Here is a 55,641-nt window from a genome sequence, read left to right on the forward strand (position 1 = left end):
GCCACTCGAAAAGAAGAGTTAAGCAAAGATTTTAAATCTCTGTTCTCTCGCTTTACTGCTTCTATCTTCATGTTGGATTCCATAAGAAGTCTCTGAAGAATAGAAATACTCTCGTGGAGTTTGTCAACCCCACCAGTCCTGGATTGCAGTCGCTGAGAATATGCGACAATGGCTGATGAGTATCGAGTACCGAGACTCACAAGCTCGTAGATAAGTTCATTTTCTGACTTATTAGTCAGATCATTATTAGATTGCATAATAGCACCTACGGAAGAAGCAGAAATAACTGGTGAACGAGGTGCAGAATACCTCATGTTTTGGTAATAAGAAGATTGCTGAGCCATTGCAGAGTGAGTAAGTAGAAAGAGATTGCAGAGTAAGAATGCAGACTAATTTCAGAAAAGTGAAGAAGATGAGATGCGAAAGAAGATGAACTGAATAATTCTTTTATAGAGAAAATTATGACGAATCATCTCTCGTGAAGCATTTCTCTACAAGAGACAATAGCAAAGTAGTATCATAGTTGCGGTGCCTGACAACTACAGAAGAAAAAAGTAGTGTCATAGCTATGCGGCGCCTGACAAATTACAGATGAGCAATGTAGGATCATAGCTGCAGTGCCTGACAACTACAGAAGAGCAAAGTAGTGTCATAGCTATGCGGCGCCTAACAGATACAGAAAACCTATAAAAATCATACGGATCAGAGTTGTCTGGTCTAAAACAGAGGCCACCGATTTTGTTTAAAAAAGAGAGAGAGAGAGAGAGAGAGGTTAACGGTTTAATTTTGATGAATTCTCTACTAACTTTGGTATTTTGCAAGAACACTTAAAGTATATCACCTATATTTTTTTAAGGAAGAGTTTCAGAAGATTTTTTTTTTTTACTTGAAGTTATAGGTTTGGAGAGTATGTCGTTACAACTTAGCCAACCTTGTGCAAAGAAGTATAATCTAATTGTTGATTAAAGTAAGAGAGTTAAAAAATGACATAATCTCAAAGGCAAATATATACGGGATAGACAGTAGGTTGGTAAGCAACACCTCCTCATTAAATTGCTATTTCTTATTTAATTCGATTTCGAGGACGAAATCTTTTTTTTAGGAGGGGAGATTGTAACAGCCCGCTAGAAATTCAATTAAGGAATTTCTATTGACTTTAGGAACCTCGTGAAAACTCTGTAAGTTTACACGAATCAACTAATCACATAAATTTTAGCCTGTCAACATAGTTAGTGTTATCACTCACTATAGTGCCAGAAATGTGATTTTAATTATTTGAGATAGTTAAAAGTGTCAGAATACATTATAGTCTACACCACTAGGCTTAATTGAATATTTAGAATTTTTCAGTACTAAGTTTATTACGTTTATTTTTGGAATGAATAGTAACCTTGGTAAATGTACTAAGCGCAGTGTTTTCAAAATCACAATGTGAAATATCTAAATTAGGTTAGCGATATTTTATTTGAACACTTGGCAAGATCTTAACCACACATAATGAATAGTATTAGATACTTGGCACAAAGAGAAACCATTAGATGGAATTGTGAAGGAAATCAAGGTGTGAGATCATAACACCTAAACAAAATACATATTTGGAAAATATCTTAAGAATAGAGATTTAAAATACACATGGAAAGATTTTAGCCACCTTACTATTCCAAGTCTACTCCACATTTGGAAAATATATTAAGCTGATTTTTATAGATATTATTGGATAGAATATTTTGAGATAATCTTTTATAGATATTTTGGGTAGGAGAAAACCACACTCAACACTCAACTCCAGCCTTATCATCTCCTTTATCTCGTCCATAAGCATCTCCAGCCATCACCCACGAACTTATCTTCATTTACACGTTCCTTTAAAAGAATATCAAACACTTTCTCTCGGACAGCTTTTAGGAGTTCTTTTGCACACCCATTTTGAAGCTTTTGTAAGTGTTTTATCATAAAGTCTCCTTCATATAAGTTGTTCCTCTTTGAGTTTAGTTTCCGTAGATATATTGTTCATATCATTCCATGGTCATTTGGTCAGTCAAAAGTATTTTTAACCATGGAAAGGTCATTTTGGGCGTGAATCTGGAGAGTATGTTATAGTTTGGAGTTTTTGACCAAGCTAATGGATAGATATTGGTCCGAAATTTTTATGGAGTATTGTTAACATGTATATATGACTATTGGTTGAGGATTTTTGCATGATTAAAGGTTTTGATGAAAGATTTTCTTAGATTTAGAAACTTAGAAACTGGAAGAAGAAAAACAGTTTCTGTTTTGAGAAAGTTTAACTCTTTGGTGGTCTAAACCTATTCCAATGACTTTGATAATTTTATTGGAGGATCCTAAGCATCTTATATACATGTTATATTATTATTTTGAATATATTTGATGTTAGTTTCAAAGATATGAAATTTTATGTAAAGAGATATTCAAATAAGCCAAAGTGTGGATGTTCTTGGCTAAATTTATGTTTTGGTTAATTTTTAACCATGTGATCTTGAATTAGAAGCTTATATATGTTTTAGGACATCTTTTTAAACCATGTGATGGTTTAGTTTGAAGATCACATCTTTATAAGTCATAGATCAAAAGGTTGATCAAAACAAGTTGGAAACAAAAATCAATGGAAATAGCATATGGGAATTTCGGCCCTATGGAGTTTTTAATAGTTGTGATTAGTTTTAAATTTTTCTAAATTGATATTTGAATTGAGGATAAAATTTATATGAGGCATGTAAAGTTTGGTGACTTTTGGAGTTAGTATGCAAAATCCTTAAGTTATGGGTAAAACGATCATTTTCCTACATGCAGAGAGTAAAATAGAAATTTTACTCTTTAAGTTAGTATTTTTCCATATTTCAAATTATTAGTGATTTAGTGCTAACTTTTAGAATCACTAATTACAGTTCCTCGTGATCGCGCTTAAGGTTTTAATAAGAAACGCGGAGATCGAGATAAGTTAGCTTTTAACTTACTAGCAGTCTACTGTGTATGTGTGCTAAGAAAAAGAACTACAGTGTATGTATGTATGTTATCATATATGTCATGCCATGCCAAGTTATCATGTAATTATCTATTATACAGAATTTATTATGTCATCAATTTTTATCTGTTACATAATATATTCTGTCATGTATTACTGTACATTACAAATATGTCATGTTAAATATGTTGTCTGTTATATGTTATGCCATGTTACGAAATGTTACTATCTCAAGTTGGTCATGTATTTCAAGTTATGTTCAAATAACGTTATGTTACGTTAGGGCTTCAATCCTTTCGTATTCCAGTCACGTTTCATATTAAGTTTGTGTAGAATACATGGGGCCACAACAACTGTGGAGTATGTATTTACACATAGAATACATGGGGCCACAACAACTGTGGAGTATGTATTTACACATAGAATACATGGGCCACAACAACTGTGGAGTATGTATTTTTCATGTTAAGTCAAGTTTATGTAGGATACATGGGGCCACAACAACTGTGGAGTATGTATTTAACTACATTGTGATGCGTCGAATACATGTGGCCACAACAACTGTGGAGTATGTATTTACACATAGAATACATGGGGCCACAACAACTGTGGAGTATGTATTTAACTGCATAGTGATGTGTGGAATACATGGGGCCACAACAACTGTGGAGTATGTATTTACACATAGAATACATGGGGCCACAACAACTGTGGAGTATGTATTTTTAATGTTAAGTCAAGTTTGTGTAGAATACATGGGGCCACAACAACTGTGGAGTATGTATTTACACGTAGAATACATGGGGCCACAACAACTGTGGAGTATGTATTCTTCATGCTAAGTCAAGTTTCAGATCAAGTTCATGTCAAGTCAAGTTCAGTTTATAATTCAATTTAAGTCATGTCAATTATGTTATGTTGTACGCTAAGTTATGCTTTAATTATTTATGAATTTGATTATGCATTTATACTTTTACTGTCATCCATGCATCATTAGTCTGTGTGGAAGTTTTTTGTTAACTTGCTGAGATTTGTAATCAAATCTCACTGTGGTAGTCCCAACTACCATTCCCCCCGAATGGTAGATCTTGTTACAGGACCTGAAGGAGGATCAGGAGCTGACCAACTAGACACAGTCGACTGAAAGACGGTGCGTCGTTAATGTTAATATAGTAGTTAAATTACTACTTGTACGATGGAGTTGCATCTCCAGTACTTTTTGGATCATAAGCATTTTGGACTAGTGTTGTGATCTTAGTTGTTCAATGGGTCTTTATGTATGAAGTATGTTTTAAGCAATTGAGATATTTTCAATTTGGTGCATAGTATTGCTAAAGAAAAAAAATTATCCGCTGCGAATATTGCATAATGTTAGATGCATGTTAGGAATATTGCATCTTATATGTCATGAACGGGGGCAGGTAACCTTGTGTTGCATGTTTCGACGCTTCAAATGTCCGTCCAATCCCAAACGGAATTTGGGGGCGTCACAGTATTATATATTAGATTATATATATTATATCAACTATAATATAATACATTAAAACCGAAAAATCGGTAAAATTAGACGAAAAAACCGATAAAATTATAGTACATGTTTAGAATAGTGACCGGTGCGTAATCGGTTTTGAAAAATACAAAACCAGTACATACCTATTTGGTCCTAAATTTTGTCCAAAACTAGACCAGACATGACCGGTTACATCCATATAATTAGGCACTATGGTATGATAAAAACTAACAATTATCGTATAATTAGACACTATGATATTTACTCATAATCAATACTAACAATTATAAAAACTATAAGTAAAAAAACATAGGGCTAAAATAAAGATTAAAATTAAAACTAAATTTAGGGTTTTAAAAAATAGAGTTTAGTTTAGTATTTAGTGGGAAAAAAAAAAACTCCAAAATAGGATTTAAGGGGAAAAAAAAAAAAAAAAAATTGAGTTGAGAAGCCCAAAACGAAGCAACCCAACGATCCCAGCCCACGTTCAAGCAAAACCTTTGGTGCAAGTCTCTACCCAGTCCGGCTCCGCCGCTCGACCTTCAGTTTCTCCCTCTCATATACTTTTAGAAAAACCCAAAACCCTTCTGAGCCGATCGAGAAGGCCTTCTCCCACCTGCCCACCCACCCTCCCAGACCGTCGCCTCTCTCTCTCTATCTCTTCTCCCGCCGTGCGGCCGTCCATCGACTCCCCCTCGCCGTCCGAACTCACTGAGTCCTTAACTCTCATCGAGTCATCGCCGTGCCTCTGCCCATCGAGTCATCGACGTCAGTCCCATCACCGTGGTCCGTAAGTGCCTCTTCCGTTCACTCACCATCTTCCGTTCACCGTTGATTTTAATTTGTTGGTTGATTTTCTTGTATGCTGATTTCCAGACTTTTTTGGTTGATTTTTGGTATGCTTATTTCCAGATTTTTTGGTTGATTTTGTAATTTTGTGGGTTGATTTTTTGGCGTCTGCTAGGGTTTCTAACTTTAGTGAAAAAAATGAACTGGGATCCGACTATGCTGTAACTGTAAGGGTTTCTAACTTCTGTGAAGCGCATGCGGATTATGGTACACAAAACTAGGAATGTGTTCTAGTTCTTAACTTCTTGCATTTATCAAACAATGAGGCAGTGTTGTCATTTAAAAAAAAAAATTTATTAAAATCTGATTTGGTTAAGGTTGTCGCAATTTCATTAACCCCATCAACCACTATTTTGTTTGAGAGCCATTTATAATGAGGTTAATGTGATTCACCAAATATGCAGAAGAACGGAAAAGAAATAAAAGGGAGAAATGTTAATGTGATTCATATATATAAAGCTGTGCCATAATCCCTTGCTTGTTGCTTTACTAATATGCAAGGCTGGGTACTCGGCCGATTGCTTCTCTGCAATAGAGACTGATCACACGAGCCCAATTACAACTTAAAATTTTAAAACCAATTAATAAAATCTTAAATCCGAGGTATCGAAACTAAAAATTTTCAATATGTAGTCAGTTCTGTCAAATTTGAAGAACACTTCTGCCTTTTTATCCAATAATCGCTGGTTACTGTATGGATGTCATATCCTCTTGGGCTGTTATGGTTATCAGCTATTAATCTGTTTGGCTGCCTAGAAGATTTCACACGTCAACAGAGAAAGGTTGGGACTGCTGTGTTTAGGCTCTTTTTTATTTTGAAAAAAAATAATTGGAACTATTGGTTTTAGATTTTAAAGATGCATATTTGAAATTAGACTTCTCGTTTTCCTATAACTTTCCTGTATTTTCTGAGAAGCCAAACTGAGGAACTTATTCGTCGGCCTTTTTTTTCACGGTTTTTTCTCTTCATACCTGATCATGAAGTTGGTGATTTGGGTTACACATGAAGTGATTTTTTCGTGAGCTGCTTTCCAAACCGCTTCTCTTAACCGGATCTCATTCTCCGGTTATTAGGGTTGTGCTCCAGCATCGCTTTTATTTATTTATTTGTAATTTATAAATAGGTTCGCTTCTATTAGTATTCTATATATTTTTGCCTGTAAATTTTCTTTTCGGCCTGGTTACTCGGTTTTAATATGGTTTAATCTTTTGGGAATTTACTTCAATCATTTGAAATCCGGTAAAATTGACAAGAAAGGGGAAAAAAAAAAAAAAAAGACACCTCCCCTTAGCTGAAGCAAATTTGTGTTCTACTCTTAAGCTTTGATTTTGGTTCCAAGTTTACTCTCTTTCTTTTGGTTTAATACTTGCCGTGAGTTTTCTTTGTATTCTGAGGGAGGCTGTCAATAAGCGTTATTCAAATTTGATGGAACTGACTATATATTGAAAATATTTTGTTTGGCTGCCTGGGATTTGAGATTTCATTAATTAGTTTTAAGTTGTAATTGGGCTCGTGTGATCGGTCTCTATTTCTTAAGTTGCCGTCTTGCTCTATTGAACAAACAATGTTGGATAAATGCGAAGCCAATAATAGTATATTCAATCCCAGATACTTCTGGAATTATTTGCTTTTAATTCCTGAGCTAACTTCGTGCTGTAGTTTGTTGGGGAAACCCAGCGCCTCCTGTTGTATTTCTCTTTTATTAAGGCTGTGTTTGTGTCAGCCGAACTTATTTTCTGGGAAAAGATATTTATCTCTTGACCTGTTTGAGAAGGGGAAAAAAAGCGGTCTATGGAAAAGGATCCTTCGACGTCGATCATCTTCATACTTTGTTTTCTCCATTGCCCCAACATGAAAGGTTACTATTTCTCTGCAAACGGACGACAGCTATTAACTCTAATTTTATACAAGGGCCCGTTTAAGTTTATCATTGATGGATTTTTTCTGTTTGAATTAGCACATAAGACAGCCACTTGTACCTATTCTAGTTGATGTTGTTTCGTTCATTTCTAAATTTTAAATGTTTTTTTTGTGTTTTATCTTATCAGCCATGGCTGAAGAATCAGGTATGTTTATGGTTCCCCAAACAGTCGGAAGCGTTCTTTGTTGTAGATGCGGCATTCCAATGGCACCAAATGCTGCCAATATGTGTGTGAAGTGTCTGCGCTCCGAAGTCGACATCACGGAAGGTCTTCAGAAGCATGTAATCATAATTCATTGCCCTGAGTGCGACACCTACTTGCAGCCACCGAGAACATGGCTCAAAGCCCAATTGGAATCGAAGGAACTGTTGACATTCTGCGTAAAGAGGCTGAAGAATTTGAATAAAGTAAGATTGGTGCATGCAGAGTTCATTTGGACCGAACCCCATTCCAAGAGGATCAAGGTCAGATTGAAAGTTCAGAAAGAGGTTCTTAATGGAGCAATACTTGAACAATCGTATGTGGTCGAGTATGTTCAGCAAGAACATATGTGTGAATCCTGTTCAAGGATTCAGGCCAATCCAGACCAGTGGGTTGCAGCTGTGCAACTGCGCCAACATGTTTCTCACAGGCGTACTTTCTTTTACTTGGAGCAGCTGATTCTGAAGCACAATGCTGCTGCCTCTGCCATAAAGATCAAGCAGATGGATCAAGGGATCGACTTCTTTTTCTCAAACCGGAGTCATGGTGTGAAGTTTGTGGAGTTTGTTGGTAAAGTTGCTCCAGTTAGGAGTCGCAATGACAAACAGCTTGTTTCCCATGATACTAAGAGCAATAACTACAATTACAAGTACACTTTCTCTGTTGAAATCTGCCCGATATGTCGTGAGGATTTGATCTGTTTGCCTCCAAAGGTCGCTGCTAGTTTGGGAAATCTAGGTCCTCTTGTGATTTGCACCAAAGTCACCAACAGCATTGCTTTGCTTGATCCTTTCACCTTGAGGATCTGTTTCTTGGATGCTGATCAGTATTGGAGGGTGCCATTCAAATCTCTATCCACTAGCAGGCAGCTAGTGGAGTATATAGTGTTAGATGTGGAGATTGTTTCTTCTGAAGTTAACGTTGGTGGCTCCAAGTATTTCTTAGCTGATGCACAAGTGGCCCGTTTATCAGATTTTGGGAAAAATGATACAATTTTCTCCATCAGAACACATCTGGGCCATCTTTTGAACCCTGGGGATTATGCTCTTGGTTACGACTTATATGGAGCTAACAGTAATGATGGTGAGCTAGAGAAGCACAAAGGTCTGATCCTCCCAGAGGCAATTCTGATAAAGAAGAGCTACGAAGAGAAGCGCCAGAAGAAGCGCGGGAAGCCTCGTGCATGGAAGCTTAAATCCCTTGACATGGAAGTTGATGATAGGAAGGGTAGAGCTGAGCAAGAGAAGATGAACACTGAGTATGAACAGTTCTTGAAAGATCTGGAGGAGAACCCTGAAATGAGGTTCAATGTATCATTGTACCGTAATAGAGATTACCAGCCATCAGAGATGACATCTGTGGCTGATGGAGATGACTTGCCTTCTGTTCCACTGGAAGAGTTGCTTGCTGATCTCGAACTAAGTGAAGAGGAGGAAGTTGCGAGTGATAGCATGATGGAGTGATGGGAAGCTTTTGTTCTTAAAACGTATTTTCCTTACCCAGAACTTCTATCGTACAAGTAAATAGATTATATTTTTGCAAAAGATGGCCGTTATGTTTTAATGTTGTAAGTTGAGTTAGTCCTGATAGTCGTGTTTTTGGATGGTTGGATGTGATGGAAGTATGAATGCAATAATTTCAATGAAATAAACCATACAAATTGGCTCTTTATAGAAGTTTGCATGTACATGAAGTACGTCAATATTTTGTAGGTCAATTCATCCATATATCTGTTGAAACTATAGAAAGATCATATCATATCTTATTGTCGACCTACACAAGATATTAGGAAGAGTGCCTTATCACAAATTCTATACTTTTAACTCTTCATGGTTCTTTTTACTAATCGAAAATTCTGAAAAATGTATGTAGATTTTGTTTTCAAACCCAATTTATTCATTTTGTAGGAAGTGAAGGAAATGTAAATGCACAACATTTTAGAGCCAATTGTACTCATTATTTGGTAACCATTATTTCTCATCTTATCACTTAAAAAATTTAGCTATCATGAAAGGTAAAATCTCCTAATTGATTTTTTTAGCTATCATGAAAGGTAAAATCTCCTAATTGAAGTTAGACAATTAATTTGACATGAGTAATCTCCAAGTTTCATTAAAAAATGACATTAATATGACCATGGGTTAAATGATTAGCATGTTTTTATGAATGGATAAATCATAAAAATAGCTTGTGTGGAAAGTAGACATTAATAACGGGAACTCGTTGGACATTTCCCCGAAAGGTCTAAAGTCCGGTACACTTGGACATTACAACACCATCAAATGGACTCTTCAGAAGTTAGACATTAATCTCAATCGACACAGTTATTGGATGGATCATCGCCTAATATTCTAGCTGGGAGACTCACCTGATATTATGGTGAAAAGGTTGTAACACAGTCTCACATCAACTCCTTTTAAAGGCTACGGAGAACATCCTAGTTATTCCTTTCAAATGTCATATAAAATACATTTGAACTTTAAATTGGTAACTGTTTCCACAATTCAAACTTCCAACATGTCCGTACAATACAATGCATATGCCAATTCATATGTCCAAAATCCAAATTTACAGAGGTAAAGCATTGTACAGAGCCTATAAAGACAACCCTTGAAAAGACTTCAGGAAGATGGTTGATTATTATTATTTAAAATTATTATTATTATTAGGTTAAGTTTGAATAGTGAGTTGAGAAGAAAGTTGAAAATGATTAAAATATTATTTTTTAATATTATTATTTTAGAATTTGAAAAAGTTAGATTGTTTATTATATTTTGGTGGAAATTTGTAAAAGTTGAAAATTATGAATCATGAGAAGAGATGAGATGGATTGAGTCCAAAGTGAGCTAGACTTTTGATCAAACTTTTGTTCAAAAACTTTTTGAAGGCTGTTCAATTAATCTTTCTCATTCTAAAAGTACTGTGGTATGAGGCAGCTAGCTATCGATATTTAGATATGTTTGGATGATGAGGTGATTTAAGATGATTTGTGAATAATAATAAATAATAAAAAAGTAATAATAAAATATTAAATAATAGCGAATAATAGTAAAAAAAAATAGATAAAAAATAATGATAAAATATTAAATAGTAGTGGAATGATCTCGCAAACACAATCCTAAAGGTGGTTGAAAAGTCGAGAACACCATTAGAGAAAATCCACCCCTTTTTCAGCTCCTCCTAAATATCCATTCCAGTTTTCGGTTAGTGATTCCAAAAGATCAGCGGCTACATTATCATCGAAATTTCTAAGGTTGCCCAAACTCCAAATCGGCCAAAATGATCGTGTTCCTCAACTTATCTTCAGTTCTTCATGATCAGCCTACAATGAAAATTCTATTCTTGATTTCATGTCTTTCCTTGATACCCCTATGCTCACTTTTCCTCAAAGTCTGTACGTTAGTGGTGTCTGGCCAATGTCTTGGTGATGAGCAATCCTGGTTGCTTCAGTTGAAGAACAAGCTTATGTTCAACGGTGCCTTGTCGGCAAAATTGGCACATTGGAATTATAGTGCCGATTGCTGCTCGTGGGAAGGCGTAACCTGCAGCGAGGGTCGCGTTATTGGTCTCGACCTCAGCAATGAATCCATCTCTGGTGTGCTTGACAATTCCAACAGCCTTTTCAATCTTCCCCGTCTCCAGAAGCTAAACTTGGCCTATAACGAGTTTGATTCTTCCCAGTTTACGAAGCTCAGCAATTTGACTTACTTGAATCTGTCAACTGCAGGCTTTGCCGGGCAGATTCTCACACCTCAAAAGGTTGGCTACTCTTGATTTATCCATCCTTTCTTACCGGATTACTTATTTGCTTATGCTTGAGAACCCAAATCTATCTACGTTATAGTTCAGAATCTTTCGGGGCTTAGGGAACTTCATCTTGATGGTGTAAATATCTTAGCAGAAGGGTATGAGTGGTGTCAGGCCTTATCATCTTCATTGCCTCATCTAAGAGTGTTGAGAATGTCAAGATGTTATCTTTCTAGGCCTTTTGATCCATCCTTGCAGAATCTCCAGTCCCTCTCAGTTATTCATCTGGCTCATAACTAGTTTTTTGTTCAAATTCCAGAGTTTTTTGCAGACTTCAAAAGCTTGACATCCTTGAGTTTCACCTCATGCAATTTGAATGGGAAATTTCCAAAAAAGATCTTCCAAATTCCAACGCTGCAAAGGCTTGAATTATCAGGTAATACGATACTACAAGGTTCTTTAGGTTGGATCTGGAAACTTCCTAATCTAGCTCACTTGAATCTCTCTTTTAACTACCTACTATCTCTAGAAGGACCATTCCTCAGTTGTCCAACTTTAAATATGCTAGACCTTCGTTCCAACCATTTCCATGGCCAATTCCCCTTTTTTCTCCCCAGTGTTGTGTACTTGGATTTGTCAAAGAATAATTTCAACTCTTCCATACAAAAAAGCATTGAGAACTTGCCCAATACCACTAATTTCTTCTCCCTTTCAAGCAACAAATTCAATGGGATTATTCCTGTTTCTATATGCAATGCTACATATCTTCAAGTTTTAGGTTTGTCAAACGGTTCCTTCAATGGAATAATTCCCCGGTGCTTGATTGAGATGAGTGAGATGCTATGAGTGCTAAATCTGGGGAAAAACAATCTCATTGGCACAATTTCTGATGCATTTCTGAGCAATTGTCATTTACAAACTCTAGCTCTCAATGAAAACCAACTAGGAGGAGAGTTGCCAAAATCTCTAGCCAATTGCACAAAGTTGAAAGTCTTGCCTATTGGGAACAACCACATCGAAGACACCTTCCCTTGTTATTGAAGAACAGTTCCAGTTTGCGTGTCCTTATTTTGCAATCAAACAAGTTTTACAGGTCGATTGGCTGCCCGGGGCCAAATGCCACTTGGCTGGACCTTCAAATTCTAGATCTAGCTTTCAACAAATTCAGTGGAAAGCTATCAAAAAGTTCCTTCACTGCTGGTGACGATGAGGACCAGACAGCTGAATCATCTTCACTTTGAATTTTATGGATTAGGTCCTTATTATTATTAACAAGATACTTTAACTGTCGTCAATAAGGATCTTGAGCTAGAGTTGGTGAAGATACAAACAATCCGCACTTATATTGACTTTTCATGCAACAATCTCGTTGGGCCTATTCCTGAAGAATTGGGAGTACTCAAATTGTTATATGTTCTCAACTTGTCAAATAATGTCTTCACTGGCCAAATCCCATCATCTTTGGGAAAGGTGAGCCATCTTGAGTCACTAGACCTGTCGAGCAATGAGCCTACAGGGGTGATCCCTTTGCAACTCGCAGATGGTCTTATTTTTCTGTCAGTCCTCAACCTTTCATTCAACAACCTGTTTGGAAGAATTCCACTGATCAAGCAATTTGCTACATTTTCGAAAACTTCCTATGAAGGGAATCAACGATTATATGGCTTTCCTTTGAAAGAAAAATGCAGAGATGAAGAGCCAGTATCTCTACCTCCAACATTTGGAGAAACACCATCCGACTCTAGGATTGTGATTAATTGGAACTATCTAAGTATTGAATTGGGATACGTTTTCGGCTTTGGGATTTTCATTGGGCCGCTTGTGTTTTGGGAGAGGTGGAGGATATGGTATTTCAAACAAGTTGATAGCATTCTTTTCAAAATCTTTCTCAAACTGTATCTTGGAAGGAAAATCCAGCATAGACCAACCCAAAGAAATCGGGGACAGAGACGTCGGGAATCAATACATTAGACTTTCCACTTTGTTTGTTCCGCTTTGTTTCAATATAATGCAAAATTAAAAAAAATACGATATGCTATTGAATGTGAGGCTATTATGAGCAAATTGATACATTAGACTTTCCATCTTAAATTTTATCCTTCTCATGGTTGAATTTATATTAAAATTAGTAGCAGACTCACTTGCATGGGAGTAATTAAATTTCTTCACCCTCTTCCTTTGTCTAGTTCTTTTTTTTTTTTTGTTTTTTTGTTTTTTTGTTTTTTTCCTACTTGTCTAGAGGGTTCAACAAATAATTGCTTACAACTAATAGGAACTTTTGTTGGGCCTATTTGTGTATGGTATAATTCTGTTTGAGGCTGCCAGATTATGATCTAATTCCACCAGAATTTGTTGCAGTTTTTTTAATGACACGCTCTGACTTTTGATTCGGCCCAATTCGCTAATTAGGGTTTACTATACATTGAATTAAATTCTTGTACGACCGTCGCACTATATATATATATATTTTATGAAAAATGATATTTGAGGTCTTAGAGTGTACAAATTTTACGCACAACTATTTAAAAAAAAATGATAAATCTAAGACCCATATGAAAATTTTATATTTTAATGATGGATCCTACCTTTTTTAAAAGAAGTGTACAAGGCTTACAGACTCTAATATTGTATCTAGCATTACTTGTATGTGATTGATTCCATTTTTATTTTATTTTTTTTCTCATCATTCTTAAAAATTTCAAGAATGCAAGACAATTCTAACCAATTAATTTTCTTGTATTCTTCAACATTGTTTCCACCGAATGATTCTAAAAGAACAACTTTACAAAAATACAACAGTTATGTTCTGTAATATCAATAGGATAAATAGGATTTTTAGCTTAAATTTTCAATTCAAGTAGACCATTAGATCCTCAAGGACGTTTCCCTTGCCCCCCTCCAATTCACTTAAGCCGAGTGAAATGAGAAAGAAAAAAAGAAGTCTAATTCCACATTTATATTTTCTTCTCAAGAATGACGAAGAAATAGAACACTAGAAATCAAATATTGACCATGATTTTTTTTTCTTTTTTTAAAAAAAGAAGAGCCAGTAGCCCCACACATAGAGGCCCCGTTCCAAGTTTATTAAAAAATCTCACTTATGGTGGAGAAAACCATGGTTACAACATCAATACATTAGGAAAATGCTCCCCACGTGTACACCCATAACCAACTTATTACATCCAAAAAACCAAACAAAACAACCCCAAAAAAACTCCTACTATCCAGAGTAAACCAAACTAAAAACGTATATAATGCATACCTGATTTATCTAATCTGTATAGACCTCTCATTTTTACATCCAACAGACCAACATTTCGGACTACCTTATTCACCCCTGTTGCACCTTCTTTTGCTAACAGATCAGCAACACTATTAGCTTCCCTGAAGCAATGACTAATAGATAAATCAAATTCTTCTAATAAAGCCACTATTTTGTCCCAAAAATTCCAAAGGTACCAAACAGTACACTTTTTAGTAATCAACCAATTAACAACCACCAAAGAATCACATTCCATATCAATATTAAAGAAACCCAGCTGTTTGCATAATAACAGTCCCTCTAACACTCCTCTGAGTTCGGCTTCATTATTAGTACAATGACCAAAGTACTTTGTAAAAGCAAACCTCAACATACCAGTATCATCCCTCAATATACCACCACCACCTCCTTCTCCAGGATTACCTAAATTACTGCCATCTATATTTAGCTTAAATCTTCTCAGACTAGGCGCAGTCAACTTCACAATTCTCGGCGCTCTTCTCTATTTTTTCACAATATTAACATTCAATTTCTTCAAAATATCTATATCCCTCTTTGACAATTTTTTTACATTTTCTATTTTCTTAGCAACATACCTTATCCAGTACATCACAGATCTCCAAACCACCTCCAACTTCTCATGTTTTCCTTCCATCCGAGCTGTACATCTCCTTTTTCACAGCCTCCATGTCACAATAACAGGTACTAAACCCAGCAGCATCCCCAGTTGAGATTGTCTTGATGCTCGACTAAACCAGGCATATACCCTTTCTCTCCAACGTTGCTGAGGCACAAACGGAATGTCTAATTCAGCCGATACCTTGCACCACACAGACCTTGCAAACTGCCCACTTCCAAGCACATGATCCAAGTCTTCAACTTGACCCCTGTTACAACAATTACAGCATGAGGCTAGCGCTACACCAACCTTTTTTATTTTCTCATCTACACTAAGGCATCCAAACATTGCCTTCCACATACATAGAGACATTTTTTTTTGGTAGACTTTTATTCCACACCCATTGATACCACTCATTCCTTACTAACTTAACTCGAAGCATATCCCATGCTGACGTTGTTGAGAAAAGACCATTTTTATTTGGAAGCCAAATTAACACATCCTTCTTATTTTTCAAATTCCCAATAGTCTCCATAACATCTGTCCCCAACCGATTACCAATCATTTCTTGCAACTTGCCAATGTCCCATAGATCATTAATCACCAACTCTCTAATTCTAATATCAGGATACTCTACCTGTTGTACAAGATCACATAACATGCCTTCATTTAGGAACTTATCATACCAAAATGACAGATCCCCCTCATGCACCTTCCACTTTGAGTTTCCTATGATAAAAGGAATTCCCTCCACAACTTTACACCAAAAATTGGAACCTGATGTTCTCCCCAACCACAAACACATTTGTTTATTCTTCACATATTTAGCCCGAAAGAAGTTTGCCCATAAACTGTCCTCAGTCAACAGCTGCCACCTAAATTTATGAAACAAAGATCTTTGCACTTCCCCCAACTTCCTGACACCAATCCCTCCCTCCTCCACCGGACCACACATATGATTCCATGCCTTCCATCTTCTTTTAACTTTACCATTTTTATCTCCCCAGAAAAAACCAGAAAATAAACTATTTAGCTTCTTAATCACAGATGCTGGCTTTTGAATTACTGATAACAGGTGAATCGGCATACTTGATAACACATGTCTCAAAAGGATGAGCCTACCTCCTTGTGACAAGAGTCGGCTCTTCCATCCTTCCAATTTGTTTTGAACCTTCGCTACTAAATAGTCTAAATGCCTGGCTTTCAGTCTTCCATCTACAATTGGAGCTCCCAAATATTTACAAGGGAACTCACCCTGCACAAAACCAGTCACCCTCCGAATATCATTAATATGCTGATTTGATATCTTCTTAGAAAAATAAATCGCTGACTTCTCATAATTAACTTTCTGACCCGTCCATCTCTCATACTATTTGAACACATCCATCAAACATTGAATCGTTCCTTTGGAAGCATTGGTAAACAAAACTATGTCATCAGCGTATAGAAGATGAGAGACCACCGGAGAATTTACCGGATGAGAGAAAAGTTGTATCTTCTTTTCAGCCACTTTTCCTTTTATCATCTTTGAGAGAACCTCCTCCATAATTATAAATAAATATGGCGAAAGCGGATCCCCCTGTCTAAGCCCTCTCTTTGACTTGAAAAAACCTTTAAAGGTCCCATTCAACATTATTGAAAACCACGGCGTTGTAACACAGTTTTTAATCAAATCAAAAAAATCTCCCGGCACTCCAAAGCTAGACAACACATGCATTAAGAACTTCCAATTTACCCTATCATACGCTTTTGACATATCAATTTTTATAAAGACATTTCCACCCCGTGCATTCCGATGTAATAATTTTAACATTTCCTGAGAAAGGGAAATGTTTTGAAAAATACTTCGACCTTTTACAAACGCCCCCTGCTCCGGCGATATCATTCTATCCAGCACCATTGCTAATCTATTCACAATCAACTTTGCAAACACTTTATAGATCACGTTACACAAACTAATCGGCCGAAATTTATCAAAACTTGTAGCATCCTTCACCTTTGGGATCAAAACAATAAAAGACGTTGTATAAAATCTTGGTAATTCCATACCTTGAAAAAATTCCATAACTGCATTGCTGAGTTCCATGCGAACTATCTCCCAGCATGTCAAATAAAATTGCGAACTGAAACCATCTGGCCCCGGACTTGAATCTTTTGGAATAGAAAGTAATGCTTCATAAATCTCTTGATCTGATGGTGGCTTCCTCAGGAACCTTTCCTCATTTTTACCCACCACAGAGCTAATTAATGTAGATAAATCAGGCAACTCCAAATTCTCTTCTTCAGACAAAAACCTTTCAAAATACCTTGTAGCTTCTTCATGTATTTCTACAGGTGACTCAAGAAGCCTACCACCAGAAAGTTTCATGTTCTTCACCATAGCATTTCGCCTTCTTTGTGCAATTACGACATGAAAGTACTTTGTGTTCTGATCACCTTCCTCCATCCATCTTTGTTTAGCCTGCTGCCGTAATCGAGTGTCCTCCCTTTGTACCCACTGATCCAGCTCGTTACTAGCTTCAAGAAAATCACATTCAAGTTTCCTCGTGTATTGGTTTTGAAGCTCAACATCTAGCACCTCCACTCTTTCTTCTAATTCTCTAATTGTCCCCTCCATTCTACCAAAAACCTCTTTATTCCATCTTTTTAATGTCACTTTCAATCTCTTTAATTTTCCGGCCAATACCAATAATCCATTTCTAGGAAACGGTTCTTTCCAAGAACTCTCCACAATCTTAAGGAATTCGTCATGAGCTACCCACATATTTTGAAAATGAAAAGGCATCGGACCATACCTAGTAAAGTTATCCGCAAATTGTACCAAGAGAGGGGCATGATCTGAAGTTCTTCTCTCCAAAAAATGAGCTGAGGTAGTCTCGAATTTTAACGCAAATTCATTATTGACAAGCATTCGATCAAGTTTAGCCCAACTCCTCGCCATACCTTCCTGCCCATTACACCAAGAGAATTGCTTCCCTTCAATTTTCCAATCCAACAAGCCACAAGAATTAATACAAAGGTTAAATTCATTCATAGCACTTCTTGATCTTGGGAGCCCACCTGCACGTTCATCATCAGCTCTAATAATATTAAAATCGCCACACACCATCCACGAGATATTAGGACAAGAAAAACTGCACAGATGATCCCAAAGTTGCCTCCGATCCACCATAAGACATTTAGCATATATAAATGTTGATAAAACCATACTTCCATCTCTTGAAAACAGACAAGTAATCGATTGGTTAGTAACACTAACCAAATCCATATTCAAGTCATCCCTCCAACATACCCATATCTTACCACCATCATCAATATTCGACATGAAATTATTAAAACCAGATCTAACAACCCATCTTTGTATTTTCTCAACAGATAAAAAAGGCTCTAAAATAGCCAAAATTGAGATATTATGCTTACGAATCAACTTCCATACTCTACTTTTCGACGTGCCCAGTCTGCGCACATTCCACACCATTACCTTGCCAATCATAACTTCAGCTTGTTTGGTTGGACCTTCGTCCTTCGAGATTTCCTCACAGGTACTTCTTTGGCATTTATATTCAGAACACTCACATGACTTCCTCCCGGATCCGAACAATAGTATTTTTCACAATTCACCTTTTTGGGCATTTCTTCTTCAGAGAACACTTCAATACCTTTCTGATAAGTATCTACTTCCTCAGCTTTGTCAAAAACAGCTTCTCCTGCTATACCCAATTCGTCCCCTACCATTGCATTCCGTTCGCTTACCATTTTTGATCCCGTGTTCACAAACTCGCCATTCAGACCTGTCAATACATCCGCCGTCCCTTCTAAAACAGTCTCCCCTTCATTATGCACTTCATCCCCTGTCTCACCATTCCTGACCAACACTACACCACTATCAGCACACACTCCATTCTCATCTCTACTATTTTCAATTAACGGAACAGAATCAACCTGTACACCATTTTTACTTCCCCCCCACTAATCATCCCATTCTCAAAACCGGGATCTGGGCAGTGGTCAATTACCACTTGTTTACCTTTATCAACTACCACCTCTACAATGTTATCTTCCTTTTTCCCCTCTCCTCTATCCCCCTTGACGACTTCCACTTCTCCATCTTCTAACTGTTTTTTCTAGCCCACTACCTTCCAAATACTCTTGTCATTCTTCTTAATCCCCAACTTTTCTTCATTCATTTTTTCTGTTTTTTGTTTAATCTTCAACCCCATTCTACATACCACATCCGTGTGTCCCTGTCGAAAACACTTGTTGCAGTAGAAACCTCTTTTCTCATAAACTACGTTCTGCCAAATCTGGTGTTTTTGTCCCACAACAATTGGAAACCCACCAACCATCTCATCTTGAAGATCCACTTCTACACAAATTTGAGCTCCAGTAGCACGAGTACGGTACAGGGTTGCATTATCTGTCCCAAGAAATCTCCCAAATCTTGTAGCAAAGCTCTGAAGACAATCCAATCTGTACAAATGTAAAGGTAACCCAGGCAAGAAAATCCATTGTGGAGCAATCGACGGTTCCTTCTTCACATCAAAATCAACTGTCCAATTAAACAACCGAAACTGACAACCAGCCACCATTCTTCCTTCCCTAGCCCACGCATGAACATAATATGACTCATTAGCCAAATGCAGTAACACATGATGATCATCCATAAAGCTAATCATCGGCACCTCATTAAATCCCCAAGTTTTGATAATATGCAACCATAAAACATCAATGGATGGCCTTGTCGAAAGAAATTTTAGAACCAATGCATATTTTAAATCCTCAGCCGCTCTGTCCATCTCCAATTCAGAGAAAACAAAACCAAACTCCCCATCAATCTTTTCAGGTTTCCTCAAAGGCAAACAAAACTTTGGTTGCTGCAAGGGCCGCTTCAACACCTGAACAAATGACTGTCTAACACCATCAACATTCTTGGCATTTCCACCCTCAGAAATCTGCCCACCTAGATCCTGGACGCCCTCACCCATCCAGCCGGTAACAGAGTCACTGGCGGCCAAAGAGAAGTCTTTGCTCTCTCCTAAAAACGATAAAGCCCTAGTAGAGGACAAAATCGCCCTACCATGTCAGCTACTCATGTATTGACCATGACTTATTTCATGGACTTCGGCACAAAAGAATCCCAAAGGTGAGAGAATGCGAATGCTCAATCCCATTAGTAGCTTTCGGTTAGGGGGACTTCAAAGCATTTTCTATGAAATAATATTTACAGTTATGGAGTGCATACGTATTGCATAATTTTTTTGAGAAAAATGAGTAACGCTGTTGAGATAGCACATATGCTTGTTCTATTACGTGGAAAAAACCATTGATCAATATGCAACGTCAAATATCTCAAAGTTTAGGACCTTTTTGATAATTCCTTTAGTGGCATAATTCCCGAATGCTTGATTGAAATGAGTGAGACTCTAGAAGTACTAAATCTCGGGGGAAAAAAAAAAACCTCACTTGTATAACTTGCCATTTAATTAAATATTTCCCATTACTAGCCATGTTACTTGCAGAATGTATTTATGTTACATGTCCTTGTTCTACGTTCTAACAAATTCCATGTGTCCCTTGGTTGTTCAGGGCCTAATGCCAATGCTGCCTTGCCAATCCCCAAAGAAATAGTAATTGACGTTTCCTACAACAATCTTGAGGGGACAATTCCTGAAGAAATAGGACAAATCAATTCATTACGAGTTCTCAACTTGTCCCATAATGCTCTTATAGGCCAAATCCCACCATATCTAGAAAAACTGAGTCGTCTTATATCACTAGATCTTTCAAGCAACAAGCTTACTGGAAAGATCCTTGAGAATCTCATAGAACTAACTTTACTATCAACACTAAATCTTTCGTTTAATCACTTGGTGGGGCAGATTCCAAGAATGAGATTTCATGAAACATCCTATGAGGGAAACGAAGGATTATGTGGCTTCCCACTACATGAAGAATGCAAAGACTCAGAATCATTCGAATAATGGCATTGTGGTTGATTGGTATATCATAAGCGTTGAGTTTGGATTTATTTATGGTCTTGGAATTATCATCTTACCGAATTTATTTTCAAAGAGGTGGAGGATATGGTATTCCCAACAACTTGATGACATTCTTTCAAAAATCTTCCCCATGCTAATTTCTTGAAGAAGAGGCAAAGGCATTAGTCTATTTTTCCCCATGTTTCGATATAATGGAGAATAATAAAAAAATGTGGTCATGCAATTTGATATGAGAGTTTTCTTTGTAATTGCTAATATGTATTATTGAAATATTTTTGTACGTGATATAGATTTGCTGGTGACTTATGCGATGAAGATGTGATGTTGAAACGAAGTATGCCCTTGTTTTAACGCATTACTCACTATTTCGAATAGGCATTCAACATGAAGTAGTAAGGTTTAGGGATATATAAAGAAACTCCCTCAAACTATACTATCATGGTATCACCCAATTATGAGGTATAGTATTTTTATTTAGGGATATATAAATAAAAATACTTTTCTCATAGAGACGTAAAATAGGTTGGGTTCGGAGATAAAGAGGCGGCTTGGGAAGGAATTGGATATTTTCGTGGGAAATTAAGACACCTTGCGGACAAGGTTCTCGAAGATGGGGGACCTGTCATGTGCCCATCACACATGGAGTCATCTGGGCTTTCGACTTGATCGTGCGGTTCTTAATTAATTGTTGTTATGTATTTTTTCTTAAGTTCTAAAAGGGTCTTTTTAACTGACTGTATTTATTTTTATTTCTTACGGGTTGAACGAGTCTTTAGGAGTCATGGGCCATGTTGGTACTAGAATGGTAGTGGGTTGGGTCATGTGCCAACGTGATCTGAGTTAATTTTGACTCTAATTATATTTAAGTCCTGTTATTGAATTAATGATACAAGAATTTTTTCTTTGAGTCCATTATGACCTCTTGAAGGATTGGCCCCTCAGATCTTGTTTGGGATTGCGGTATAAATTTTAAAAAATATTTAAATATTTTTAAAAATTCTTTAATAAAAAATTAACTCATTTGAGTATTACATATTTAAATACTTTTAATTTTAAATAAATTAAAAAGTACGTTTGAAGAAAAATATAATTTTAATAAATAGAATTATTCTATTTTAATATAATGCAAAATAAATAAAAAATAAAAAATCGATATGCTATTGAATGTGAGGCTATTAAGAGCAAATTGATATATTAGACTTTCCATCTTAAATTTTCTCATTCTCGGTCATACTAATTGGAATATCAAAGAAGTTGACATGTAATTTCATAGCACCAGGTCAACACTAATTAAAAATATAAATATTTATAATACTATAAAAAAATGTAAATAAAAATTAAGACGATATTTTTAAACAAAAGATATATATTACATATAAAAATCAGATAAACGAAAACCATTTTCAACATTTTAATTTGTAAGTTTATTTAATAAGTTTTTCTTTTTTAGTTTTTAAATATAATTACTTAGTTTTTAGTTTTAATGTTTTTATTTCTTAGTTATTTACTGCAATTTTTTGGCATTTCCAATATTAAGTTTTTTTAAAAATTTTTATTGACGTGGCTAATGAGGTATCACGTAAGACATTAATGTCATATTTTATCTCTATTACTGTAAAATCTAACGGGAATTAACTGATCTCAAAATCTATAAATCTAAAAAGGAATTAATGAATATTAAAATATCAAGAAATTTCTTTATCACGGGATGCAAACTTAGGGAATTATTTTACATTTAACCAAACAATTTCAAAAGACTTTAACATCAAAAACTTGGAAGTTGTGAATAAATCTGTAGGATCTTGACTTCTCATTGAAAGCCTTAAAATATTATTCTTTTTTTAATTGAAACTTCCTACCATTTAAGGTTCCATTGCTTATCAGCTACCTTGGAAAGATAGAAATCCTTGCAACCTTGGAAAAGTAGAAAAAGCAGAAGAGGAAGGCAAAAGTTTTGGCAAAGATTTGTGAAAGCTTTTTATTTTTATTTTTATTTATATTAAAGAGCCAGTAGCCACCCACATAGAAGCTCTGTCCCAAGTTTATTAATAAATCCTCACTTGTGGCGGAGGAATACCGTGGTAACAAAAAAACACTTGGGGGCATACAATAAACCTCTAAAAAAACAAGCCCAAACCAAGTGCTAAAAAGACCTAACAAAAAAAAAAAAAAACAACTAACAAGAAAAAACCAACACAAAAACAACGAAACCAACCTGCAAAACAAAAAAAAAAAAAAAACCACCAAAAAAACCAAACCTATAATCGAATAGCCTGGAGACCAATTTTATCCACTTTCAAAATACCTTTAAGCAAATGGGGCACGTCATTGTATGAACTCCATGTACCATTCTTCTGATCAGACACCAAGCGAGCCAAGAAATCTGCTCCTACATTGCCTTCTCTGTATATGTGTTGGATCTTGACCTCCAAGGTTGCGACCATAACTTGTATCTTTTCCCAATAATCTTCAAGATACCATATACCACAACGCCCTTTTTGCAACCAGTGAACCACCAACAGCGAGTCTAATTCAATCTCCACTCTTCCAATATGTAAGACCTGACAATACTGAAGACCATAATAAAGCGCCATGAGCTCAGCCTCATTATTAGAGCCATATCCCAATTCCTTCGCAAAAGCCCAAATAAGGTGCCCCTTCTCATCTCTAATAATGCCCCCGGCACCCATACGACCTGGATTTCCCAAAGAACTGCCATCCACATTTAATTTAAACCACCCCGGACTTGGTTTCATCCATTTCACCAACCTAAAGTTATGCCTCTTCTCATGTTTAACTGGAATAGAAAAAAAATTTAACACTTTTTCATCTCCATCAGTTATCTTTTTACTAGCACGTAGCCTGACACCCACCCATGCAATGGCTGCCTTTATAGAACCCCAGAGAGAACTCACAGCAATGTGTTTCCCTTCCATACGTGCCTTACACCTCCACACCCAAAGGGACCAAGTCACAATAATAGGAACAAGAGCAAGCAAAGTACCTTTTTGAGTCGAATGAGTAGCACGCCTAAACCACAACTCCATAGTTGCTCTCCAAGATCTCTGCGGATCATAAGGCATCCCTAACTGTGTAGATACCCACCTCCAAGTGTCAGCAGCAATCCTCCTATAAACCAGAACATGCTCTTGATCTTCCACACACCCCTGCATACAACATTCACATCTTGAGGCTAAAGGAATACCCAAAGAGCTAATACGACTATCAACAGTAAGACTATAATGCATAGCCTTCCAGATGGTAATCGAATATTTTTTTGGAAGAGCTGAATGCCAAATCCAGGTAGCCCATTCAGATTTTGGTGCACGAACATGAACACACTCCCAGGCCAATTTTGAGGAAAAAACCCCATTCAGATTTGGCTTCCAAATCAATAAATCTCCACCCTCTTTTTGTGCACCGAGACAATTAAGAATTTCTTCCATTTTAGTGTCCCCCACCAAACTATGTAACAAATCCATATCCCAACCATTATGAAGCCTACATTCCCAGACTTTCAAAAAAGGATAATTAGATATATCACAAGAGTTGACAAGAGCTCCCGACTTAAGCCAAGGATCTCTCCAAAAAGACACATTACCATCCCGCACCCTCCACCAAGAATTGCCTAAAACCTTTGGAAACATACCCACAATATGCTTCCAAAAAACTGTTCCTTTCCGTTGATCTACCAAAGTCACATGCTGATTTTTCACATACTTTTGCTTGAAAAAATTTGCCCACAAAGAATCACCTGTCAATAAATTCCAAGCCAGCTTCATAAATAAAGATTCTTGGACCTCTTCTAATTTTCGAAGACCCAAACCTCCTTCTCGAATAGGAGGTTTGTGAAAGCTAAGCTCTAGTGATAACATATCGTCATCATTTTTTGCGCAAAAGCCACCAAGTTGTGTAGGCAATTTTCTACTCGTCCATAGCCGCTTGAAAAGTGTCCATGCAATTGCAAACCGTAAACCCAATGACGAGACTTCACATCCATGAACACAGCTACTTAGACCCTGAAAATTCATCCAATATAAGCCAACTCTATGCTCCTTCTTTTGTCCCCAATTCTAGACTTTTCTCTCTCTTGAGCTTTCTATATATTGTTTTCACCAATTTTTCATTTCTTTATTGTGTAGATCTTCTCATTGCAACCTACAATGAGAATTCCATTCTTTACTTGGCTTTTCTTGATACCCATAGTCTTTGGTCAGTGTTTGGATGACTAGAAATCCTTGTTGCTCCAATTGCAGAATAGTCTCCAATGCGACAGGCATTCTCCACAAAACTGGTGCACTGGAATCAAAGTGTCGATTACTATTCGTGGAAAGGTGTGTACTGTAGCCAGGGATGTGTTATTGGTCTAGACTTGAGCAGTGAATCAATCACTGGATCAATTCCATCATTCAGCATGGCTAAGAATCTGACCAAAATTAACATTTCTCACAATCATTTAACTGGTCAAATTACTTCCACTCGTTGGGAAGTGCTTTTGAGTCTTGTGAACCTTGACTTGCGTAACAATTCACTGGATGTGAGTATTCCACTTTCTCTGCTTTCCCTTCCATCATTGCAGAAACTATAGCTTTCCAACAACCAATTTTTAGGGCAACTGCAACCATTTTCTAACGTCTCTTCTTTAAGAATCGTGGACCTTAGCTCCAATCGACTTTAGGGACAACTCTCCATTCTCCCACAATTTGCCACATACTTGAATTTTTCAAGGAACAATTTCAGCACTTTCAAACCAGCTAGTATTGGTATGTCCCTTAGTTTCGCTTATTTCTTTTCTCTTTCAAGTATTAAGTTCCGTGGAAAAAGCTATAGATCAATATGCAATGCCAAATATATCAAAAGTTTTGGGCTTGTTCAATAATTCCTTCAAGTGGCACAATTCCTGAATGCTTAAGTGAAATGAGTCAGACTCTAGAAGTACTAAATCTTGGGAAAAAAAAACTCACTGGTACAACTATAGACATATTTCCAAGCAATTGTGGCCTAGAAACTCTTTATCTCAATGAAAATCAAATAGAAAAAGGGCTACCAAAATCTGTGGCCAATTGCATGTTAAGATATAAAATAAATAATAAAATCTACATTTTTCCATCAGCTTAAGTTTTAAGAACAAGTAATGATTTTACATTATATTAGACTAAATGATTTGAGTTTAAACAGTCTACACTCTTCCATATTTAATTAAATATTTCCCATTACTTGCCATGTTACTTGCAGAATGCATTTATGTTGCATGTCTTTGTTCTACGTTCTAACAAATTCCACGTGTCCCTTGGTTGTACAGGGCCTAATGCCAATGCTGCCTGGTCAAGCTCTAAAGAAATAGTGATTGACATTTCCTACAACAATCTTGAGGGTACAATACCTGAAAAAATAGGACGAATCTATTCATTAGGAGTTCTCAACTTGTCCCATAATGCTCTTACAGGCCGAATCCCACCATCTCTTAGAAAGCTGAATCGTCTTATATCACTAGATCTATCGGTCAATCACTTGGTGGGGCAAATTCCTAGAATGAGATTTCCGAAAACATCCTACGAGGGAAACGAAGGATTATATGGCTTCCCACGGCATGAAGAATGCAAAGACTTAGGATCTTGACTTCCAAACCATTCAAATGATGACATTGTGGTTGACTGGAACATCATAATCGCTGAGTTGGGATTTATTTATGGCCTTGGAATTATCATCTTACCGAATATATTTTCAAAGAAGTGGAAGATATGGTATTCCCAACAACTTGATGACATTTTTTCAAAAATCTTCCCCAAGCTGATTTCTTGAAGAAGAGGTATTGTAAATAATAGTTGATTTTACTTTTTAGTCCTTACTAAATACTTTAGCTAACATTTTTTTAGTTAACTCTTTTTAGTCTTTTTACTGTTAGTTAGTTAAACCTCAGTTGTATAAAGAGAATAGCAACTCGGTGTAATTCAGCAAGTAGAATAATAATAGAAGCATTCATTTTTCTCTTCTTCAATCCTCTTTATTTTCTTGATTGAAGTTGTATCATGGTATCAAAGAAGTAAACCTAGGGTTTTGCTTCAAAATTGATACAAGAATTGAATTTCTATTGCGAGAGTGAAAAATTCTTCCTCCTTTGTTTCGTCAAATACAGAAGATTCCAGTCCATATCATCCCCAAAATGGAGATTCTCCTGGTTCAATCTTGGTCTCTAATCTTCTCACAGGAGACAATTACAACAGCTGGTGTCGATCAATGGAAATGGCTTTGAAGGCCAGGAATAAAATCGGTTTCATCAATGGTGCAATTCCTCAGCCAGTTGAAACAAATGCTACGTATTCCAAATGGGATAGATGTAATAGCATGGTTTTATCATGGATTCTTAATTCTGTGGTCAGGGATATTGGAGAAACTATAGTATATGCAAAAACTGCCAAGGATATGTGGGATGAGTTGAAACATCAATTCTCTCAAGGCAATGGACCAATGATTTTCCAATTGCAAAAACAACTTTCTTCTTTGTCTCAAGGTCAAAACTCAGTGAGTGTTTATTATCGAAAATTCAAGTGCCTATGGGATGAACTCATGAACTATAATCAGATGCCTAGTTGTACATGTGTAGCATCTAAACTCTATGCTTGTGGGGCTGTTCGTTTATTTGTAGAATATCAACAACGCCAACATGTAATCATGTTTCTTATGGGGTTGAATGAAGATTTTGCTCATGTTAGGGGTCATATTGTACTACTGGAACCCTTACCATCAATTACTAAAGTTTTCTCTTTAATAATTCAAGAAGAAAAACAAAGAGAAGTTGACTCCATTTGAAGAGTGGGGTTTGAATCTAATGTAGCTTTTATGAACAAAAGAGTTGAAGAATTGAAGGTTAACACCGGAAAGCAACAGTATAGAAAAGGAAAAGTATTGTGCACTCACTATGGCATGACCAATCACACAGTGGACAAGTGTTACAAATTACATGGATATCCTCCAAGTTACAAACAAAAAGGGAAGGTTTCATCAGCAAACCAAGTCATGGTCTAACCCTCGAGTACACCCTTTGATCAAAATTGCATGCCTTTCTCTCAACAACAGTATTAGCAAATATTGGCACTAATTCGACCACAACCAATTGAATTACCCAAAAACACTCCTCAGGCAGTAAATGTACTATCAACATCCAATAGGCCTTCTTTCTCAAGTAAAACAGTTTGTCATTCCACTTATCCATCCATGAAAAATTAGAATTTCACATCAATTTCTAGCACTTGGATCATAGATATAGGTGCTACAAACCATATTGTTCAATCTGTAAATCTTTTCACCACAATCACTCGAGTTCTCAGTACATTTGTCAAATTACCAAATGGAGAAAATATTACAATAACACACACCTTGGTACTGTCAATTTATCAAAAGGTTTAGTTTTGAAAGATGTTTAATGTGTTCCTACTTTTGCGTATAACCTTCTTTCAGTAACTAAACTTACATCTGACCAAAATTGTTGTTTCATTTTTTTGCTTGAGATGTGCTATATATAGGGCCTTACCCCATGGAAGATGATTGGGAAGGGTAAAAGACAGCTGGCCTTTACTTTCTGCAACAACCATCAATCAGTACATTTGCTTCTTTTTTTTTCCATCTAGTGTAAATCCCATACATAATTCTGCTTATCACTTGTGGCACAATAGACTAGGTCATCCCTCATCTTCGAGGTTGTTGTTCCTTTCCAAGTCAATACCAAATTTCAATTTCAATAAATCTGTACATGAACATCATTGTACAATCTGTCCATTGGCAAAATAAAAGCGATTATCATTTCCAGTTCACTTTTATAAGCCTAGTTCAATTTTTCATTTAATTCTTTGTGATATATGGGGTCCTTTTTCAGTACCTACTCATGATGGTTTCAATTTTTTCTTGACCATTGTTGATGATCATTCTCAATCAACTTGGGTTTACTTAATGAAATCTAAGTCTGAAGTTAAACAAATTCTTATAGCATTTTACAATTTGGTTCATACATAGTTTCAATAGAAAATAAAATGCATAAGAATAGATACTAGTTTAGAATTTCAAATGAGAGATTTTTTTTTTCAATCCAAAGGAATTATACACCAAACCTCTTGTGTTGAGACTCCTCAACAAAATTGAATAGTTGAGAGGAAACATCAACATCAACATCTTTTAAATGTGGCAAGAGCTTTAAAATTTCAATCAAATGTTCCTTTAAATTTTTGGGGAGAATGTGTTTTGACAGCAACTCACATCATTAATCATATACCCTCCCATATTCTTGACAATAAATCACCACAATTGATTCTTTACGGTGATACACCTTCTTATAATCATTTTAAGGTGTTTGGTTCTCTATGTTATGCTTCTACCTTAAGCAATAACATATCAAAATTTTCTCCTAGAGCTAGGAAGTGTGCATTTGTTGGTTATTCTTTTGGAACAAAAGGATACAAGTTGTATGATTTGACATCTCACAATTTTTTTGTTTCTCGAGATGTAATTTTTCATGAGCATATATTTCCTTTTCAGATTATAGATTCTTCTAGCGATGTATATTCTCAGCAATCTTGCATGCCATTTGAGTCAGTGCTACCTAATTCCATTTGAGACCATATATCACAATCATCAAATTTTTTAGATAACTTGTCTAATAATTCCTATCCTATCTCTCCACCTGACTTGTCCAATAATTCCAATCCTGTCTTAGATTCTACTACACCAGATTTTTTACCTCCTTCAAACCAAATTCCTCCATTACAAGATGTAAATCATTTTCCTCCTCTTAGAAGGTCTACTAGACAACACAAAGCTCCTGAATATTTGCAAAATTATCATTGCAATTTAGCCTCTTCAGTAGCTTTTACCTCTACCACATCATCTCTTGGCTGCTCTTATAACACTTCAGGTAATAGATATAGCATTTTTGAATTTTTATCATATGAACATTTGTCTCCTTCTCATAAAGCTTTTAACATCTATGTTTTATCTAAAAAAGAACCTAATTTCTATCACCAAGCTGTTAAGCATTCTCATTGGAGAGATGCTATGTCCATTGAATTAGCTGCCTTAGAATCAAATGAAACCTGGACTCTCATTGAACCACCACCAGATAAAAATCATATCGGTTGTAAGTTAGTTTATAAAACTAAGTTTAATGCTGATGGCTCAATTGAGAGATATAAGGCAAGATTAGTTGCCAAAGGTTATACTCAAAAGAAGGGCTTGACTACTTAGAAACTTTTTCCCCAATTGCAAAAATGGTGACAGTGAGGTGTTTGTTATCCCTGGTAGCAATTCGTAGTTGGCACCTAGTGCATTTTTTTTTTTTTTTGAAAAGAGACTTCTATCATTCTGAAATCACAAAGTTTTTCCAGAACAATGTGAGGTGCAACCACAGACGGCCCATCCTCCATCCAGACAGTTTCATTCACTAGAGATAGAGCTAATTTAGCTAATTCATGGGCTACTTTGTTACCAGCCCTTTTGACAAAAGAAAGTTTCCAGTTTGGCTTTGACAACAGCCCTTGCTTGAGGTCTTCAATGAGTTGCCCGGTCCAGGAAGAATCTGGGGAAGGATCTGAGATTGCGTCTATAACCAACTTTGCATCCCCCTCAAAATTTGCCTCGTCTATTCCTAGCTCAGCACATAGAGAGAAGGCTCTTAGTAAAGCATAACCTTTGGCTAGGAAGGCTAAGTTGACAGGTTCTCTTTGGCCAGCTAACATCACCTGTGGATCCCCCCTTGAATCTCGTATAACAATACCCAGCCCCATCTTCTTTATTGGTTTGAGGAAACTAGCATCATAATTGACCTTAAGCCGTGCGTAAGTCTGAGGTTTCCAAGAGGGCACTTCAGCTGGAGGCACATCTGTATCCCGCCTTTCCTTAGGCTTCGTATGAGCCATGGAGAAGTCTGCGATGTCAGAGCATGCAGCTTTAATAATCTGTTTTGGTCCACTGAACAAGTTCCTAAAAATCAAATCATTTCTTCTAAGCCAAATTTTGTAGCAAATTACTGAAACTAGGTCAAGACCCCCTGCATCAAGTTTGCAACTAAACTCAGTCCACAGATCCACAAAATTATCAAAACTCTTGCCCCATTTGGAAACTGGTGTGTCCCTCTCCCCCCAAACATCCCGCACTGCCAAACATTCCCAAAGACCATGCAAAACAGCTTCATCAATATTGTTGAACACTGGACATAAAGGGTTTTCTGAGATCTTCTTATTGTAGAGATTTTCCTTTGTAGGAAGTAGGTTTGAGATTGCTTTCCAAATGAAAAATTTTACCTTCCCCATTACCCCAAGGATCCAAATCATCTTCCAAGGAGACTCTATCTGGTTGACACCTGAGGACTCCCCAAATATTTGGTGTTTTGTATCCAGGTCAGCAAAATAGGCACTTTTGACCGTGAATGAGCCTTTTTTTTTAATAGCCGTAGATTATTGTGTCCCCTGCACCCTGTAGACTGATAGGAAGACTGCAAATAATTCCTGCTTCTTCAGGATTGAAAATGGCTTCTATTAACTCTTTTTTTTAGCTGTGTTTTGTTGCATCGATTAGGCTATCAACTTTTGACTCGGCTGGGATGCTATTGGGAATGGTTTGAATTTGAAAAGTGTTTGCTTTTGGAATCCATTTGTCCTTCCATATTCGGTTAGAACTTCCATTTCCAACACGCCACACAAGTCCCTTCCTTACTAAGTCTATGATTGAGCAAAGACCTTGCCAAATGTAAGAGGAACTAGGTCTAAGTTGTGCATCCAATATCTGAGAGTTCCTGAAATGCTTTGCTTTAAAGAGCTGGGCCACTAAAGATAATGGTTGTTTAATGATTCTCCATACTTGTTTTGCTAGTAGAGCTCGATTAAAACAACTCATTTCATGGAAGCCCAGGCCCCTATATTTTTTTGAAAAACCCAATCTCTCCCATCTCTGTTAGTGAACTCCTCTCCCCTCCTTGTTATAGCAACACCAGAATTTAGACAGCAACATTTCAATCTCTTTAAGAAGCCCCCCTGGAAGTTTAAAGATACTAATGGTATACGTCGGAATTGCTTGTAAAACACTTTAGATGAGGACCTCTTTACCTGCCGTTGAGAGAAATCCTGTTTTCCAGCAATGGATCTTCTTCCAAATCTTCTCATTGAGGTTTTGGAACGTGGTGGTTTTTGACCTCCCTACAAAGGTAGGTAGTCCCAGATATTTATTTTAGTCATCACAAGATACGCCTGTAGCAACCTGGAGGATATAGGCTTTTGCATCAGTACTCGTATTCGTGCTGAAGAAGATGGAAGTTTTCTATTTGTTGAGGGTTTGGCCTGATGCTTTCTCATAAAGGTCCAACAAATTCATAATTCTAACCCACTCCTCTATTTTTGCCCTACCCCATATTACACAATCATCGGCAAATAAGAGGTGATTTATCCTTAAACCCCCCCTGTGACCTACAACCCCTTGGATATCACCAACTGTTTCGGACACTTGTAAGAGAGAGGAGAGGCCCTCATCACAAAGGAGGAAAAGACGGAGAAACGGGATCTCCTTGTCTCAGCCCCCTCATTGGAAAAATCACCTCCCCTGGTCTTCTATTGACTAGTACCTAATAACTTACAGACTTCACACAGCCCATTAACAAACCAGTCCACTTAGCTGAAAAACCCAGCTTTAATAACATGGCTTCCCGAAAATCCCATTCCACCTGGTCGTAGGCTTTTGACATGCCGAGTTTTATAGCTATACTACCCACCTTCCCCTTGTGTTTGGTTTTCATAGAGTGGAGCAGTTCGTATGCCACCATAACATTGTCTAAGATAAATCTCCCGGGAATAAAGGCGCTTTGGTTCCAAGAGATTATATTTGAGAGGACTCTTTTAACTCTATTAGCTAGGACTTTGGAAATTAATTTATAAATCACGTTACATAAGCTAATGGGCCTAAAATGATGCATAGTTGTAGGGGAATGTACCTTAGGCACCAAAGCGATATGAGTATGATTCAGCCCCTGTGCCATGCGCCCGAAGTTCAAATAGTCCAAAACAGCATTGCTCACCTCATCGCCCACAATTTCCCAGTGGTCTTTGTAGAAATCCACACTGAATCCACCAGGTCCAGGGGATTTAAAAGGCGACATTTGCTTCAATGCCCTTAATATAGAGTAGCCACTATAGCATTACACACAATACACACACTATGCGTCGTTTTGTTTTGTTTTTGTTTTTTTGAATAAAACATGCGTTTTGTTACATGTGAAGGTCAGTTTGAATTTTATTTTTCTCCATTCGAAATTTTCCCCGTGAAACCCCTCCTCCCTCACTAGAACACGCGTCTGCTTCCTCTTCCCAGCGCCACCCTGCAACAGCGTCTCTCTATTCAATGCCGCTAGTTCCTGCAAGCTAATTGAGCGGAGCAAACCCAAGTGAAATCCTACAAAGATCCCTTGCCAAGCAATCTGTGTCACCCTCCCTCTACCCAGCTTCATCCCACGACTGAGAAAGGTGAAAAACAATGCTTTCTGCTTTTGAAGACCTCTGCTTTCTGCTTTTGATGATGGGTACTGCGGCTTAGGGCATGGAGAAAAAAATAATACTTTCTGCTTTTGACAACCTCTGCTTTCATAAAGTTTTTGACCTCATCTTTTTTCTTCTAAGTCATAATGGAGAGAAACTTTAGTTTGCAATACTCTTTATAGCATTACTAAAGACGTATAAGTTATCTCATTGCCTATTGCCTTCCTTTGTGTGCAGTGGAAAACTTTAATTTATTACCTCTTGTTTGCCTTGGTTCCATGTCTTATGTTGCTTCTTTAGGTGTCGGTTGTTTTTGCACTTTGGCATTAGATCCCTAGGATTAATGCTATGAGAAGGACTTTTCTTTGAAGGGAGCCTACCCCATGGGGATGAGGGTTTTGTTCTCATAGGGGGAGAAATTTTATATTCTCTTGAAACCATATCAGTTGCAACATATGGGTGAAAATGCTTTAAAAGCTCTGTATTTAACATTTAAATAATTGGAACATTTTTATGGTACCTTTGCCTTTGAATTACGTTTTCATTTTGTTGTTCTAATGATTGATAACACGATCGCATAAACAGAAGAAAACTCTTGTTTATGTTTTTGGATCACATCAGAAAAGGAAACAACGAGCTATTGGTATTGCCTTGTTTTATATTATAAACAAAATATACATTAAATTGTGATCATAAAATTCTTATCCTGTCTTGAATTTGAAAGGTATTTTATAGAATAGGTTTTTTCACATTTTAATTGATGTTTTGAAATTCAATGTTGACAAAAAGTAATGTCCTAAAAGAGTGGTAATGCTGCAAAATCATGACTAGTAAGTTTTAAAATAATAGCTGAGATTTAGGAAATCCAATATCATGGTTAGTGATTTTTTGCATTTTGGAGATTGGTTCAACTAGGTAGGCTCCATCCTTCATATATAACGTTTATTTCATTTTATTGAAAGAAATAACTATAATCTATTATGAATACGGAAATTAGGAGAAGAACTTGTCAGGGTCGATGTCAGATAATCCTAATTCCCAACGAATTGAAGAGTTTATGAAAGAGTATGAGCCCAATCGATAATCCTAATAGGGCCTCCCCACTTTGACTTAACATTTTAAACTCTGACTAGCAGTGATACTTTCATGCAGATAAGTTTTCCAGACCTTAGTAATTATGATCCTAACCTTGCTTGGCCATTGATCCTGGACAATTTTCTTGAATGGCTAGAAACAAAGCAGAGCTAATTGATCTATTTCTGTCCAGATTGACTCCCTGTTGTTAACCACAATTATATTTTGAAGTATGTAAACTTGAAATCCCCTTCCGTAATGGTTTATTCATTAATATTTCAAAGTGTGTCATTTGAGCTCCAATATTTTGACATGGAATTCTTGTTACCTTTTGCTTAAAATCTGTTCATTTTCTATTGTGTTTTGGAGTTAAATCTGTTCATTATAGCATCGGATGCATTTGGGTTTCTTTAACTTCCACTTTTCAATTTTTGACAAAGCAGCAAAACTCCCACTAAGAGTCTGGAATTGGAAGTATGGCACGATTTTGCATTTGTCTACATAAGCCTATCACAATGGCGTCATGTTGAGATTTGTCTTTCTAAATCCAAGGTCAGCTGTTCTTACTCCAATTAAAGATGTCATGCCACAGGTATATTTATGTTGTCACCATTCTATCATTTTTCTTGCTTCCAATTATTTCAATGACATTTTAAATAATGAAAACGAATCTTGTTTAGTGATAGCCATTGTCCATGGTGCCAAACTCGAACTTAATAGGCTCTAGTAGACTGATGCCATCATTTCTTAAATCTGAGATTTCCATCTGAGCTAAACCTCTACAGAAAATTAAGAATTAACCAACCTAAGATAAAGAAGATCAGCTGGCATGGCTAACTAGCAGTCAGTCATGTTTTTTCTTTTAAATTAGTTGCTATTAAATTTGTTCAAGAAGAAGCTTATAATCTGAAAAATTGTGGGAACAAAATTAATGTTCTTTGATTTCTTTTGTGACCGATGGATTTAGTTGATCTCCTTTTCAAGCTAGTTGCAGGAAGAATTTCGGCATTATGGCAGGGACGAGGATAATTGATGATGTAGTTTCACATTGATGATCGTGATTGGAATTAGGGCCGCTTTTTGTATTGGGCACTGTCTCATATGAGAATTCTGTAACTTGTCTTAATTTGAAACATGAACTATGTACATTAAAGAGTGCAGTGTAAAAGTGCATGTTGTAACTCGGTGTATTTTGTAAATGTGCTTAAATTTGCTTCTTGTAACCAATGTATTACTTTAAACATGTATTGGATGTATACTGAAAATTTTAGAACTTGTATTACTTATCAAAAAATAAAAATAAAAAATCTGCAACTTGTATTCTAAAAATGTGGTGCATGGTGCATGGTGCATCAATGATCAGTCTCCACCATTATACTGCACAGTTCAACCAATTTTTTCCTAGTAACACACAAATCTAAATGTCACAAACCACAAGATGAAACTCTTCAAACAACAAAGGAATCTTCCATTAAACTCATAAATATGTATGGTACACATAATACAATTGGACTGCATTGAAAATATAGTTACACTGCATGTTATAACATACTCATTAACTAAGTTTATAAACCTATTAAGAATCAAGAAGATAGGGTTGATTCTTTTGATCTGCCTCAATTAGCCATAGATAACCCAACTGGTAGCCAGTTCCAGGACTATTATGTGTGAGCTCCCTCGATAAAAACCCGTGTTTGTCTCTGCGACCTCTGAAAACGAGGCTCCCTCACCACTTTCTAGGAGAATATGCCTGTCTAGCCCCCTATCCTTGCAGATTTTGCTCCCTAAAAGTCCTAAGATTCGGCATGAACTGCTTTCCTTGAGTGTTTGGTTCCCGAAGGGTAAGCTAAAACCAGAATAGAATCATGAAAAATTGAGATGTAGGAAATAGTTTCTCCAAATTAAGCCACTTTAGCTACGCTGTCCACTTTGGCATCTATAACATCACAAACAACACACTTCCCTTCAAGTTGTGATATAAAATGATTATCACATCCCCACTCATCATACTACTTATGCAATTTGAAAAATCATTCATTTTATACCCAATTAATCATAATGAAACTTTAGATCAACTCTACTAGAAATATAGCAAAAGTACCGCAAAAATTATTTCTCCAGTTACCCCTGAGAACTCCTCTCAGTGCGATGTGCATTATATGGTGAACCATAATTGCTATTGCCATGTTTTTGAAATTCAAAGACGCTCCAAAAGATAAGAGTTTTAAATAAAAATAAATCTTATTAATGTTTTTATTTTGAGAAAAGCAAATCAAAACAAAGAAGACTAACGTGCAGACGTGGCCAACAACTTCAACATTCAATGTGAAATTTACAATGAAATGCAAAATGTCATCCACACGCTGCAAAATAAATATACCTAGTTCAAAACATGACATGCCCAAAAACTAGAAATTATGATGCAGAAGAATAAAAAAATTACCAGGAGTTGAAAATTACAACAAACCAAACCTTTGCACCCCTTATAACTTCTCGTTATCTTCTCCAATAATATTTAAGAACTCCAACAATACCCAAAATCTTATCATAATGGCATATGAATGCAGGTACATTCTTTCTCATTCTTGCAAAATGTCTAATGTCTACATTTCAAAATATTCTCTGAGATAGAACCCATCGTTCTTTGTTAAGGAATTGATAGATATTTACAACCAACAAAATACAATCAACTAGTAAACGGATTTATTGATGGTATTGATCATATCTCATGCAATCTTGTAATCGATTCTTTGGTTGCATCCACGATCATATCCTTCTCAATTAATTTTTTTCAGTTTTATTTATTTATTTAAGAACTACAACAATACCCAAAGCAGGCTTAAGCATCAACACACAACACAGCAGACAACCCTAAGCCTCAATATCTTTAAAACCCACCTCACAGAATCACAAAACCCCAAGCCTCCCTTCTATGGTCGTACCTAACCAAAAATTCTAAAAAGAATAAAAGAAGATCTGGAAATTTACTTGTGGACGAAATCAGAGGGTGCCCAACCAAGAAGAAGGAAGATGAAGCTGTGAAGAGATTCTGGGCAGAGAGGAGAACACAAATGAGGTGGGGGGAAATCAAAAGATGAAACTATGAAGAGATTCGGTGGACTGAGGGCTAGGTTTCGGGGTCGAAGGCATTGGTGGACTGAGGGCTAGGTGCCACGGTAGGGTGGGAGAGAGGATAGGCGACATGAGGGGGTGGGAGTAGGGAAGAGTGTAGATGGAGCATTGTTTCACATTTCAAATGGGTGAAATCTGAGAGGGAACGTTTAACTGTTGTAGGGAGAAATTGGTCATTTTACTGGACCACATCATGTGTGCAATGGATGTACCGAAATAATGGCTTCTGCTTAGATTATTTCTATAAACAAACTCCCTCAAACTATACTATCATGGTATCACCCAATTATGAGGTATAGTTTTGCTTATAATTAAAATAAAAATACTTTTCTCATAGGGATGTAAAATAGGTTGGGTTAGGAGATGAAGAGGCGACTTGGGAAGAAATTGGATTTTTCCGTGGGAAATTCAAACACCTTGCGAACAAGGTTCTTGAAGAAGGGGGGGCGTGTCATGTGCCCATCACACGTGGATCCATCTGAGCTTTCTACTTGATCGTGCGGTTCTTAATTTATTGTTGTTATGTATTTTTTCTTAAGTTCTAGAAGGGTCTTTTTAACTGACTGTATTTATCTTTATGTCTTATGGGTTGAACGAGTCTTTAGGAGTCATGGCCATGTTCGTACTAGAATAGTAGTGGGTTAGGTCATGTTCCAACGTGATCTGAATTAGTTTTGAGTCCAGTTGTATTTAAGACCTGTTATTGAATTAATGAATCAAGTATTTTCCTTTGAGTCCATTACGACCTTTTGGAGGATTGGCCCCTCGAAGTGCCGTTATTTGCTACTTGTTTGTAAAAGCTTTGACAAGAAACCGACTAGAGAAAAGGGGAGAGAGGGAGTAGTTATGGATTGTGAGATGCTTGGAGGATGTGAAATGGATGTGCGTAGAGGAAAAATGGAAGAGAACGTGACGGGGATGAGATAAAAAAGAGGGAAAAGAAGAAGAAAACCACTAACCAAAACGACGTTGTTTCTTTAAGAGGGTTGGGCTTCTCCATCGGCCTGCCCATGGCTTGGGCAAGGGTGTTACAATATCTATTTGCAACTACATGTGAGATGTAGAAATGGAACGGTACTGGTACAAGAAGCTCATTGAGAAGGTCTCTGCCTCTCTACTCATAATTAAGAGGAAGTGTGACAATGAAATGTTGAAGCTCGAGTAAACTACCAACAATGCTTAATTATGAAGAGCAACTCTGATATTTTATTTGTTTTCTTTGTAAGTGGAAATTGGATCATCCTCGAACCGTTCAAAAAAGATGCCATTTGTTCAACTTCTTATGACTCCTTCAACTTTGTTTGTGAAAGCTTGCTTCTTCTTTTCTTTTCTTCTTCTTCTTTTTTTTTTTGAAAAGAAGTGCTATTATTGCATCAAACATATGATTCTATACATACGTTTGATACATTTTTCATATATTTTGTCGTAGGAAAAGTAGGTATATAAATGTTCTCATCCTCGCATGCCAGGGGAATAGGATGAACCAGTAAATTGTAGAGGGTGGTGCGCGACTTCATTTTTGACTTCTTTCCATTTTAATTTGATATCTTGTACGTAATTTTATGACCTTACTTTTTTCCATTCTTGAAGTTTTTCTTTTACTGGTAAAACTATTATAAATTCTACAATATTTAGTATTCGCTCGAGCGACGCTCGAGTAGCCGCTTGAGCAAATGTCAGACAAATAGTTCACTCAACAATCCTTTTTTTCTCTCTTGCACTCCCTGAGTAGAGGTTTTTTTCTCCTTTGCAACTACGGTGCGCGCACACACACAATAAAAATATGTGCTCTCTAACAACTACTAGTATTCATGGATGAAGACACTAGTTACCAGTACTGCTATTCAGGATGCACATACAATCCTAAATTACGTATCAAACACACAAGAGCTGCTATTTCCACATAAGCAAATTCTAATTTTTCTAAAAAAATGCTGACTTGCAATTACTAATATTAGAAACAAAGTAATTGTGACTGCATCAAAGGCCTTTCGAAGAAGCACTGTTTGAAGATTCTTTAATAGAAAGATCATGTTGCGAGTCCCCCCTTTTTTTTAAGTAATCAAAGATTTTATTAAAAATTGTAAAAGACATAGCCTGGGCACACAGAATGTATGGGAGAGGAACATCTAAATAAAAATAGCAAAAGAGATGAAAAAATCATGGACGTTCAGCTTATTACAATCCATCCAAGCTACCCAAAGAAGCAAAGTATTAAAAAATATATGCATTAAGCCCCTCTAGAGCCCGCTTGCGATCCTCAAAATTTCTATCACTCATTTATGTCCAAGTATACCACCCTAAACAATTTTGCTTGTCCCCTTCAACATACTGCATTGAAATTTGAATTAAAAAAAACAATGATATTTCTCTAAAAATCAAGGAGGCTGTATAGAAATACGATACTTGATTTTTTTATTTTTCCATTTACACAATGACATGCAAATATATCCTAGCAATTGTTGTCCCACATGGATGGTGCAGGTACTTGCACCATAGTGTCACAGGTCCTATTCCATGAAGTAGACAGACCCCAGTCACCATATGTATCTTCTATGAAGAAAGGGGAAAACAGTCATTGCTAGCTACCTTTCAAAGAGGATCAAGTAACCAAATCTTAGGACCAGGTGCAGAAAAATCAAATGAATGTGTGAAAAACATATATATTTTGTTAATAAAATTTGGTGCTTGAAACTTTAGAAGTATTTTTATTAGCATTTCTTATTCATTTCCAGCAGTCCACTCCACAATGAGGTGTAGCCAATGGCAACAGTCAAACCGGTTATGTTCAATGGTCCTACTAAAAGTGCTAAGCATCCATTTTGTACTTCAAAATTCCCAACATGCAATAAAAGATGGCACAACAACGGGCATTCCAACATGCACTCAACATGTTCTACAAAATTTCAATAAGCTAAGTACGGTACAATTTAATAAAATGGGAGTGGATCGTTGCTTATACGAGTGGATCCTGGGATCTGTGATTGCTATTATCCACCGTTTGATGAAATTAGATCACTGTGTAGCTGGCGGTCATCTAGAAATGATGAACAATTGGGTTAGTATGAGAGAGAGGTCTGGCATATACAATAACCTTAGCCAAGCTTCAGTTTCACGAGGACCTTTTTTTTCGATTTTATGCGGGTCTGCTTGGGATAATGAGATTGGGGAAGGAGATTGTTTTTTACTTGAAAGATAAACAAAGAGATAGAACAACATCCAATGAGTTAGAAAAAGTTACAAACATCTGTGCTACTTTTGTCAGTCGTGGGTCCTGTGATTTTGGTCAGTCTTAACTTGAGTGAGGTTTAGTGAAGGCTTGGTTGTTTGTTTAAATGTTGAAGTAGGTTTAAAATTGAAGTAGGTCTAATTTCACGTTTGAACCTTCTATATTTTCTTCTAAAAACTGATGAAGAAAAAGGACACTATAAATCAAATATTGACGGTGATTAACTTACGGGACTTCGGCCCAAAAGAAGAGTCGTGCTACACCCCTGATGGGTGTAGTCTGACAAATTCTCTCAAAAAGGTTAAATGTTTTTTTTCATATATTTTTTATATTCTTAAATATTTTGTTTTAAATTTACAACATCATTTAAAAATACTTTTTTATTGACTAAAATAAAAAAAAAATTGTATCGAGGTCCATTATTAATAGGGATACTCGAGATACAAAGTATTTCCCCCAAAAGAATCCCAAGGTGAGAGAATGCGAATGCCCAATGCCATTAACTAGCGTCTTTCGGTCAGGAGGACCTTCAAAGCGTTTTCCATAAAAGTGAAATGAAATTGTAATAATTTTATTAATTCATCTTATGTACTTTTTTATTTAATGAGGTATACAAGAGATATAGATTATTTGGCTAATTATGAGTAAAAGCTCCGTCTAGAGAACATAAAATTCCCAAGTAGGAAGAGAAGCAGTGGGGGTATTCTAAATGGTGGTCATATGAAAAAACAGAAACTTAAGGGTAAAGAGAAGGTGGGAGAGGAATATGTTATCTCACAAAATGAATTGGCAGTGGCTGTTACACAGCCCTGCCAGGACCAATGATTCTCTTAAGTTAGAATTCACGTGGGCTTGGAAACCCAAGTGGATTCAGAGCTCTTCTTGACTTGGTCAGAATAGAAGTTCCTGAGGTTCTGTTTTTGCAAGAAACAAGATTACATGCAAAGGAAATGGAGAGATTGAAGTATAGATTGGGATATGAAAATTGTTTGGTTGTAAGCAGTGGTGGCAGAAGGGGTGGTATTGCTTTATTGTGGAGGAGGGATGTGGACATTACAATTCAAAACTTTTCAAGATCACAAATTCATGCACGGGTTAAGGATGATGATTTAGCAAATGAAGAATGGTACTTCACTGGTATATATGGCAATCCTGAGGCCTCGAAAAGACATGAAACATGGGCTCTAATTAGAGCTTTGAAAGTGGTTTCCTCTCAAGCATGGGTAGTGTTGGGGGATTTCAATGTAATCTTGGGATGTCATGAGAAGTTTGGGGGTTTACAGAGGGTAGAAAGGCAGATGAAGGATTTTAGGGATGTTTTGGATGATTTCAGATGAAGGATTTTAGGGATGTTTTGGATGATTGTGAGTTAAGGGACCTTGGTTATATTGGCCCCCCTTTCACTTGGTGTAACAAAAGGGAACCTGCATATAGTATCAGTGACAGGTTGGATAGGGTTCTCTCAAATCATAGGTGGGGCTTGTATTATCCTATGGCTCGAGTCCAACATGGTGCAGCTGCATACTCAGATCATTTGTTTATTATTCTCAGAACTCATGAGGTACAGTTCCAAGGGAGAAGTAAGAGACCTTATAGGTTTGAGGCTATGTGGGTGGACTCACCTGATTGCAAGAATGTTATAGAGAATGCCTGGTATGAGGGACAAACTGCTAATGGCTGCAGTGCAGTGATGAGAAAGATCAAATGTTGTGGTGAAAAGCTTATTTTCTAGAATAAGTCAAAGTTTGGGCATGTGAGGCAAGGTTTAGAGAAAGCAAGATCAAAATTGAAGTGGTTGCAGTCTAGTGATCCCTGTTTTCAAAAAAGGGATGAACATAGGAAGGCAAGAGCAGAAATGCAAGTTTGGATGGAGAGAGAGGAAATCATGTGGAGACAAAGGTCTAAATCTTTATGGCTGAAGGAGGGGGATTCAAACACCAGGTTTTTCCACAATAAGGCTTCTCAGAGAAGGAAGAAAAACTGGATAAAGGGACTAAGAGGGGAGAATGGAGGTTGGAAATTTAATGAGGAAAGGGATAATTTGATTCTTGAGTACTTTAGTACTTTGTTTAAGTCCTCAGCTGAGGAAGGACAGATGGATTTCTTGGATGGAATAAGGGGAAGAGTTAATGCTGAAATGAATGAGAATTTGGTGAAGGAATTCAGGGAAGAGGAAGTGGTTATGGATCTACATCAAATTGATCCCAATAAAGCTCCAGGTCCTGATGGTATGGCACCTTTCTTTTATCAAAAATACTGGTCTGTTATTGGCAAGGATGTCACTCGAGCAGTTTTGCTGGCTCTCAATCAAGGTCAATTTCCTAATGATTTAAATCATACGTACATTACCTTGATTCCAAAGAAAAAACAGGCTGAGAGGATTACAGATTACAGGCCTATTAGCTTATGTAATGTCCTTTATAAATTGATCTCAAAGGTTTTAGCTAATAGGCTTAAAGAGATATTGCCGACTGTTATTTCCAAGTCACAATCTGCTTTTGCCCCTGGTAGATTGATAACAGTTAATATACTTGTTGCTTATGAGTTGGTGCATTTCATGAGACAGAAAAGAAGTGGAAGGAAAGACTTTATGTCATTAAAGCTTGATATGAGTAAAGCATATGATAGGGTGGAATGGAGTTTCTTAGAAGTTGTAATGGAGAGAATGGGGTTTCATGAGAAGTGGATTAAGTTGGTTATGGGGTGTGTTAAAGTCTGTTTCTTTTTCCATATTGTTGAATGGTGAACCAAAAGGCTCATTGTTTTGAACTCGAGGGATTAGGCAAGGAGATCCATTGTCTCCTTACTTGTTCCTTCTATGTATTGAGGGGTTAATCACTCTCCTGCAACAGGCTGAAACATCAAAACAGATTGAAGGCTTGAAGATTTGTCTTGGTGCTCCCAAGTTGAACCATATTATGTTTGCAGATGAATGTTTGCTGTTTTGCAAGGCAAATGTACAGACTTGTTTGAATATACAACACCTACTTGGCATTTATGAAAGGGCATCTGGTCAGAAAGTCAATATAGAAAAGACCTCGATGATTTTTAGCAAAAATGTTTAATCCAAGTAACCAGCAGGAGATTATGGACTTATGGGGAGCTCAACAATTTCAACAATATGACAAATACCTTGGCCTACCTCTTATGGTTGGAAGGGGGAAGAAGCAAGCTTTCTCAGAACTTAAACATAAGGTTTGGCATAAATTGAAGGGGTGGAAAGAGAAGTTATTGTCCTAGGGAGGTAAGGAAGTGCTGCTAAAGGATGTTATAATGGCCATCCCTACTTATACCATGAGTTGTTTCAAGTTACCAGCTACTCTTTGTAGTGAGTTGGAACTATTAATGGCAAATTTGTTGTGGGGCCAGAATCAGGAGGAACAGAAAATTAGATGGGTAGGATGGAAGAGAATGTGTAAGACAAAGGAGTTAGGAGGGCTGGGTTTTAAAGACTTGAAAATTTTTAACCAAGCTCTTCTTGCAAACCAAGCTTGGAGGATCATGACAGATGAGACTACACTTCTTCATAAGTTGTATAAAGCAAGATATTTCCCTTCCTCTAATTTTCATAACTCAAGGCTGGGATCTACACCTTCATATGTTTGGAGGGGTACATGGGAATCAAAAGATGACATGCTGAGGGGTTGCAGATGGAGAGTTGGGGATGGTAAGTCAATAAAGGTTTGGACAGATCATTGGATACCTGGAGATAGAGTGTTGCAACAATTGACACAAGAAAATATTGATGAGACACTTATGGTTGAAGACCTTATAGATGAGAACACAAGATGGTGGAATATAGAAAAGGTGAGAAGGCTGTTACCACCTGCTGCAGCAGGATCTGTGTTGAAAATTTTGATTAGTAATGAGGTGAGGCTTGATTGTTTTATATGGGATAATGAGAAGGATGGGGTGTTTAGTGTAAAAAGTGCATATGACTACTTTCAGAAGTTGGACAGACAAGAGGGGGAGTGTTCAAATGCTGATAATTATAGCAAGTTCTGGACAAAGTTATGGAAGCTGAAACTACCTAATAAAATAAAGATCTTTGCTTGGAGAGCTTGCAAGAATGGTCTCCCAACCCGTGCCAATCTTAAGGGGAGGTTTATTATTAATGAAACTTAGTGTGTGTGGTGCAATAATGAGGAAGATGTGGGGCATGCATTATGTTATTGTCCAATGGTAATTCAATCATGGCACAAGCACTTTCGGGGTTTATTGAATACTAATGTGTAGAAGGATGTCATACAGATTGCAATGGAGGTCATGGAAAAGGGAAGGCTTGGTGATCTTGAAAATTTTTTCCTTATAACATGGGGCATGTGGTATAGGAGAAACCAGTAGATTTTTGAACACAAAACTATACAACCTGATATGGCTATTGATAAAGCTTTATCTATTACAGTTGAATATAAAGAGGTGAGAGATGTGAGGCATCTGAGGAAAACAAAATACTCTTGTTGGCAACCTCCATCTTTAGGTGTTTTGAAGCTCCATGTGGATGGGGCAATTTTTGAAGATCAGGATAGAGCTAGTGTAGGAATGCTGTTGAGGAATGATAGAGGAGTGGTCTTGTTTTCTACAAGCAAAAAGGAAAATGGGGTGAATGATCCTATGGGGGTGAAGTTGTTAGCAATATTGAGAGGTCTACAACTATGCATTCCAATGGGCATTCTAGACTTGGTTATTGAAAGTGACTCTTTAATGCTGGTAGGGGAATTAAACAATATTTCGGAGTCAAGGTCAGCTTGGGGCCATTTAGTTCATGAGGTGAAAGAGTTGATGAAGAGAATACCAAGATGTTTAGTTCAACATAAAGGGCGTTATGGCAAATGAGGTAGCTCACAACTTAGCAAGATATACTAAGCATATAGAAGATTTGATAGTTTGGTGAGATTTTTTTCCTGAATGTATCTCTCAAATTATTTGGTTTGAATCTGTGATGTAATTTGTTGTTGTTTTAATGAAGAAAGTGCTATGTTTGCTATATATAAAAAAAAAAAAAACATAGATATACATCTACTTTTTGCAACGAATCATTATATCATTGGTAATATACTTATATTCTTACTTTTTGTAGTGAATAATTATATCGTTTGTAATTTCCGGTCAAATTATATTTAAAACACTATTAAATAAAGAATAAATATTATTAGATCCACATAATGGTGATTTTTTTTTTGAAGAAACGAAAGTCACAGGTCCAAGAGTGATCTACTCCCAATTTTATTAAAAAAAAAATCTCACTTGTGACAGAGAAATACCATGGTAACAAACACGAAAAAAAAAAAAACAACAAAAACATCCCAAACATCAAACCAAAACTCATCTATATAAAACCTGAAAAAAAAAACTTCCATAAACATAAAGAAGGTAAACCCGCTTTGTCAGCACGATATATACCCTTTAAAGGAGTTGGCAACCCAACAATGTCCATCCAAACACAAAAAGAACCCTCAACACCCATCTTAGCCAACCCATCAGTCATCGCATTTCCTTCCCGAAAAACATGTTTAACTGTGTAATTCATAAAACTTAGCATCATAAGAATCTCCTCCCATAAATTTTCAAGGTACCAAATTCCACACCTTCCCTCAAGCAACCAGTTCACTAAAATCCTAGAATCCATTTCGAGTTCCACATATTGTATTCTCAACATAATGCACTTCCGAAGTCCATGGACTAAAGCCAACAACTCAGTAGTATCATTGGTACCAACTTCTATCACAGCTGCATAAGCAAGAATAAGAATACCTTGCTCGTTTCTTATAATGCCTCCAACACCCGATCTTCCTAGATTTCCCAGATTGCAACCATCCGTGTTGAGCTTACACCATCCACGTCTCGGTTTTTACCAAGCAATCAAACAAATTTTCTTAATTTCTTTATGAATAATAGGCACACCTAAGTCAGACAAAACTGCATCATCATATTTATTTTAAGTTACAGCAGCCTCAAGTTTTAAGCCAACCCAAGAAATCCAAAATGGACTTTCCTCCAAAGAGCCTCTAGAGAATTTGCAATGCCCTTCATTCGTTTTTTGCATCTCCAAAGCCAAAATTTTCAAGTAATGATTGAAGGAAGCAGACCAAACAACATACCATGAGTGCTTGAATTTTGTGCCCTACTAAACCACATGGCTATTCTTTGTCTCCATGTAGATGAAGGAACAAACCAAATGCTCGGTCTAGTAGACATTTTCCTCCAAATAAACTGAGCCATATCCCCCTCCTATCAGAACATGATCTAGATCTTCATAGGCAACTTACTCACAATAATCACATTTTGAGGAAATTGGAATACCCACTCTACGCAGATTGTCATCAACAGAAAGGCCTCTATGAATAGCCTGCCACATAGTCATAGAGATATTTTTAGGAAGTCCCGGATTCCAAATCCAATGGAACCAAGACAATTATGGCCCCTTCATTCACAAATTCTCCCAAGCACATTTTACCGAAAAACAACCATCTGTATTTCCTATCCAAATCAATTTATCAGGACCTTGTTTGACAGTTTCCGAGATGCATCAACACTTCAAGAGCCTTTTCACGTCCCAATAAACTTACAAACTATTCCTCATTCCAACCATGCTCCAACTTGCATTCTTTTAAAGATAATAGAGGTTGAACAATATCTTCAGTAGAGTGACCCAAAGGCTCCAAAGGGGACCATTTATCCCACCACAAGGAAACATCCCCATCCTTAATCCGCCATCTTGTATGTTGTAACACCTCAAGAATACAACGCATAACCATTCGCCAAAATCTAGTGCCTCTCATAGGATTCACCAAGGATATGTGATTCCCTTTGGCATATTTGGCTCGAAAAAAAGAAGCCCACAAAGATTCTTCAGCTAGTATTTTCCAAGCAAATTTGATATTTAACACTTTTGGACCTCATGTAAATTCCTCAAACTGACTCCTCCCTCCTTAATCGGTTTGCAAATTTTATCCCAAGCCACCCTTTTTTTTTTTTTGGCTTCCCATTATCCACACCCCAAAAAAATGTACTAAAGCAATGCTGAAGGGAATCAATTACCATATGAATGGTAGATAGCAAATGGATTGGTACACTAGACAGGATATGCCTTAACTAGATAATTTTGGCACCTTTTGAGAGTAACCGAGACTTCCACCCTTCAATTTTCCTTTTAAATTTTTCCAATAGTTCCTCCAAATGTCTATTTAATAGTTTACCTACAACAATGGGAACCCCTAAATATTTGAAGGGAAGGGAACTTTGCACAAACCCAGTAACCTGTAAAAGAGCACGTCTTCTAGACCTCTTGATACGAGCGGAAAAATAAATAGCCGAGTTATCCTTATTAACAGCTTGCCCCGACCAACCCTCATAAATCTGTAAACACTCCAGGATTGCTTTTAAAGATTTTTTTTTTCCACCATTTGCAAAAATAACCATATCATCAGCATATGAAGGATAAGAGAAAAGTGGAGCCCCCCTCGGGAGTGAAAACCTCCCAATAACACCAGCCTGAAATTTATCCTTTAAAATTTTTGAAAGAATCTCCTCCACAAGAATAAATAAATATGGAGATAGAGGGTCTCCTTGCTGCAAACCTCTTCCACCCTTATAGAAACCCTTCACCGTCCCATTCATCACAACATAATAACAAACCGAAGTGACACATTGCTTCACAAGCCATGAAATTGTGAAGAGAAACCAAAAGCTTCCAACACATGTAAAAGAAATTCTCAATCACTGCTATCATATGCTTTAGCAACGTCCACTTTAATCATCACATTACCTCCTCTGACATTTTTAATAATGCTATGCAATATCTTTTGAGTTAAACTTACATTTTCTAGAATACTTCTACTTGGAATAAAAGCTCATTGTTCCTGAGAAATCAACCTGGACAATAAAGGAGCAAGTCAGCGCACAATCATCTTAGAACAAACCTTATAGACCATAGAACAAAGACTAATTGGCCTGAACTTATCAAAACCAGTAGGATTCGACAGCTTGGGAATAAGAACAACATACTACGATGAGTAGTACCTATGAAGTTCACAGCCTTTGAGTAAATCCCAAACTGCTTTCACAACATCCTTTTCAACAATATCCCAGCAGCATCGACAAAACCTGGAAAAGAAACCATCCGGACTTGGAGAGCTTTCTACCGGAATAGAGAACATAGTATCCTTGATATCTTGGATTGAGGGGAGCTCACACAACCTACTATTCTCAACAGTCGAGATGTCTTTAAGAACCCACCTTGACAGATCCACACATGAGTTATCTAGCCTCCATAAACTGAGAAAAATAAGAAACAACTGCATCATGAACAGCCTCCGGAGAGTATAATTGACACCCATCACCCAGAGTCATCTCACTGACCATATTGCTGCTTTTTTTCACCAAAGTTAACTTTTTAATTAAAATGATTGGGTCGAGAATCAAAGACGTTTTAAAAGATGATCAAGATTTATAAGGAACAAATGAATGTGATTACGTGACTCAATATGAATAATTATACCTCATTTTTCGAAAACCAAATAGGTCATAGATCATTAGACTCATTTTTTGGTAATAATAATAATACCATTATTATTATTGTTATTATAAATTAGACTCAATATCATGAGTAAACCTCATATCTTTGATTATTCTTATATATATATATGTGTGTGTGCGCGCGCGCGCGCGTATATATATTTATCTTAATCTCTATATCAATAAATATATTAATAATCTTTTTTTTTTTGTATTCTGGAAAATATATATAAAAAAATATTATTTATTTCAATGTTGATTTGGCCTCCAAAACTTTCAAACAAAATACAAAAAACAATTCAAACTTTTTCAAATTCTAAAACAAATATAGTATTAAAAACTTATATTATAATAATATTTTAATTTTGTAATATTTTAATTTAACTTTTTCTCATTCATTTTCTTAAACCCAATTAAATATCATAATTCAAACAATTTCACAATTATTCAAAAAACATTTTACCATTATTCACAAACATATTTAAGAATATAAAAAAATAAAATAAAATCTATGAAAAACAAGAAGATTTGGCCTTCTCGAGACCTATCACGCTTTGCGTAAATGACCAGGTGAGGTTCTCAACAAAATGTGTACCGTTGGCTTTAGGTGCTGTTTGGATAGTGAATGAGATTATATGAATTTAGATAAAAGTTAAAAATTGAAGAAAGTATTATTAGAATATAATTTTTTAATATTATTATTATTTTTAGATTTGAAAAAAATTCAAATGTTATTATATTTTGTAGAAAATTTGGAGAAAATTCTAAGATGAGATAAGATGAGATAAAACACTTTTTATATTCAAGCCAGGTTTTAATGTTTTGCAGAACAAAATAGTCATATGATATCATATGTAGAAATGATATTATATAGCACCGAATAATGTAATTTTTTTTCTTTAAACAACTTTTAAATCACTTTAGATATTTAAAAAAATTACAAATTTAGTAAAAAAATATTTCCCTAATCATTAAGTAAAAAAATTAAAATAAATATAAAAATACAATTTGATAAAAAATTTGAAAAGAGAATAGTGTTTCTCTTTTCTCAAAAAGCAAATAAACAAGCGTAATGCTTGGGGGCATTGATGGTTTTAATTTCTAACTTCTTTCTACATTCCACAAAGAAACATTTTAGATCATTCACTAAAGCAAAACATGATAAACTAATATATGCATGTGCTCATGGGACAATGGCGTGGTTTTTGAGGCTAGAACAGGAAAGCTTTCAACTTTTTGTCATCCACAAAGCGATGTAGGAAGACTTCTAAAGCAATGGAAAGCAAAGTAGGGAAGACTTCTAAAGCAATGGAAAGCAAAGTAGGAAAGACTTTGAGAAGACTCGTTAAACTAAAGCAAATTAGCTACTGGTGACCCAATTGTTAGCGATCGATGTGTTAAGCAATTTATTTATTTATTTTATGTGTTTTTTAAATAATTGCATGCATGATTGATGCCTAACCAATTTATTCAAATGAATTGATAGATATTTCTGTATATATAAGAGTACTTGGATAATTTCATAGATGATTCACTAAACTAAAGCAAAACGTTATAAACTAATATTATATGCATGGGCTCTTGGGACAATGGCGTGGTTATTGAGGCTAGAACGGGAAAGCTTTCAACTTTATGTCGTCCACAAAGATGTAGGAAGACTTTTAAAGCAAAGTAGAAGACTTTGAGAAGACTTGTTAAACTAAAGCAAAGTAGCGAATGGTAACCCAATCGTTACCGATGGTTGTGTTAAGCAATTTATTTATTTACTTTATGTGTTTACTTTATTAAATAATTTGATGCATTGTTGATGTCTAACAAATTTTTGCAAGTGAATTGATAGATATTTCAATGTATATACAGGAGTACTTGGATAATGTCATAGATGAATCACCAAACTTTTTTTATTTTTTTATTTTAATAATAAAACAGATGATTCACTAAACTAAAGCAAAACGTTATAAACTAATATATGTGTGCACTCTTGGGACAATGGTGTGGTTATTGAGGCTAGAACCGGAAAGCTCTTAACTTTTTGTGGTCCACAAAGAGATGTAGGAAGAATCTTAAAGCAAAGGAAAGCAAGGCATTAATATTTTTTTAGGTTAGAGTGGAAATGCATTCACATTTTTTGCTTTCACGAAGAAACTTTGAAAAGACTCTTTAAACTAAGCAAAGTGGCAAACAGTAATTGCGCTTGGTTTTGTTCAATAAATTAACCATATCATAAACCACACGGTGAATCAGACATTCATGCTTCCTTTGGATAATATTAAAAAATAATATTTTATTTAATTTTTATTTAAAACAATCTCATCTCATCTTATTATCCAAATCATACCTAATAATATCAAACCTTTTGGTTACTGGACTTGTTTTTTTTAATAAATCAACCAAATCCTAAACCACAAGGTCAATAAGACAGCATTCATTAGGAATTAAAATTGTCAGTAGATGAGCTCATGGGCTTTTCCTGGGAAGAGTAGTTAGTGGATAGTCCTACAGCTCTAACAACCAAATGTTAGGGAAAGATTTCGTTGAAATCAAAATTACATTTCCTGCCAAACATAACTGTAAGACTTTTCTTTTGCTTGTGAAATTGAAAATCCGGTCTCAATATATAGCTGGTAACGTTTCTCTTTAATGCGCCAGTTCACTAAAGCCGATTGAACTAACAAAAAAGAAAATGTCTAATTCCACGTTTGAACCTTCTATATTTTCTTCTGAAGAATGAAGAAGAAATAGAACATTAGAAACCATATATCGACCAGACTTATTACATGGGCTTTCCCCCAAAAGAATCCCTAAGGTGAGAGAATTGGAATGCCCAATCCCATTAGTATCTTTCGGTCAGAAGGAGTTCAAAGCGTTTTCCATAAAAGTGAAACATCAAAGAAATTGTAATAATATTGTCAATTCATCTTATGTACTTTTTTATTTAATGAGGTATATAACAGAAGTAGATTATTTGGATCAAGATTCAAAGTTTTAAAAGATCAAGATTTATAAGGATCAAATGAATGTGATTACGTGACTCAATATGAATAATTATACCTCATTTTTTGAAAACTAAATAGGTCATAGATCATTAGACTCATTTTTCGGTAATTATTATTATTATTATTATTATTATTATTATTATTATTATTATGAATTAGACTCAATATCATGAGTAAACCTATCTTTGGTTATTCTTATATATATATATATAAATATGTGAATTATATATATTTATCTTAACCACTATATCAATAAATATATTAATAATCTTTTTTACGTTTTTTTGTATTCAGGAATATATATATATATATATATATATTTATATATAAACTAATTATTTCAATGTTGATTTGGCCTCCAAAACTTCCAAGCAAAATACAAAAAACAATTCAAACTTTTTCAAATTCTAAAACAAATATAATATTAAAAAATTATATTATAATAATATATTAACTTTGTAATATTTTATAATATATTAACTTTGTAATATTTTTATTTAACTTTTCCTCGTTCATTTTCTTAAACCCAATAAAATATCATAACTCCAATCATTTTACTACTATTCACAACTATTTTACTATTATTCACAAATTTTTCATCTTATTTCATTCCCCAAAGATGCCCTAAGAAATTTGAAAAATGATAGAGCTACTGAGAGTTGGGTCCCAACATTTATTTATTTTTTACTTAGTGATTAAGGATGTGTTTTTTAATGATGTTATGATTTTTAAAAAAAAAATATTTAAGAATATATAAAAAAAAAATCTATGAAAAACAAGAAATGACCAGGTGAGGTTCTCAACGAAATGTGTACTGTTGGGCTTAGGTGTAATTTGGATAGTGAATTGAGATTATTTGAATTTAGATAAAAGTTAAAGATTGAATAAAATATTGTTAGAATATAATTTTTAATATTATTCTTATCTTGGGATTTGAAATAATTGAAATGTTATTATATTTTGTTAGAAGATTTGATAAAGTTGTAATAATAAGATGAAATGAGATGAGATAAAACACTTTTTGTATTCAAACCAGGCCTTAATGTTTTGCAGAATCAAAATAGTCATATGATATCGTATATAGAAACGGTATCATATAGTTCCGGTTGCAGGTTTTTTCAAATAAGTCGTTGATGGTAAGATCTTTATCACACATTGATCATTGTGTTCTTTTGAGTTGGAAATACTGGTGCAGGAGACGGTAGTAAGGAGGCCGAAACTAGTTTCATGGAATAGGCCCCGTGAAGGATGGGTGAAATTTAATGTAGATGGATCGTGTAGGGGAAATCCAAGTACTTGTGGAGGGGGTAGGGTTATAAGGGATGATAGAGGGAGATTTTTGGCGGCCTCTCTACTAAGTTTGGTTTTGGAACCAATAATTAAGTGGAACTAAGGGTGCTCAATTGTGGTGTATTGCTTTGTAAAGAGTAGTTGGGTTTTCAGAACATTGTGATTGAAAGTGATTCAACTTTGGTGATTCATTGTCTTAGAAATAAGGAGTGCATAGTTTGGTATTTATGGGGTTATTGGGATGGAGTTATGCAGGTGATAGATGGTCTTTAGTACATGGTGACTCATCAAATTAGGGAGGGGAATAAAGTTGTGACGGCCCCAAATCCCCACGCCCGAACACGGGAAAATTGAGGCGTCCGGATGGTGACAACCCGGGTCACCATCCCATCGACGGGTGCCGAGTGTGTGCAAGGCAACAGATGTGTACAGAAAAACACGCAGCGGATAACGAAAGTCATAACTAAGTACCAGAATTTTTCTTAACGTAATACAAGCTGTTTAAAACATACATAAATAAAATATTACAAAAACCCAAATACAGTTTTAAACAAATATAAAAGATAGCATCAGCAACCCGGCGGAGCCGCATCCTCGGGCTCAGCCTCCTCCTCTTCGTCCTCTAACTCTGCACCAAAAGCTACGGAACCACGAATGGTACCGCGGGTAAGTAAAACCCAAACACTACCAGATAAAAACACATAAAACTCAAACAAGATGCATGAACCATGCCCAATGCACAAAGCCCATAAAACACAAGTTTTCCACACACGCCAAAAACCCATTTGGCCCAATATCTCGCCAGAAGTCCATCCGGCCCAATATCTCGCCAGAAGTCCATCTGGCTCACGCCAAAAGTCCCATTTGGCCTCATAAACCATTATCCAATTTTAACCCTATGCACCATGACCTCCCCTAGGGGTCATCCGCACACCCTGGCTCCAGTGTCACACCGCAGAGTACCACCACGCATGTGACACCTAACAAGCGATGCCCAGTTCCGCGCCCCGCGCGTGCGTAGCCAAGCATCCTCTAGCCCTCGCCAGCGAAGGGCCACGGAGTCGGTGATTAGGGCGATGCCCGGTTCCGCGCCCGGCGCGTTCGTAGCCAAGCATCCCCTAGTCCCGCTCCCGTCATCTCTCTCGACAACTCAGGGGACATCACTCAGTTTATTCCGCTCCCGAGTGACCAGAGGAGCTCCACCGAGATAATAACCCATCCCGGCTTGGGCTCGTGATACACACGCACCCGTAAAACCACTCACGCCAATACACAGGCTTTTCACATAAATCCACAAACACACGTGCATGCACCATGTAATGCCATAACAATGCATAATAAAATAATCAAACAACATAAAACAATTAAACAGACAACTCCGTCCTCCATCCATCCGACCCCCGAAACTCCTCGGACTCAGTCCGGAATCAACAACCAACAACAGTAAATAAATTGAATGAGCGATATATATATTTAAATCTGAAAATAGGGTTTGGAAAATACTTACAGCGCTATACGGCAATTTTAGAAAACAAGCGGCGTTGCAAACGGCGCCGGAAAAGCAACGTCACAGTGAAAATTCACTGTGGCCGTGGGTTTGAAAAACCCACTTTTGAACGGGGACAAACTAGGACACGAAATTGATAGGGGGTGGTCTAGGGATGGTGGTGAAGCTATTGGAAGTGACGAACGGCCGTGGGTGGCGGCGGAATGGCCGGAAATGGCCGGATTTCCCAAAACGGAAATGATGGCTTGCAAAATTTCATATTGCAGATTTTACAAGTTCGCTCGAGCGGAGGCT

General features: G+C 36.4%; 6 protein-coding genes across 7 annotated transcripts; 4 read left to right on the forward strand and 2 right to left on the reverse strand.

The window, feature by feature from the left end:
* Window positions 1–5,078: 5,078 nt before the first annotated feature.
* On the forward strand, window positions 5,079–9,137 carry LOC122276516 (60S ribosomal export protein NMD3-like). 2 transcript variants are annotated; one of them, XM_043086309.1, is made up of 2 exons: window positions 5,079–5,279; window positions 7,392–9,137. In XM_043086309.1, the coding sequence occupies exon 2, from the start codon at window positions 7,394–7,396 to the stop codon at window positions 8,927–8,929; it is 1,536 nt and encodes a 511-aa protein (XP_042942243.1). In that variant the 5' UTR covers window positions 5,079–5,279; window positions 7,392–7,393; the 3' UTR covers window positions 8,930–9,137. The 2 variants fall into 2 exon arrangements, with proteins under 2 accessions (XP_042942243.1, XP_042942242.1); XM_043086308.1 differs by having other exon boundaries at window positions 5,080–5,283.
* Window positions 9,138–12,553: 3,416 nt separating this feature from the next.
* LOC122277118 lies at window positions 12,554–18,419 on the reverse strand. The gene is made up of 6 exons (XM_043086996.1): window positions 16,569–18,419; window positions 15,523–16,349; window positions 15,242–15,362; window positions 14,841–14,977; window positions 14,476–14,597; window positions 12,554–12,831 (listed from the first exon to the last, which is right to left on the reverse strand). The coding sequence occupies exons 1-6, from the start codon at window positions 18,417–18,419 to the stop codon at window positions 12,554–12,556; spliced, it is 3,336 nt and encodes a 1,111-aa protein (XP_042942930.1).
* Window positions 18,420–25,360: 6,941 nt separating this feature from the next.
* On the forward strand, window positions 25,361–26,712 carry LOC122277119 (DNA damage-repair/toleration protein DRT100-like). Its single transcript, XM_043086997.1, has 2 exons — window positions 25,361–25,630; window positions 26,329–26,712. Exons 1-2 carry the CDS (start codon window positions 25,361–25,363, stop codon window positions 26,710–26,712), a joined length of 654 nt encoding a protein of 217 aa, XP_042942931.1.
* Window positions 26,713–30,122: 3,410 nt separating this feature from the next.
* Window positions 30,123–31,391, reverse strand: LOC122277120. Its single transcript, XM_043086998.1, has 2 exons — window positions 30,435–31,391; window positions 30,123–30,176 (listed from the first exon to the last, which is right to left on the reverse strand). The coding sequence occupies exons 1-2, from the start codon at window positions 31,389–31,391 to the stop codon at window positions 30,123–30,125; spliced, it is 1,011 nt and encodes a 336-aa protein (XP_042942932.1).
* A 12,919-nt stretch (window positions 31,392–44,310) lies between these two features.
* On the forward strand, window positions 44,311–45,162 carry LOC122277121 (uncharacterized mitochondrial protein AtMg00310-like). The gene has a single exon (XM_043086999.1). It carries the CDS (start codon window positions 44,311–44,313, stop codon window positions 45,160–45,162), a length of 852 nt encoding a protein of 283 aa, XP_042942933.1.
* A 249-nt stretch (window positions 45,163–45,411) lies between these two features.
* LOC122277122 lies at window positions 45,412–45,873 on the forward strand. Its single transcript, XM_043087000.1, has one exon. The coding sequence runs from the start codon at window positions 45,412–45,414 to the stop codon at window positions 45,871–45,873; it is 462 nt and encodes a 153-aa protein (XP_042942934.1).
* Window positions 45,874–55,641: the final 9,768 nt, after the last annotated feature.

The sequence above is a fragment of the Carya illinoinensis genome, chromosome 9 (genome assembly GCF_018687715.1).
Source record: "Carya illinoinensis cultivar Pawnee chromosome 9, C.illinoinensisPawnee_v1, whole genome shotgun sequence".
Classification (NCBI taxonomy): domain Eukaryota; kingdom Viridiplantae; phylum Streptophyta; class Magnoliopsida; order Fagales; family Juglandaceae; genus Carya; species Carya illinoinensis.

Coding starts and splice junctions, on each gene's coding strand:
- LOC122276516 (XM_043086309.1), top strand. CDS start 7,394: ATGGCTGAAGAATCAGGTATGTTTATGGTTCCCCAAACAGTCGGAAGC.
- LOC122277118 (XM_043086996.1), bottom strand. CDS start 18,419: ATGTCGAATATTGATGATGGTGGTAAGATATGGGTATGTTGGAGGGAT. Junction 15,363..15,522: donor TGGGATATGCTTCGAGTTAA/GTTAGTAAGGAA, acceptor TTGTTGTAACAG/GGGTCAAGTTGAAGACTTGG. Junction 12,832..14,475: donor ATACAGATTAGATAAATCAG/GTATGCATTATA, acceptor TCGAAAATGTAG/CAAATTGCTTGATCAGTGGA.
- LOC122277119 (XM_043086997.1), top strand. CDS start 25,361: ATGCGACAGGCATTCTCCACAAAACTGGTGCACTGGAATCAAAGTGTC. Junction 25,631..26,328: donor TGCGTAACAATTCACTGGAT/GTGAGTATTCCA, acceptor TGTTACTTGCAG/AATGCATTTATGTTGCATGT.
- LOC122277120 (XM_043086998.1), bottom strand. CDS start 31,391: ATGGGGAAGGTAAAATTTTTCATTTGGAAAGCAATCTCAAACCTACTT. Junction 30,177..30,434: donor GTGATTTCAGAATGATAGAA/GTCTCTTTTCAA, acceptor ATGAGAGTCCAG/GTTTCATTTGATTCTAAGGC.
- LOC122277121 (XM_043086999.1), top strand. CDS start 44,311: ATGGCCATCCCTACTTATACCATGAGTTGTTTCAAGTTACCAGCTACT.
- LOC122277122 (XM_043087000.1), top strand. CDS start 45,412: ATGGCTATTGATAAAGCTTTATCTATTACAGTTGAATATAAAGAGGTG.